The sequence below is a fragment of the Coregonus clupeaformis genome, chromosome 35, assembly GCF_020615455.1.
Source record: "Coregonus clupeaformis isolate EN_2021a chromosome 35, ASM2061545v1, whole genome shotgun sequence".
NCBI lineage: Eukaryota > Metazoa > Chordata > Actinopteri > Salmoniformes > Salmonidae > Coregonus > Coregonus clupeaformis.
Genome location: NC_059226.1, coordinates 6,919,437 through 6,991,525, shown reverse-complemented (window position 1 = coordinate 6,991,525; position 72,089 = coordinate 6,919,437). Strand labels below are relative to the sequence as shown.

Sequence of the window (72,089 nt, the reverse complement as noted above, 5' to 3'; positions counted from 1 at the left end):
TAAAGACTGTATCTCGTACAATCTCAATATTAACTAGTTTATTTTGGTAATAGCTATCTACCCAGAGTCAATTCCGGACCCTTCTTCCTTCCTTTATAATTCTCTTATGAGATTTTGGTAACTATTCTCTGCCCTTCACAATAATTATTATTCTCATACAAGTTCAAATAATCACACCAAAATCCATGAATAAAAATTACTGACCTTCTCCTTGCAGTTCGGATTTAAATGCTTTTTCAATCTCATTAACGTCTTTATCGTTCATAAGATTCATCACCGGCCTATTTATAACCTTAACGTCGAAGGCCAGGTCTATTCTATACGGATGCTATCATCCGCCCGTGCACGGTTTTCGGTGTCCTCAGAACGATAAAGACGTAGTTTGAGCTCCGCCCGAAGGACCATTTGTCACGAGAATTTATATCTCTAATTAATCAAACCTAATGCTCTGAGTAATTCCCAGAGGGTGTAAATTCTCTGGTTTAATCATGAATTAAACAAAGGTCCATAACCAGCAAGAATGATCTGTATTTTTATTCATGGGGAGCTCTGGCGCCAAAAAATACATACACAGCCTTTATACCTAGCTTAGTGGGTAAGAGCGTTGTGCCAGTAACCGAAAGGTCGCTGGTTCTAATCCCCGAGCCGACTAGGTGAAAAATCTGTCTGTGCCCTTAAGCAAGGCACTTAACCCTAATTGCTCCTGTAAGTCGCTCTGGATAAGAGCGTCTGCTAAATGACTAAAATGTAATGTGAATGTATACCCCCTGACACACAAAGGCACTTTGCTCCGCCCACCTTTACACAGCTTCTCAGTCCCCTTCACCCTGGAATGCTTTCTCAGCAGTTTCTAACTCCTCCCCCTCTGTTAGTGGGTTGACACTACATTATAACTCTAACACCGATCACACATTTATACTGTATTTGGGGTGAAATCCTTTAGTCATTATTCTTAAAATACAAATTAATCTATCACCTGGCCTCCACAATCCCCCGACCTCAACCTAATTGAGATGGTTTGGGATGAGTCGGATGGTAGAGTGAAGGAAAAGCAGCCAACAAGTGCTCAGCATATGTGGGAACTCCTTCAAGACTGTTGGAAAAGCATCCAGGTGAAGCTGGTTGAGAGAATGCCAAGAGTGTGCAAAGCTGTCATCAAGGCAAAGAGTGGCTATTTGAAGAATCTCAAATATAAAATATATTTTGATGTGTTTAACACTTTTTTGTTTACTACATGATTCCATATGTGTTATTTCATAGTTTTGATGCCTTCACTATTATTCTACAACGTAGAAAATAGTAAAAATAAAGAAAAACCCTTGAATGAGTAGGTGTGTCCAAACTTGTGACTGGTAGTGTATATCCAACAAGACTCCAGCTATAACTCCTTTGGCAGGCTCCATGCTCTCAAGATACAATACGTGTTCCTTCTGACGTGGACAATTTTGCCAGATCCAGTGCACTCTTCTTCTGTTCTTCATCAACACAATTAACCAGAACAAGGCTGCTTCTAGTCACCTTGATTGAATCTACCTTTCTAACTGCTTTCTTCACGGTCCTCGATATTACAAATGGATTTCACAAATGAATCTACTTGTTCAAAAACCGCAGTCCAATAAGAAATGCATCATTAGACCGGTCCTTGTCTTCTACTACAGCTTTTGCTTGTTTTGTTCCATTCTCTGATTTCACTATTTTCCATTCATTGTCACACACTTCACTTGCCGCACTTTCAGATTCAAGCACAGTCGCCATTTCCTCCACCCCCTCTGGTCTCTTCTTCTTCTTCAAATTTGTATTGGCGGATCACAACCAACTGAAAGGTGCATACACCGCCACCTACTGTACTGGAGTGTGAAGCCGGTCACAGCCTCCCTATTAATCTATTTTTCTTATCTAGCCCTGTGTTTCCGCCTACTGTTTTGGAGTGTGAATTCATTACACAAAAGGGAAGGGAAAAGGACAGGGGAATAGGGAAGAAAAATCTAACACCCATTAAAACCTCACCACTATTCCACTATTTGGCCCTATCTGATCCTACACCAGGCCGGCAGCCTGGGAGGACGGGACTATATCGTTGAACACACCTTGTAACTCCTCTGCAGTAAACTCTCGTACACCCAAGTACTTATCTGCAGTTGCCACCCTAATATTTATTTTCTGTGATTTACGTTCCATTTCTGTGGTACAGTTGATAACCATGGCTATGAACGCTAAGAAGCCAACCTTACTGAAACACATGTTATTCCTATCACTCTCTATTGGCCTCGGCATACTCACAGGGAGCCTCTTAGGATCCCTTTCCCTGGACCCATCTTCCTCTACTACTCTCTTCACTGCCTCAGCAGTACTCAGCCTTCTGTACTACTCTGATACTGGCAACCTCGACCTGCCTTTCTCTCACTGGACACTTCTGATCTCCAGCACAATGGGTACCCCTTCAGTTAACGCACAGATTTGTTTCTATCGATACTACACATTCCTTTGTCTCATGCTGTCCTGCACACTTCTAACATCTAGGAATCTCCCTTATACACACTGCTGCAACATGACCATAAGCTTGGCACCTAAAACACCATAATGGGTTCGGGACAAAGTTATCACAGGATAACTGACACATCCTAATTTGATTTTGTCGTATCAAAACTCAGCAGGCCAGACAGTGTCTTCTGTTTCACCACACTCTCCACCGGGTCTGCGTCGCACCAAAGGTGGGCTTCACAGACACCGGGAATTTTAGTTGGTCCTTAACACTTATTGCCACTCCTTTCAACAGCGTCACAGGTCTTGTCCCGAGGCGCGTGGTGCGGAGCACCCGCTCCCTCTGGACAGAAGACACACATAAAATAATCAGGAGTCCACTTCAAGTTACTTTCACCGATTCAACTGTCCCCAACCTTTTCTCCACCTATCCTGACACCACATATGGATCAGCCAGAAGGCAAAGATCCACTCTCTCCAAATATCTCACTCCCGCTTGTCATTTTCGGGAGGAGGCCCGAACTCTGCAGTCTTCACCGCACCTGCCACAGCAAGAAATTCATTCTCACTCTCATCAGGTTCAAGTTTTGAGCTACCGGAGTACGTTTTGTTTTCGTTTTGTATTTCACGCCAATCTTCCTCACCACACCCCTTCCGTCTACACTCATCTTATTTTCTTCTTCCTCACTGTCCATTTCCACTTTCCACGCTCTTTCTGCTCCGTCATCCGCTGTAATAGCAATAGCACTGAAGTCCACAAGCAAATGGAAAAGATGAGAGGAGGAGAGCGCGTAGATGCAAGAAGGAATTATACAACGAGCAAGTGATTGTGCTGTATATGGCTGCTATGAAAGTGAACTGTGTGTGCGGGTGATCAAAGGTGTATTCATTCCACCGATTCTGTTGCAAAACCTTTCTTAAATGGAAGCAAATGGAATGAAACGGGGGGGGACCTACCTGAATTTGTCCAATAGAAACTCCCGTTATAGTTGCAAAACTGAACATTTTACAACTTTTTGGACTAATGATTACACCCCAGATCAGCTAGATGCAGGCAAAAGTGTGCAAGGCAGTATTGAATGTGTCACTGTTTGTCACCGTGATTACTCCAATTTGTATCTCAACCTGTGCACCTACATTCTAAACTTTCATTTGTAGGCTAGGTTGTAGCAACCTTATGATGGGTATAGGGTAAATTCGAGTATCATGTAGTAGCTTAAATCTATCGATGTTACATTGAGCTGGGTGAATGGAATAGGAATGACAGTCATCCAATATGCTGTAATAGAAATAAGGCCATGCTCATTAAAATAATTTGTCCTCCCTAATCTTGAACGGCACCAATGGCCACTGGTCTAGGGTTGAGGCCCTAACCCTAACTCTAGCTTCAAGTCCATATTTCGGCTCAACCCTCACCTAACCCTTTATTTATTTTTATTTGTACCCCCTTTTCTCCCCAATTTCGTGGTATCCAATTGGTAGTTACAGTCTTGTCCCATCGCTGCAACGGGAGAGGCGAAGGTCGAGAGCCGTGCGTCCTCTGAAACACAACCCAACCAAGCCGCACTGCTTCTTGACACAATGCCCGCTTAACCCGGAAGCCAGCCGCACCAATGTGTTGGAGGAAACACCGTACACCTGGTGTCAGCGTGCACTGCGCCCGGCCCGCCACAGGAGTCGCTAGCGTGCGATGGGACAAGAACATCCCTGCCGGCCAAACCCTCCCCTAACCTGGACGACGCTGGGCCAATTTTGTGCCGCCCCATTGGTCTCCCGGTCGCGGGCCGGCTGCAACAGAGCCTGGACTCGAACCAGGATCTCTAGTGGCACAGTGCCACTCGGGAGGCCCCTAACACTAACCCTAACTCTCGCTTCATCTCCACATCTTGGCTCAACCCTAATCCTAGCCGTTAACCTAACCCTAACATCTTGCCCATATCCTGTCTCAACCCTAACTCCAACCTCAACCCTAACCATTACCCTAACCCTAGAGTCTGAATGTCTGCCTGCCTGTCTGTCTGTTTGTCTGTCAGGTTAGGGTTAGGGTTGAGCTGGGAATGGAGTTGAAGATAGGGTTAGGGCCTCAACCCTAGACATAACCCTAACCCTAATCCAATTAACAATTAATGAATTTGCCCCTCCCCCACTACATGGCAGAAAGGTAGGCCTCACTTGAAGCCTAACCTATAGTTAAGGTGCTTTTGAGTGACATTGGTAGAACGGTTGAGGCTAGAAACACAATTCAGATATGGGATCATTTAGCAGACGCTCCCGATGAACGCAAGCCTACACCTGACCATGTGACATTAACTCTTCACAGTGAAAACTTCGTCCCACAAAGAACAAGGCCTTTCTTCCATAGAAAAGCATTACCTACGATCCTTACACAACCATGATGCCCCCGTGGACTGCGATTGAGCTAGCTAACCGTCCTTGCACACAACCCATCGTGACCTTATAGGGATGCCCTGTGTTGAGGTTCAACTTCGTTTGGCAACAGGGAGTGGCTTAATTAATCCTCAACATGGTCCTTAATGTTCTCCCTGCAGTTACACAAATACACTGTGTTCCATCCTCTGTAATATAAAGAGGATTAGAGAATAAAGAGAGCGAGAGAGAGAGAGGGCGAGAAAGAGAGGGATAGAAGAGTGAGAGGGAGGGAGAGAGAGGGGGAGAGGGTACACCAATTTTTTTTACTTTTAAATTATTATCCATTGATACTTCAAGAATGTAACTTAGAAATGCCTCATGAGCAACAATCTTATCCAGTAGTGTAGTGCTATTATTTTTTTAGGTGCAGGAGCACAATTTATTTATTACATCATTTCTTGATCAAAGTTTTGTACTGCCAGATGTAGCCTAATCAATATTATTATAAAATATGCATAAAATGCATCCTCCAACTGCAATGTCTGCCTATGCCCACACATGTTGTCTCTATTTTTGATACCCTCACACACCAAATTAGGCATACCTAATGTCAAAATAGGCCATCATCACTGCCAATCGTGAATGAGAATAGAGTACCACAGTATGAGTCATAATACCCATAAAACCTAGCGGTCAAACAGGGAAATGGTTCCAATTCTGTCCACATACTTTTGTATATATTGTTTATGTTAAGTTTGGTATGGTTACATAAGACACATGGTTACTGAAGGCAAAAATGAAAATGTAGGGTGGTTGGTCGGGCATATAACATGGATATCTAGCAACCCAAAGGTTGCAAGATATTATAAACGATATTATAAACGCGATCGATAAAAGACAGTACTGCGCAGCCGTCTTCATCAACCTGGCCAAGGCTTTCGACTCTGTCAACTACCGCATTCTTATTGGCAGACTAAATAGCCTTGGTTTCTCTAATGACTGCCTCGCCTGGTTCACCAACTACTTCTCAGATAGAGTTCAATGTGTCAAATCGGAGGGCCTGTTGTCTGGACCTCTGGCCGTCTCTATGGGCGTGCCACAGGGTTCAATTCTCGGGCCGACTCTATTCTCTGTGTATATCAATGATGTCGCTCTTGCTGCTGGTGACGCTCGGATCCACCTCTATGCGGACGACACCATTTTGTATACATCTGGCCCTTCATTGGACACTGTGTTAACAAACCTCCAAACGAGCTTCAATGCCATACAACATTCCTTCCGTAGCCTCCAACTGCTCTTAAACACTAGTAAAACTAAATGCATGCTCTTCAACCGAACACTGCTTGCACCCGCCCACCCGACTAGAATCACTACTCTTGGCGGGTCTGACCTAGAGTATGTGGACAACTACAAATACCTAGGTGTCTGGTTAGACTGTAAACTCTCCTTCCAGACTCACATTAAGCATCTCCAATCAAAAGTTAGATCTAGAATCGGCTTCCTATTTCGCAACAAAGCCTCCTTCACTCATGCTGCCAAACATGCTCTCGTAAAACTGACTATCCTACCGATCCTTGACTTTGGCGATGTCATTTACAAAATAGCCTCCAACACCCTTATCAGCAAATTGGATGTAGTCTATCACAGTGCCATCCGTTTTGTCACCAAAGCCCCATATACTACCCACCATTGTGACCTGTACGGTCTTGTTGGCTGGCCCTCACTACAAATTCGTCGCCAAACCCACTGGCTCCAGGTCATCTATAAATCACTGCTAGGCAAATCCCCATCTTATCTTAGCTCATTGGTCACCATAGCAACACCCACCCGTAGTCTGCGCTCCAGCAGGTATATCTCACTGGTCATCCCCAAAGCCAACACCTCCTTTGGCCGCCATTCCTTCCAGTTCTCTGCTGCCAATGACTGGAACGAACTGCAAAAATCTCTGAAGCTGGAGACTCTTATCTCCATCACTAACTTTAAGCGTCAGTTGTCAGAGCAGCTTACCGATCACTGCACCTGTACACAGCCTTTCTGAAATTAGCCCAACCAACTACCTCATCCCCATATTGTTATTTATTTTGCTAATTTGCACCCCAGTATCTCTATTTGCACATCATCTTTTGCACATCTATCATTCCAGTATTATACGAAATTGTAACTATTTTGCACTATGGCCTATTTATTACCTCACCTCCATAACTTACTACATTTGCACACACTGTATATATATTTTCTGTTGTATTTTTGACTTTATGTTTTGTTTACCCCATATGTAACTCTGTGTTGTTGTTTTTATCGCACTGCTTTGCTTTATCTTGGCCAGGTCGCAGTTGTAAATGAGAACTTGTTCTCAACTGGCTTACCTGGTTAAATAAAGGTTAAATAAAAATTTTAAAAAAAGTTCAAATCTGATCAAAGACAACTTAAGCATTTTAGCTAATTTAGCAACTTTTCGACTACCTTTTTAGCTACTTTGCAACTACTTAGCCTGTTAGCTAACCCTTCCCCTAACCGTTTTAGCTAATCCTTCCCCTCACCTTAACCCTTTAATCTAACTTCTAAACTTAACTCTAACCTTAATCCTAAGCCCTAGCCTAGCTAACATTAGCTATCGTGTATTCATGGATGCTAAGGGGAAGCAGGCATCTACAAAAAGAGTACCTAGAAAAAATTGGGAAAAAACCATACAAAATAATGTATCTTTCGTCACTCTGTGTTTAATACATTTCCTTCAATTCACAAAAGGCTGAATGTACAGTGCATTCGGAAAGTATTCAGACCACTTCTCTTTTTCCACATTTTGTTACATTACAACCTTATTCTAAAATGTATTAAATAAAACATTTTCCTCATCAATCTACACACAATACCCCATAATGACAAAGGTTTTTAGAAATCTTTGCAAATTTGTTAAAAATTAAAAACAGAAATACCTTATTTACATAAGTATTCAGACCCTTTGCTATGAAACTCGAAATTAAGCTCAGGTGCATCCTGTTTCCATTGATCATCCTTGAGATGTTTCTACAACTTGATTGGAGTCCACCTATGGTAAATTCAATTGATTGGACATGATTTGGAAAGGCACACACCTGTCTATATAAGGTCCCACAGTTGACAGTGCATGTCAGAGCAAAAACCAAGCCATGAGGTCGAAGGAATTGTCCGTAGAGCTCCGAAACAGGATTGTGTCGAGGCACAGATAATGGAGAAAGGGTACCAAAAAATGTCTGCAGCATTGCAGGTCCCCAAGAACACAGTGGCCTCCATCATTCTTAAATTGAAGAAGTTTGGAACCACCAAGACTCTTCCTAGAGCTGTCCGCCCTGCCAAACTGAGCAATTGGAGGAGAAGGGCCTTGGTCAGGGAGGTGACCAAGAACCTGATGTCACTGTATTAGAGCTCCAGAGTTCCTCTGTGGAGATGGGAGAACCTTCCAGATGGACAACCATCTCTGCAGCGCTCAGGACCTTAGACTGGGATGAAGGTTCACCTTCCAACATGACAACGACCCTAAGCACAAAGCTAAGACAACGCAGGAGTGGCTTCGGGACAAGTCTCTGAATGTCCTTGAGTGGCCCAGCCAGAGCCCGGACTTGGAGAGTCAGAAAATGACTGAAACATTACCTTGCTTGAGCATGCTGTAGGTCATGTAACTGTTTGTTACATGCATTATGTTTTGTGGACTTCACCAGACAGATGTTGATCCCCGGTTTTGTAATGAAACAAATGTGTGGTTGAATTTATTCTGCCACTGTGTCTTCTTATTGTCTCGGCCTTAGGCCTATATAACAAGGTGTCAAGGCACATGAACTAACAGGATTATACAGCAAACAACGCAATTATCACAACACATAGGTTGTAATATGGTTTCTTTTTTTAATGGCTTGGCTTCCCTGGTGATTTTACCCACGCACCTCTACTGAGGAAACATAACATACTGTATCATACTTAAAGGGGAATGGAAACACTTTAGGAAGTAATTCTAAGCAAAGAGATGTATTCAATCCACTAATACTAAACATGTGCATTTAACATCTCTATATTTAGTATTTTGATCGTCGACAAGGTTTATTTGAGCTATGGTCAGCGCCATTTTAAATTGCCATAGTAACGACTGACGCCAGTGCTTCACTGGCAGGAATCATCAAATTGTCTGTGGTATTGAGTTTTCGTGTGGAGAGTGAATCGAAGACAGTGAGGTTAGGTGTGGACAACGAAGATGGCAACAACAAGTAGTAATTCAAACATGAATTGTGTAGAGCCAGGCTGTATGAATTGGCTCCCAAAAAATCCCTTGGTAAGCTACCATCGGCAGCCCAAGGACCCACCATTTTTGAAGAAGTGGCTCCATGTCCTGAAGAGGAAGGACGTGCCAGCTCGAGCTAGCAGGATCTGCAGACAGCACTTCACGGAGGCAGACTTCGCAATGGGCACTTTCGATGCGGCAACCGGGAGTTTCCGAATGGAAAGGAGTCATAGGCTTACATTGAAGCCCTCTGCTTGTCCCTCCATTTTAAATTTCGAGGGTTATGGTGTGTAGGGGTTACCGACTGACCATCATCATCTAGCTGCCCAGTGTAGTTACCATTTCTTTCCAATAGATGGCAGCCAAAGCTAGTTGTAGTCACTACTCTAGCGACAGGGGCACTGGGTTAGTGCGCGTTGAAAGTAGTTTTATCTTCAAAGCAAGTTTATCTGGTTACGCTTGAACCTGTTGTTATAGTGGACAAGCTAACTAATACTATTTTTACATAAGACGCAGGCATTAGATCTATGTCTTTAAAAAAATTACAGCAGGCTAGATTTACTAAATGAACTGGTTCTATTCAAACTCAAACCCTACGTAAATGCCTTTGCTTCTGGGTATGCGCTCCTTATGGAAGAAACGACACACACAGGGATGAGACGGCGTACACCTCGTCCAATTCTCCCTTGTGCCCATAGGGTGAACTGGCGATGGCCTATTTATTGCCTTACCTCCATAACTTGCTACATTTGCACACACTGTATATTTATTTTCTGGTGTATTTTTGACTTTATGTTTTGTTTACCCCATATGTAACTCCGTGTTGTTGTTTTTTATCGCACTGCTTTGCTTTATCTTGGCCTGGTTCAATAAAGGTGAAAAAAAAAATACTGATGATATACAGTGGGGGAAAAAAGTATTTAGTCAGCCACCAATTGTGCAAGTTCTCCCACTTAAAAAGATGAGAGAGGCCTGTAATTTTCATCATAGGTACACATCAACTATGACAGACAAAATGAGAAAAAAATCCAGAAAATCACATTGTAGGATTTTTAATGAATTTATTTGCAAATTATGGTGGAAAATAAGTATTTGGTCAATAACAAAAGTTTCTCAATACTTTGTTATATACCCTTTGTTGGCAATGACACAGGTCAAACGTTTTCTGTAAGTCTTCACAAGGTTTTCACACACTGTTGCTGGTATTTTGGCCCATTCCTCCATGCAGATCTCCTCTAGAGCAGTGATGTTTTGGGGCTGTCGCTGGGCAACACGGACTTTCAACTCCCCTCCAAAGATTTTCTATGGGGTTGAGATCTGGAGACTGGCTAGGCCACTCCAGGACCTTGAAATGCTTCTTACGAAGCCACTCTTTCGTTGCCCGGGCGGTGTGTTTGGGATCATTGTCATGCTAAAAGACCCAGCCACGTTTCATCTTCAATGCCCTTGCTGATGGAAGGAGGTTTTCACTCAAAATCTCACGATACATGGCCCCATTCATTCTTTCCTTTACACGGATCAGTTGTCCTGGTCCCTTTGCAGAAAAACAGCCCCAAAGCATGATGTTTCCACCCCCATGCTTCACAGTAGGTATGGTGTTCTTTGGATGCAACTCAGCATTCTTTGTCCTCCAAACACGACGAGTTGAGTTTTTACCAAAAAGTTATATTTTGGTTTCATCTGACCATATGACATTCTCCCAATCCTCTTCAGGATCATCCAAATGCACTCTAGCAAACTTCAGACGGGCCTGGACATGTACTGGCTTAAGCAGGGGGACACGTCTGGCACTGCAGGATTTGAGTCCCTGGCGGCGTAGTGTGTTACTGATGGTAGACTTTGGTCCCCGCTCTCTGCAGGTCATTCACTAGGTCCCCCTGTGTGGTTCTGGGATTTTTGCTCACCGTTCTTGTGATCATTTTGACCCCACGGGGTGAGATCTTGCGTGGAGCCCCAGATCGAGGGAGATTATCAGTGGTCTTGTATGTCTTCCATTTCCTAATAATTGCTCCCACAGTTGATTTCTTCAAACCAAGCTGCTTACCTATTGCAGATTCAGTCTTCCCAGCCTGGTGCAGGTCTACAATTTTGTTTATGGTGTCCTTTGACAGCTCTTTGGTCTTGGCCATAGTGGAGTTTGGAGTGTGACTGTTTGAGGTTGTGGACAGGTGTCTTTTATACTGATAACAAGTTCAAACAGGTGCCATTAATACAGGTAACGAGTGGAGGACAGAGGAGCCTCTTAAAGAAGAAGTTACAGGTCTGTGAGAGACAGAAATCTTGCTTGTTTGTAGGTGACCAAATACTTATTTTCCACCATAATTTGCAAATAAATTAATTAAAAATCCTACAATGTGATTTTCTGGATTTTTTTCCCTCAGTTTGTTTGTCATGGTTGACGTGTACCTATGATGAAAATTACAGGCCTCTCTCATCTTTTTAAGTGGGAGAACTTGCACAATTGGTGGCTGACTAAATACTTTTTTCCCCCACTGTATATTGAGCACCTACCCACTACTGATATTAACTTTAAACAATTTATAATCAAGCAACATTTCAGCAATTATTTCACTGGCATATCGGCTGCTGACTGGTCGAGTAACCTCTTCTGCCAGGAAGTCCTTCATAAGGATTAGTGACACGTCCAATAAATACATCGCCATCCAGACAGACTACAGGAACCTCTGACTGGATATAATACAGCCACCCATCCACTGGAATTTTGTGCTGTATCGCCACCATCTCCCTACAACACACACGTTCATACTCTAGCCATTATCTGGCAGCATCTGGACTCACACTAGTTTGTGTCACCGCTACGCCGACCCTCTAACAGAGGTATTTCAGGCAGCATATCTGTGTTGTTACTACTACGAAAACGAACTCTTTGATCTGGGTCAACAATCGGCTCAAACATGAATGGCTTCAGTAGGTTTATTGGCTCCCTAACTAACATTATTTCATTCTCTGTAATAAACTCAATCTCAGACTCAGAGCCACTCTGTAAATTCAGCCATTTTTGGGAGTTCAAACATTTTCTCTCCTGCCAGTGACGCAACAATGCCAATATGGCGATTTACAGTACAGTTAGCTGGCGTTCTAAATCATAGTGTTTCCATTCCCCTTTAATGGAGTGTCTCGGATTTACTGACAGAATAATACGAAATGCTCTGAGACCAGGCTGCAGCTGCTCCCCTATTGAGTGACTCCCCATAGTGTCAGACCATAGACTGTTAAAATAAGTTATAGTTTTTGTATATTCAGCATTGGTGGTAAGGTAATAAATGATGGCCCAGGTGTTGTTTCACCTGTCCGGTGGTGACCCAACCGAACACATTTTCGCGTCAAGGACTTTAGCCAGAGATATTAGCGAAAGGAGTATCTCTGGTTTATCTCCCACAATCACTCCTATGACCCGCCCCCTTTCAAACGAAATTTTGATTGGCAGTTTCTATGACAACTGCGCGGTCTTTAACTGCGTCATTGGTCCATACCGGAACTTCTTCGTTTGATTGACAGTCGTCATGGTAACGTTCTTATTCAGCCTCCATTTTGTTAGCCACTTTCATTTCCCCCCCCAAATGTATCTTCCTGCTGGAATAGTAAATTCACTAATCATAGCAATGACATTTACATTGAAACCTATGCCCAGACAAAAATATGTTATTATAATGAAAGGGGGTGGATGTGCTACAACTGCGCTAACTGAGTACATTGGTTTACTGTAGTTTATATGGTCTTCCGCCGGGCCGGTTCGCTGCGCAGGTTTACAACGCGCGCCATTTTGTGACATTTACAAAAAAAGCTTTCTTCAACAAAACAGGGTCTTCAAGTTTTTAGCCGTATTTTTTTTTTTTAAACATGCTTTGGAAGCAATGCTACTCTCGCTGAAATGGAAGTATCGACCAGCTAATGGTGTACATGCCTACATCGAAATGTTGGTTTCTCTATGGTCAGATCGAATACAGTAAGTTTCTGCTGTTGACGGTGGTGGCGAGTTGACGGAGAGGCGCTGTTGATTTGGAAACAGAATTGACATCTACTCAGAGGAGTGAGGGTTGTACGTTGGGAAATCTGGGGGCTCCATGGAGAAGAGACTGGATTCAGTAATTCGCCGTAAGGCATTGGGGATTGTAAATGAGGATATTTTTCTGGAATAGGAAGACTGACAGGCAGCGACAAAGGTAAGTTTGTACTGTCGCTCTAACTGTAGCTAGCCATACTAGCCAGTCACAACGCTAACGTTACCATTGTAATGGGCTCACACACACAAACTAGCTAGCCGACTAATGTTAGCTGGTAAATGGCCTGACCATTCAACGTTCTATAATGTTGCCTCTTTTGGTGGGAAAACGTGCACCCACATGTGACAATACGATGACAGACAGTAACGTGTAACATTAGGCCTAGTTAGCTATATGAATCGTTAATAAAATTTCTAAGTTAATGTTAACTCGCTAATGTAACTGCTTAGGCCATGTTGATGTAGTTGTTAGCTAACTTTCCCTTGCCATAGTTAACGTAAAGCTAGAAACCTAGTCTGACTCCATTCCAGTAACGTTAGGTTAGCTAACAATCTAGCTAACGTTTATTCAATGCAGCTGGCTAACATGGCTAGATATGAAAACTTAGCTAACTAGCTACAGTAGCATCTTGCCTTGAAAATGTAATTCCGTGGAAGGCAGTCTTGCTTGCTAGCTGGACCTTTGCTGTTTTAGCAAGCTACAGTAACATTAACTAGTTACGTCATAGTTGGGTAACTAACTTTAGTTTGCTAGTTCCCTAGCTAACGTTAGCTACATAGATAGTAGCGTGTAAAAACATAGTAACGTTGCTAGTTAGCTACATAGCTAGCAGTAGCGTCTGAAAACATACATTTTACATTTACATTTTAGTCATTTTAGCAGACGCTCTTATCCAGAGCGACTTACAGTTAGTGAGTGCATAGATTTTTCATAGCTAGCTAACGTTACTAAATAGCTAACCTAACGTAGCAGGCGTAAAATAAACGCCTGAAACTAGATCCCCTACATACTGGTCTTGGAGGGGGAAAAACTGTCGGGGGAGGTTCTCTTCTGCACTGTTCAACCAATCCAGTAAATGTTGATGAGTTAGAATGGAGTGTGGCCTTTAAAACTTCCAAAAGCAGAAGCCGTGTCACAGAGAACGTACAACTGCATAAAGGGTTTCCTGTTTGGAGGTCTATCCAGGTGAGGGTGGGGAAGTCTTTATCAGGCAGCTACATGGTGGATAACGGTACACCACAGGGGAGCGTGATTAGTCCTCTGTTGTTCTCAATCATGATCAATGGTGTTTACTCTCAGGTTGGATATAGGTAGGTCGTTATTTGCAGATGATGGGGCCTTATGGAAGAGGGGAAGAAATGTGCCATACATAGTCAGGAAGGTACAGGAAACAATTGATGAGGTAGAGCGGTGGGCATTAATGTGGGGATTCAGGTTCTCTGTAGAGAACTCAGTGTTATTTACCAGGAGGTAAAGAAACTTGGAGAGGGTGGGGGCCTTCAGGTTCCTTGGGCTATACTTTGACACTAGACTGACCTGGGCAGAACACATTGAGAGAGTGGTGGGAAAGTGTAAAAAGGTGCTAAATGTGATGCACTGTCTGACAGGGAAGGAGTGGGGGGCTGGGCGTTCCTCATTGAAGACCATGTATGTTGCATTGATCCGATCTGTAATAGACTATGGCAGTATAGAATATGGTTCGGCAGCCCGGACCTCACTGGAAAGGCTAGATGTCATACAGGGGCAAGGACTCAGAATATGTAGTGGGGCGCTTCGGACGTCCCCAGTGGCTGCATTACAGGTGGAGATCGGGGATATGCCATTGCAGATTAGGAGACAGCAGCTGGCAATGAATTATTGTGTCAACTTAAGAGGACATGGGGTGTCTCATCCTGCGAAAGGGATTTTACAGGCATGCTGGGAACATGAGCGAAGACAGAACACACGCTTTGGGTGGGTAATACCCAGGCGAAGGAGATGGGACTGTATGGAAGGGAGTTTAGTCCAACGGTAGTTATTCCTGTAAATCCACCATGGCTACTCCCGCCTCCAGTAGTTGATCTAGAAGTGTTGGAGAGACTACAGAAAGATAGGGAGGGTGTTGATCCATCTGATGTCTTTGAGACGTCTGGAAACTGTGTATCAGGATTTTGTGGCCATTTACATAGATGGTTCAAAAGATCCAAGGACAGGACGTACTGGGTCAGCATTTGTAGTGCAGGAATGTGGGAATGTGGGGTGGAAGTCAGGAAACGTATTACAGATCATCTGGCTGTATATACGGCGGAGCTGATGTCCATACTGTTGGCCTTGCAGTGGGTGGAGTAAGTCAAACAAGACAGAGTAGTTATTTGCTCTGATTCATGTGCAGTGTTAATGAGTCTCCAGTCCTTTAGCTCACATAGCAGACAAGACCTGCTTTATGAGGTGCTACAAACCCATGGCAGGATTAAACAGATGGGTATTCAGATAAGATTTACTTGGGTCCCAGCCCATGTGGGGGTGGAGGGGAACGAGACAGTAGATGAACAGGCTAAACAAGCACTTAGTAGTGGGGCTGTTGATGTTGAAGTTTCAATGAGCAGGGCAGAGGCAAAAATACTGATATATACAGTGATGGTGCAGAGATGGCAGGAGCAGTGGAATAGAGATAATAAGGGAAGGCATTTATTTCAAGTTCAGAAGAAAGTCGGGGAGGGGAGGACGGCAGGAAGGGACAGAAGAGAGGAGGATATTTTTACAAGATTAAGGGTGGGACACAGCCAGTTGAATAAGATATTAAATGTGATAGGAAAGCATCCAACAGGAAAGTGTGATTATTGTCAGGAAACAGAGACGTGGAGCATGTATTGCTACAGTGTGGGCAGTATCAGAGGGAAAGAGAGAGGATGAGATCTAGTATGAGGGAGAAGGGGATACAGGAAATTAGTTTAAAGAGTATATTGAGTAGAACGTCATTAGATATAGTCTCAAATATTTTGTTATCTTTTTTAAGAGCAATGGGGCAGGCAGGTAGGATTTAGTTTCTCCCTGTCTCAGGCCCACACTCCAGTACAGTAGGTGGCGGTAATGCACCATAACGTTGGATGCCAACCGGCGATAAACCCCACTGACGAAGAAGTCGCATCACAGGCTCTCTTTCCATTTCCCCTGAAAACTGGATCATCAGGTTGTTGGGGACTTGGCAAAGGCTACTAGATAGCTACTGTACTGTTTGTTAGCACGTCATTCTAACTTAGTTAACGTTAGCTAGCTAACATTAGCAGGTCCAATTTGTGTTGATGATCTTGTAGCTTTAGTAACATGATTGATGGGGTAAGCTAGCTACAAAGAGAAACTCCACCTCAGGCAGCTGGGTTCAATAGAGAGTATACCGAAATGGCGCCGGAGAAGATGGCTGCCGTTTTACAGCACTCTAACCAATTGTACTATCATGTGTGTTTCTTCGCATTATTTGTAGTTTATTATGTACATAATGTTTCTGCCACCGTCTCTTATGACCAAAAAGAGCTTCTGGGTATCAGGAAAGCGATTACTCACCTCGAATTGGACAAATATTTTTTCTTAAACAAGTCGGACGCGAAGGATATCCTACAGACACCCGACAAGGCCCAAATCCCTGTCATTCGCATCAGAAAGAGACAAGAGATATCGTGGACATAGGTCGGGGTGCCTTGTAAGGATCCAACGGCGAGCGAGTGAACTGCCTCTTCCATCAATCCTATTAGCCAATGTTCAATCATTTGAAAACAAATTGGAAGACCTAAGATTAAGGTTATCCTACCAACGGGACATTAAAAAATGTAATATCTTATGTTTCACCGAGCCGTGGCTGAACGACGACATGGATAACATACAGCTGGTGAGATATACGCTACATCGGCAGGATAGAACGTCTGACTCCGGTAAGACAAGGGGTGGCGGTCTGTGTATATTTGTAAACAACAGCTGGTGCATAAAATCTAATACTAAGGAAGTCTCGAGGTTTTGCTCTCCGGAGGTGGAGTATCTCATGATAATTCATCTATATTTTTCGTAGCTGTCTATTTACCACCACAAACCGATGCTGGCACTAAGATTGCACTCAATGAGCTGTATAAGGCCATAAGTAAACAGGATAACGCTCATCTAGAGGCAGCGCTCCTAGTGGCCGGGGACATTAATGCATGGAAACTTAAATCCGTTCTACCTAATTTCTACCAGCATGCTACATGTGCAACCAGAGGGGAAAAAAAACTCTAGACCACCTTTACTCCACACACAGAGACGCGTACAAAGCTCTCCCTTGCCCTCCATTTGGCAAATCTGACCATTACTCTATCCTCCCGATTCCTGCTTATAAGCAAAAACTAAAGCAGGAAGCACCAGTGACTCAGTTAATAAAAAAAGTGGTCAGATGACGCAGACGCTAAGCTACAGGACTGTTTTGCTAGCACAGACTGGAATATGTTACAGGATTCTTTGATAGCATTGAGGAGAACACCACATCAGTCACTGGCTTCATCAATAAGTGCATCGATGACGTCGTCCCCACAGTGACCGTACGTACCTACCCCAACCAGAAGCCATGGATTACAGGCAACATCCGCACTGAGCTAAAGGGTAGAGCTGCTGCTTTCAAGGAGTGGGACTCTAACCCGTATGCTTATAAGAAATCCCGCTATGCCCTCCGACGAACCATCAAACAGGCAAAGAGTCAATACAGGACTAAGATTGAACCGTACTACACCGGCTCTGACGCTCGTCGGATGTGGCAGGGCTTGAAAACTATTACAGACTACAAAGGGAAGTGCAGCCGCGAGCTGCCTAGTGACATAAGCCACCCAGACGAGCTAAATTGCTTCGAGGCAAGCAACACTGAAGCATGCATGAGAGCATCAACTGTTCTGGATGACTGTGATCACACTCTCCGTAGCCGATGTGAGTAAGACTTTTACGCAGGTCAACATTCACAAGGCCGCAAGGCCAGACGGATTACCAGGACGTGTACTCCGAGCATGTGCTGACCAACTGGCAAGTGTCTTCACTGACATTTTCAACATGTCCCTGACTGAGTCTATAATACCAACATGTTTCAAGGAGACCACCATAGTCCCTGTGCCCAAGGACACTAAGATAACCAGCCTAAATGACTACCGACCCGTAGCACTCGCGTCTGTAGCCATGAAGTGCTTTGAAAGGCTGGTCATAGCTCACATCAACACCATTATCCCAGAAACCCTAGACCCACTCCAATTTGCATACCGCCCCAACAGATCCACAGATGATGCAATCTCTATTGCACTCCACACTGCCCTTTCCCACCTGGACAAGAGGAACACCTACGTGAGAATGCTATTTATTGACTACAGCTCAGTGTTCAACACCATGGTGCCCTCAAAGCTCATCACTAAGCTAAGGACCCTGGGACTAAACACCTCCCTCTGCAACTGGATCCTGGAATTCCTGACGGGCCGCCCCCAGGTGGTAAGGGTAGGTAACAACACATCTGCCACGCTGATCCTCAACACGGGGGCCCCTCAGGGGTGCGTGCTCAGTCCCCCCCTGTACTCCCTGTTCACCCATGACTGCATGACCAGGCACGACTCCAACACTATCATTAAGTTTGCCGACGACACAACAGCGGTAGGCTTGATCACCGACAACGATGAGACAGCCTATAGGGAGGAGGTCAGAGACCTGGCCGTGTGGTGCCAGGATAACAACCTCTCCCTCAACGTGATCAAGACAAAGGAGATGATTGTTGACTAGAGGAAAAAAAAAAAAACGGGTCTGTAGTGGAACAGGTTGAGAGCTTCAAGTTCCTTGGTGTTCACATCACCAACAAACTATCATGGTCCAAACACACCAATACAGTCGTGAAGAGGGCATGACAAAGCCTATAACCCCCTCAGGAGACTGAAAAGATTTGGCATGGGTCCTCAGATCCTCAAAAAGTTCTACAGCTGCACCATCGAAAGCATCCTGACTTGTTGCATCACCTCCAGGTATGGCAACTGCTCGGCCTCTGACCGCAAGGCACTACAGAGGGTAGTGTGTACGGCCATCCAGGACGCTTATACCAGGCGGTGTCAGAGGAAGGCCCTCAAAAAGACTCCAGCCACCCTAGTCATAGACTGTTCTCTCTGCTACCGCACGGCAAGCGGTACCGGAGCGCCAAGTCTAGGTCCAAAAGGCTTCTACCCCCAAGCCATAAGACTCCTGAACAGCTAATCATGGCTACCCAGACTATTTGCACTGCCCCCCCCACTCCACCCCATCCCCCTCTTTTACGCCGCTGCTACTCTGTTTATTATTTATTCATAGTCGCTTTAACTCTACCCACATGTACATACAGTGGGGAAAAAAAGTATTTAGTCAGCCACCAATTGTGCAAGTTCTCCCACTTAAAAAGATGAGAGAGGCCTGTAATTTTCATCATAGGTACACCTCAACTATGACAGACAAATTGAGGAAAAAAAATCCAGAAAATCACATTGTAGGATTTTTAATGAATTTATTTGCAAATTATGGTGGAAAATAAGTATTTGGTCACCTACAAACAAGCAAGATTTCTGGCTCTCACAGACCTGTAACTTCTTCTTTAAGAGGCTCTTGTGTCCTCCACTCGTTACCTGTATTAATGCCACCTGTTTGAACTTGTTATCAGTATAAAAGACACCTGTCCACAACCTCAAACAGTTACACTCCAAACTCCACTATGGCCAAGACCAAAGAGCTGTCAAAGGACACCAGAAACACAATTGTAGACCTGCACCAGGCTGGGAAGACTGAATCTGCAATAGGTAAGCAGCTTGGTTTGAAGAAATCAACTGTGGGAGCAATTATTAGGAAATGGAAGACATACAAGACCACTGATATTCTCCCTCGATCTGGGGCTCCACGCAAGATCTCACCCCGTGGGGTCAAAATGATCACAAGAACGGTGAGCAAAAATCCCAGAACCACACGGGGGGACCTAGGGAATGACCTGCAGAGAGCTGGGACCAAAGTAACAAAGCCTACCATCAGTAACACACAACGCCGCCAGGGACTCAAATCCTGCAGTGCCAGACGTGTCCCCCTGTTTAAGCCAGTACATGTCCAGGCCCGTCTGAAGTTTGCTAGAGTGCATTTGGATGATCCAGAAGAGGATTGGGAGAATGTCATATGGTCAGATGAAACCAAAATAGAACTTTTTTGTTCAAACTAAACTCGTCGTGTTTGGAGGACAAAGAATGCTGAGTTGCATCCAAAGAACACCATACCTACTGTGAAGCATGGGGGTGGAAACATCATGCTTTGGGGCTGTTTTTCTGCAAAGGGACCTGGACGACTGATCTGTGTAAAGGAAAGAATGAATGGGGCCATGTATCGTGAGATTTTGAGTGAAAACCTCCTTCCATCAGCAAGGGCATTGAAGATGAAACGTGGCATGGTCTTTCAGCATGACAATGATCCCAAACACACCGCCCGGGCAACGAAGGAGTGGCTTCCTAAGAAGCATTTCAAGGTTCTGGAGTGGCCTAGCCAGTCTCCAGATCTCAACCCCATAGAAAATCTTTGGAGGGAGTTGAAAGTCCGTGTTGCCCAGCGTCAGCCCCAAAACATCACTGCTCTAGAGGAGATCTGCATGGAGGAATGGGCCAAAATACCAGCAACAGTGTGTGAAAACCTTGTGAAGACTTACAGAAAACGTTTGACCTGTCTCATTGCCAACAAAGGGTATATAACAAAGTATTGAGAAACTTTTGTTATTGACCAAATACTTATTTTCCACCATAATTTGCAAATAAATTCATAAAAAATCCTACAATGTGATTTTCTGGATTTTTTTTCCTCATTTTGTCTGTCATAGTTGACGTGTACCTATGATGAAAATTAGAGGCCTCTCCCATCTTTTTAAGTGGGAGAACTTGCACAATTGGTAGCTGACTAAATACTTTTTTCCCCCACTGTATTACCTCAATTACCTCGACTTGCCGGTGCCCCCGCACATTGACTCTGTACCGGTACCCCCCTGTATATAGCCTCCGTACTGTTATTTTATTTTATTTCTGCTCTTTAGTAATTTGCTTTTATTTTTTACTTAACACTTTTTTTAATTTTATTTTTTATTTAAAAAACTGCATAGTTGGTTATGGGCTTGTAAGTAAGCATTTCACTGTAATGTCTACACCTGTTGTATTCGGCGCATGTGGCAAATAAAATTTGAATTGATTTGATGTTGCCTTCCAGCTAGCAAACATACTAACATTACCTGACTTGACAAGTTGTCTGTTGCCAAAGAGATGAGGGCATGGATTGATATCCAGCTAACAGCTAGCCATTAGGATGGGGAGCTTATCCACTTCAACACATTCATTATTGATACTGTGTTATCAACTAGCTAACTAAATTAACTTGGCCTGTAATGCTAGCAAGAGAGTGAATGTTCATCACCCTGCCCCTCGATAGCTTAAGTTTGCATCCTTGGCATCCGATAGCTTGGAGCCTTCTAAAGCTAGCTAACTAGATGAGCGCGTATGTAAGTACACTTTACTTTTTTTTTAACTAACAGTAACTAGGTCAGTACTGGTTAGAGTTGGGTGTGTTCATAAGCACAGTTGAATGCTAATATGCTTATGTTGACCTAGTGTGTCTGGTGATGGAGTTGGCTAGCCAACATGTTGACCCAAGTGTAATGGTCATGGTTCAGTTGGGCTGATGGTAGCCACTGACTTGGTTATTTACTAATTGAATTTGAATGAGGAATTTTGCAGCTGACACGAACAGTTGAATTTAAGTTCCACATCACAGTATGTGATACACTTGTTGACAAAAGTATTCACTGACTGAAGCATCAAGTTCAGTGGGGGAAACTAAACAAACCAACTAATTTGAGAACTCGCACGAGAGGTAGACCACCTCTGCTGTCATGCAAGTACCCATGACTTTGTGAATGAAATTTATACAAAGCAGGCACTAGTATATTTTTGATGGTCAAATAACATAGTTTTTGGAGAGAGCTTGATGGCTTTTTTTGTTGATCAATTCAGAAATTGAATGGTTTTAGGACAATATAACTTGTGTAAATTCCACCTCTTCAAAGGTCTTGGAGAAGGTCCATATTTTAAATGGAGGCTAGGCCAGGATGAACAGTCAACTGATCATTGCTATGTAGTAGCACATGCTCAACAGGAGAAGTTTTCAGTTCGTAGTCACTCTCTTGGTCTCTTTTAGTACATTATATCATATCAACCTCATGGTTGAATCAGTGAGTTGGTAACTTAGGCCTAATATAACAGCTACAAGAGTCATTCACAGCAATAGCAAAGCACCTTTCTTTTATAGTAAAGTTTGCAAATGGTATGCATAGATCTCAGGTTGGCCTTAGTTTGAAGTTTAACTGGTGGGTCAATCAGAGTTGTCTTGTAAAGCTTTAGGCTAGGCCTAATTGTATTGAAAGGGGCTTCTGGTTTAGTCATGACATGGTTGGTTCCTTGGAAACAGAATTACCTCAGGGACACATTCTTTATCTAGGCTACTTATAGAAAACTTCCATGCTGAGTGTACTTTACAATAAGCATTTGCGTTCTCCCTGTCTTTTACTTTAATCACAGTGGCAAACTCCTCAACAAGTGATTATATGGTCACCTGTGTCTTAAGATTCCTGCCAGTAATTTCTATGCTGGTTCATATTTGACTCTGTTTTTGGCTGTGTATGGGTAATAGCCATGGAAAAAGAAACTGAAAGTAAAAACAGCAATTTTCAACACGTGTCTAATAAACATTAGGCCTATATTCAATGTTAATGAGATCAGTGTGTGCACGTACACGGATGTTGATGGAAATGTTGCTGCAGCAACTTTGGAATGATTTTCAAACAGTATTTTCCCCATATCATAATCGGTTGAGATTCCATGACTATCTCTGTAATGGAATGTCTATATTTACCGTAGAATACGCTATGAAAGTGACATGGCAAGTAGCCTTGTAGTTTTTGAACTTTTGTAGGCTTCTTGAATTGTCTTCAATGGGCAAAAACAACTTAAAGGTCCAATGCAGCCATTTTATTTCTATGAAATCATTTCTGGGTCATCAATGAAGTACCTTATTGTGATTGTTTTCAATTAAAGGGATACTTCGGGATTTTGGCAATTCCCTTTATTTACTTCCCCAGAGTCAGATGAACTTGTCGATACCATTTTATGTGTCTGTGTCCAGTATGAAGGAAGTTAGAGGTAGTTTCGTGAGCCAATGCTAACTAGCGTTAGGGCAATGACTGGAAGTCTGTGGGTATCTACTAGCATGCTAGACTTCCAGTCATTGCGCTTACGCTTGTTAGAAATTGCACTAGTTAGCAACTTCCTTCAAACTGCACACAGAGACATAAAAAATGATATCCTCGAGTTCATCTGACTAAGGGCCGCGGTAAACGGCAATTGAAGCGCAAGACAATCTGCCTATCGTGTTTAGAGACCAGCGGTCCCGATTGATGTCAGCTTGAATGTTGTTCTAAAACAAAAAAATTGGTTTGTTGACAAGATGAAAGATGCTCATTGTCATTCGGGGCGGCCACTCAAGACTTCATCTCACAGGAGTGAGTGCCACGAACTGAGCCGCTTGCGTTTTTGGCGCCCGCCGCCCTGCTCCCACTGAAGTCTGAGACCTTCGGCACTTCTCTAAGCGCCTTAAGAAGGTAAGATCGAGTCCTTCTATTGTTTTTGAACAAATATTTTGGCACCCTGAATAAAGCCAACTTATCATCTGACCATATGCTGAGATTTCTTTAGTCTCTATCAGCAAAAAAAAAAATCACTCCTGTAGCTCAGTTGGTAGAGCATGGCGCTTGCAACGCCAGGGTTGTGGGTTCATTTCCCACGGGGGGCCAGTATGGAAAATGTATGCACTCACTAACTTTAAGTCGCTCTGGATAAGAGCGTCTGCTAAATGACTAAAATGTAAACATGTTTTTAGCATAGCCTTTTACACCCTTCCTGGCTTACCCCTACTAGCTAACCACTAGCAGCCTTGAAACATAATTTATTAGCAGTTCAGCATATCTGCAATTCTTTTACTGTTACACAAAATCAAGATAAACCTTTTACCATCATAGTAAACATTGTTTATAGAGTTTCAAACTGGCTAAAACGTTGTTGTTGTCCGATGGTAGCTATAGCTAGACACATGCTAACCTGAGTGCTACTACTAGCAGCACTAAATCTAGGTATAATGGCTAACACAAACATTGGCTGCCATGATATCCTGCAAGTTATATCGGCCAATAACGCAAAAATAAAGACCCCTTGAAATAAACAATGACATTAATCCAATTGGTATTTGACCATTCATTTCTGCAAGATGTGCAGTATTCTGTTGATGGAGTTGTTGTAGTTAGCTTGCTAGATCTGTGTGAGTGGGCCATTTTTTGTTTTGCATGGCCCAGTGCACTTAGATAGCTATCTTTGTTTTTTTAACATAACTCTTTGGGCACTGTATTACCTACTTACTAGATTCACATCCATTACCAAAGCCGCCCGCAGTGGTGCTGTAACGCCGGTGGTGTCAGTGGAGTTTGAGCCTACCTTGACTGACTGTGGGCACAGAACCAGTTTTTAGCCTCCGCTTCTTCCACTTTTGGTAGCCATCGCAGTCGTTGGGGACAAAGTGAGGCCTGCATATTACTGAAGTGCCAGGGGTTCTTGACGTCAAAGCTGCAATGTATCATTGCAAGTGTTGTAGTACTCGAGTCCAGGACTCAGACTCGAGTCCCGATTTTTCATGACCTGTGACTCGCCTTGGACTCGACCATTGGTGACTCGGACTCGCCTTCTCGACCATTAGTGACTTGGACTCAGACTCGCCTTCCTGTGAGTTGTATTTGCACTTGGACTGTATAGGCTACTATGATAATCAGAATATTAGCCGCACTGGGTGCACAGAGCAGCAAGGGTTTTGTTCTCTAGCAGTGGGAAGGATGCGCCACACTGGGGTCATTGTCCATTTGGATGACCCGTTTGCGACCAAGCTTTAACTTCCTGACTGATGTCTTGAGATGTTGCTTCAATATATCCACATCATTTTCCTTCCTCATGATGTCATCTATTTTGTGAAGTGCACCAGTCCCTCCTGCAGCAAAGCACCCCCACAGCATAATGCTGCCACCCCCGTGCTTCACGGTTGGGATGGTGTTCTTCTGAAAATTGCTCCCAAGGATGAACCAGACTTTTTTCTGAGGTCTTGGCTGATTTCATTTGATTTTCGCATCATGTCAAGCAAAGAGGCACTGAGTTTGAAGGTAGGCCTTAAAATACATCCACAGGTACACCTCCAATTGACTCAAATTATGTCAGAAGCTTCTAAAGCCATGATATAATTTTCTGGAATTTTCCAAGCTGTTTAAAGGCACAGTCAACTTAGTGTATGTAAACTTCTGACCCACTGGAATTGTGATACAGTGAATTATAAGTGAAATAATCTGTCTGTAAACAATTGTTGGAAAAATTACTTGTCATGCACAAAGTAGATGTTCTAACCGACTTCCCTAAACTATAGTTTGTTAACAAGAAATGTGTGGAGTGGTTGAAAAACAAGTTTTAATGACTCCAACCCAAGTGTATGTAAACTTCCGACTTGAACTGTATTTAGCCTAGGTATAACTTCACAAGATTATTGCTGACTGTTTGAAATGCAGTGTATTTGACCTTTAATTTGACCTGAAAAAAAGAGAAACATAAAAAAACATAAACAAATCGAGATATATATTGTGAATCGCCCATCAGTTTGAAAACATTGAGATATGATTTGAAGGTTATATCGCCCAGCCCTCCACACAGCAAGCGATGAGTGTGTGGGCAGACAGGCAGGCTCCGCTCCGGCTCCAAACATAGGCTATACATCGCGCAAGCGACTGTAACCACCAGTCCCTGTAACCACCAGTCCCTGTAACCACCAGTCCCTGTAACCACCAGTCACCAGCCTACTATTTAGATTTGCCTGGTTAAAAGAGCAGTGCAGTTAACTTGTTTTTCCTGTATATAAAAAAAAAAAGATATTTCCTAGGGCTGACCCCATTTAGGCGAATGGTTGGTCGATTTATTTTACTTTTATTTTATTTTTTGTGGAGCTGTAACAAATCGTTTTTTTATGGCACACGAGACACAGAAATGTTTTCATTAGATGACAACAGACAGAAGTGCAACGCTATTTGGCTAGCAGCCACACAAAAGTAAATTAGCTTACAATGGAAAATAAACTTTTTATTTTGCTAAATTGATGCATGGCCATCATATTTCTAATGTTTATCATAGCAAGAATGTAGCAACTACATTTCCTATTGTTTTGCTTGAAGTTAATCTTGCATTTTAACCTTCTACTGGAGAAAAACTACACCCCCCCCCCCTCAAAAAAGAAGGAAAGAAAGGAGAATAGCCTACACATCAGTCTGCCACTGTCTGGTGATCCAATGATGAGAGCAAATATATTTCATCCGGGTGGAGAAGTGCAACTGAAGCACGAAATTACTCCATTTACATTAATGATTTGGAGAGAACCCTGACTGAAGTCGAGCAGAATTTACAATAAGAAGTATTTTAGATCTGCGTTTACAAAACACAAAACATATCTTTCCTTTTATGCGTGAAAAATGCAGAATCCTGCCTTAACGTGACCCCTGCTTGCTGTTCGGTCATCAATCAAAGCACAGTAAATAGCTTATGTGCCCTGACTCAATTATTCCAACAGTTCACCCAAGTGTTTTGATCTAAATCGCAAATCAAATCGCAATTGCAAAATGTGGGTAAAAATAAGATCTCTCTATTTTATTGTATTATTATTATTTTGGCCAATATCATGCAACCCTACGTGGCAGTGTAGAAATTATCTCAAATGAGTACAGAAAGAAATGAACAGTGTAAAACAATCAGAATGGAGAAAACTCCATTGAAATCACTTAGAATGTATGTGTGGAAACCCTAGGGTCACTCACTACTCATAAAGCAAATTTAGAATTTGTATTATTCAAAAACATAAAATACAATCAAAAATTTGACAAATGCAGTGATATATTTTGGCCATATCGCCCTGCCCTAACTCCTTGTAAAAAATGTCAGCGTAGAGCCATGAACTATAATAATAAATATGCCGTATCACTCAGCATTTTGTGACAGGGCAGGTGCTTTGTTGTTTCTTGATGTTCAGTTGTAGAACTTCCACTTTGACATTAGAGTATTTTGTGTAGATCGTTGACCAAAAATGACTATTAAATCCATTTGAATCCCACTTTGTAACAAAACAAAAAGGGGAAAAAGTCAAGGGGTGTGAATATTTTCTTACTTTCTGGCTCTTGGTTAAAAGAATCTGGCACAAAAATTAAATTGAATTGAGCAATTTACCACATTACTTCTTACTAGTAATACATTTCTTGTTTTATAAACATTACAAAGCATGTTTTTTTTTTGGTGTAGTTATGGTGAAAAACAGTTTCTCTCATTCAAGTTGCGTTTTAAATGAAGGCATTTTATTTTCATAGTACATTTAGCCCTTCAGTTAGTCCTGACAATGGTAGCCTATGGTATTTTTCCCACTACAAATAGCCTAGTGATAACACTTTTATAACACAGATCAATGCAAAATACTCACCAGAAAACGTGTTTGAAACAGAATAATTTCTATCATGGTGATCCTCAGACTTCTCTTTCACTGTTGCTGACTGTTAGCCAAAAACTACTGGAGAATAGTAGTGAAAAAACAACCACGCACTGTCAGCTGTTGTGGTACCGGTATTTGCGTCATTCTGATTGGTCAAGAGATCCAAGAGCAATTATTTTATTTAGACTATCCGGATATCTGTAAAAATGTCATATTATTTGAATAATTAAATAATTAAAAATGGCCATCTCTACTAGATATTAGGGATGTGACAAATGGGCAATGTAGCTTAACATTTAAAGTGCCAGCTTCAGAAGCTGCATTCCCTTACAGACAAGTAAAATGCCCGTTAAATCTCCAGAGAAGGTTTTGTGTCTGCATTTAAAAAGCTGTACTGTAGCCTACCCTAACAGACAAACATGACATAGCAAAGGTGCTTTCAAGGGGCCACATTCCATTATGTCTGAAAAGGGTAATCGATACAGGCTACCGGTACCCTACTGTAATTTCATATTATGAGACAAAAATACCCCCACCCAAGAAGAGTACCCTGTGCTCGCAAGACTGGCCCGAAGAGTCCTCTGTATCCCGGTAATACCGGTGCCATGAATAGTCTAAGACAGTGGTCACCAACCTTTTCTGAGTCAAGATCACTTTTGCAGTCAAAAAGCAAGCTGACATCTACCGCTCAGATTATTTTTTTTAACTTAAAAAAATGGGAACAAATCAAACCTGTCGCACAATTTCTGAGCGAATATTGCATTAACATACGGCCTCCTTTCCAGACTAGTGTGGTCACAGCTCTCCCTGCGCTGAGAGTCACGTGGGTTGCGTCAGCCAGGCTAACTTTTTAGCATGATAAAAAAATCAATGGTTTGTGATACAAATGTGAAAAGCAGTCAAACATCCTTCCTACCAGTCAGAGTATGTGAGCGGTTGAGCAGTCGGAAATCCCACTCATCCCACATGGTGTGGTCTTTGCGCATGCTCCGTCGCTCAATTACCTTTCCCCGCTCCAGCGCTCACAGGGGAAAAAAAACTGCTGCTCCATTCATTTTTTGTTTAAAAATATCATTTAACAAACACCCCATCTACTTTTGACTATATACCTTTTGGTTTTGAGGTAGGCTATCCTAAGAAGCTTCAACATTTCAATATGTCGTAGGCTATTAAACAAGGACCTACCTGAAGATATGCTGCCGCTGTGTTAAAAAACAAATACATTTTTCTTTTATATATTGATGATCAGATGGCTCTGTTGCGCTCTCACGCTTAGACTCCTCTTTTGTTAACAATAGCCTATATAGAAATCAAAAGGTCTCTGGTGCTGCTGCATGGGCGAATTCGTTGTTTTGCTATCAATTAAACAGGCTGTGTGACCTATTTCTCTGCGCATTAGTGGTAGGGTTGGCTAAATAAATGCAACAGAATAGGCCTAATTAAAAGAACAGTGATGAAGGAAATGAAAAATGCTGGCAGAGCATGCCCAGAGCTAGTGGCTGAGCGGTACCAGAGTGAAATTGGAGTGAAACACTCCACACTCCAGCCAAGCTCTACTCCTCGCGCCACTCCAGCTACCCTCCACTCCCATCCTCTGCTCCCAATAAAGTTTATATGTGATAATTGCCAGAACAATCTGAGATACCCTAAAATATTTTCTTCCTTGTTTACTACATGGGGTTTGTAGGTGTTTTTGTTTATAATAGAAGACTTTGATTAAACTGAACCAAGGTGTACAGGGCTGTGGCAATTCATGTGACCGGGCAAGGGTGGGACGCCCTGCCCAAATCGAACAGTAATATGCTCCACTGGGTCATTGTCAACAAGGCAGCAGCATGGATTGCTCAGAAACAAACGTCTTTTCCATAAGATTTACAGTGCCTTCAGAAAGTATTCATACCCCTTGACTTATTCCACATTTTTTGTTACAGCCTGAATTCGGCGGCAGGTAGCTTAAGTGGTTAAGAGCGTTGTGCTCGACAGATTTTTCACCTAGTCAGCTCTGGGATTAGAACCAGCGACCTTTCGGTTACTGGTTCTAATCCCAGAGCTGACTAGGTGAAAAATCTGTCGATGTGCCCTTGAGCAAGGCACTTAACCCTAATTGCTCATGTAAGTCGCTCTGGATAAGAGTGTCTGCTAAATGATATAAAATATTCAAAATGGATTCAATGTATTTTTTTCTCACCCATTTACACAAAATACCCCATAATGAAAGTGAATACATGTTTTTAGAAATGTTTGCTAATTTATTGAAAATGAAATACAGAAATGTAATTTACATACAGTACCAGTCAAAAGTTTGGAAACACCTACTCATTCAAGGGTTTTTCTTAATTTTTTACTACTTTCTACATTGTAGAATAATAGTGAAGACATCAAAACTATGAAATAACACAAATGGAATCATGTAGTAACCAAAAAAGTTTTAAACAAATCAAAATATATTTTATATTTGAGATTCTTCAAATAGCCACCCTTTGACTTGATGACAGCTTTGCACACTCTTGGCATTCTCTCAACCAGCTTCACCTGGAATGCTTTTCCAACAGTCTTGAAGGAGTTCCCACATATGCTGAGCACTTGTTGGCTGCTTTTCCTTCACTCTGCCGTCCGACTCATCCCAAAAAATCTGAATTGGGTTGAGGTCGGGGGATTATTGAGGCCAGGTCATCTGATGCAGCACTCCATCACTCTCCTTCTTGGTAAAATAGTCCTTACACAGCCTGGAGGTATGTTTTTTTTTTTTTTTTTCCACCTTTATTTAACCAGGTAAACCAGTTGAGAACAAGTTCTCATTTACAACTGCGACCTGGCCAAGATAAAGCAAAGCAGTGCGATAAAAACAACAACACAGAGTTACATATGGGGTAAAACAAAACAAAGTCAAAAATACAACAGAAATACATATAATATACAGTGTGTGCAAATTTAGCAAGTTATGGAGGTAAGGCAATAAAATAGGCTATAGTGCAAAATAATTACAATTAGTATTAACACTGGAATGATAGATGTGCAAGAGATGATGTGCAAATAGAGATACTGGGGTACAAATGAGCAAAATAAATAACAATATAGGGATGAGGTAGTTGGGCGGGCTAATTTCAGATGTTGGGTCATTGTCCTGTTGAAAAACAAATTATAGTCCCACTAAGCCCAAACCAGATGGGATGGCATATTGCTGCAGAATGCTGTGGTAGCCATGCTGGTTAGTGTGCCTTGAATTCTAAATAAATCACAAACAGTGTCACCAGCAAAGCACCCCCACACCATAACACCACCTCCTCCATGCTTTACGGTGGGAAATACACATGCCGAGATCATCAGTTCACCCACACCACTTCTCACAAAGACACAGCGGTTTGAACCGAAAATCTCCAATTTGGACTCCAGACCAAAGGACACATTTCCACGGGTCTAATGTCCATTACTCGTGTTTCTTGGCCCAAGCAGGTCTCTTCTTCTTATTGGTGTCCTTTAGTAGTGGTTTCTTTGCAGCAATTCGACCATGAAGGCCTGATTCACACAGTCCCCTCGGAACAGTTGATGTTGATGTGTCTGTTACTTGAACTCTGTGAATAATTTATTTGGGCTGCAATTTCTAAGGCTGGTAACTCTAATGAACTTATCCTCTGAAGCAGAGGTAACTCTGGGTCTTCCATTCCTGTGGCGGTCCTCATGAGAGCCAGTTTCATCATAGCGCTTGATTGTTTTTACGACTACACTTGCAGAAACTTTCAAAGTTATTGAAATGTTCCGTATTGACTGACCTTCATGTCTTAAAGTAATGATGGTCTGTTGTTTCTCTTTGCTTATTTGAGCTGTTCTTGGACTTGGTCTTTTACCAGATAGGGCTATCTTCTGTATACCCCCCACCTTGTCACAACACAACTGATTGTCTCAAAGGCATTAAGAAGGAAATAAATTCCACAAATTAACTTTTAAGAAGGCACACTTGTTAATGGAAATGCATTCCAGGTGACTACCTCATGAATCTCAAATATAACATAATATTTTGATTTGTTTAACACTTTTTTGGTTACTACATGATTCCATATGTGTTATTTCATAGTTTTGATGTCTTCACTATTATTCTACAGTGTAGAAAACAGTAAAAATAAAGAGAACCCCTGGAATCAGTAGGTGTGTCCAAACTTTTGACTGGTACTGTAGGTATTCATACTTTGTAGAAGCACCTTTGGCAGCCATTACAGCTGTGAGTTTTCTAGGTAAGTCCCTAAGAGCTTTCCACACCAGGTTTGTGCAACATTTGCCCATTATTCTTTTCAAAATTCTTCAAGAGCTGTCAAATTGGTTGTTGATCATTGCTAGACAACAATTTTCATGTCTTGACATAGATATTCAAGTAGAATTAAGTCAAAACTGTAACTTGGCCACTCAGGAACATTCACTGTCTTCTTGGTAAGCAACTCCAGTGTAGATTTGGCCCTGTGTTTTAGGTTATTGTCTTGCTGAAAGGTGAATTAATCTTCCAGTGTCTATTGGAAAGCAGACAACCACATTTTCCGCTAGGATTTTGCCTGTGCTTACCTCTATTTTCTTAGTAAAAGAACATTGATCCCTTTTTAACATTTTAACCAGTCTTCTCCTGAGATTAGTCTTATTTACAGTTATATATGAATTCCAACTGTGATGTTTGTTTTTCAAATTAAGTAAATAGCCCACATCTTGAAAAATAAATGAAAGGTTAAATTAAAAAAGAAAAGGGTTAAATCAGTGTTAAGGGTAATGTATTTGTTGTTTTACATAGCCTTCAATGTATTAAAAATTATTAGGTAGGGCCCTATAAAATCAGTTAGATATTTTGCCAAATTCCATTTTCTCTGTTTTGTTTTCCAGGTTTCCTTTTCACCCAGTAAAAAAAACAAAAAACAAAAAACATTTGTTCTTAGTCCACAACAATGCTTAAACCACATCAGGAAACCACTTTTGAGGTCTGGGAAAAATCTGAGAAATTTAGATTTTGGGGTGTAGTTACCCTTTTAATTCAAGTGTGCACCTAGCAAGAGGTGCTTGTTTAGCTGTGTTTCTGTAGCACACATGATGGTAGAGTTTTTCAAAATAAATACCCACTGGATTGGTGAAAATATTCATGATATCATTCTGCCAGGTAAGCATAGGCTACTTTGTAGTTAACATTTAATTGAGAAGGTTTTTGGGAACCCTATCAGAAGACTGTTTTCATTAGCATCATCGCGAATGGCTACACAGTGGTAGACGCACGTACCGCACACACACAGACAGGCATTCTCGTTGCCTCTTCAGAAAGTTGAAGGAAATACGAATCACTGATTCATTCTGTTCATGTCTTATGATAAACTTGGGCAAATTTTTGAATATTGTTGAATTCTGTTTTAATGCTCATGAGGATGTGGCATGTTTGCGACACTGCTATTTCGAATCTTAGCAGTGTCCATTTCATCCCTTCGTTTAAGCCACTGCAACAGTTGTTTAAAAATGTTGACTGGCAAAAGATATGTTATAGCATGCCTGTCAACTGCCTATAGCAAAAGTTTGATATGTCAAGTGTGGCCAGGTTTGTGTACTTTGCTGTCTGAGGTATACCCAGAGCAATGACCTTCAAATGCTATATGTGGTATGCCCATTATTATCAATAATGGAGGAGCAAGTGGGGATTTTGAACATACAGTGCCTTGCAAAAGAATTCATCCCCCTTGGCGTTTTTCCTATTTTGTTGCATTACAACCTGTAATTTAAATTGATTTTTATTTGGATTTCATGTAATGGACATACACAAAATAGTCCAAAGTGGTGAAGTGAAATGAAAAAAATAACTTGTTTCAAAAAATTCTGAAAGATTAACAATGGAAAAGTGGTGCGTGCATATATATTCACCTCCTTTGCTATGAAGCCCCTAAATAACATCTTGGGCAACCAATTACCTTCAGAAGTCACATAATTAGTTAAATAAAGTCCACCTGTTCTGAAAGGCCCCAGAGTCTGCAACACCACTAAGCAAGGGGCACCACCAAGCAAGTGGCACCATGAAGACCAAGGAGCTCTCCAAACAGGTCAGGGACAAAGTTGTGGAGAAGTACAGATCAGGGTTGGGTTATAAAAAAATATCAGAAACTTTGAACATCCCACAGAGCACCATTAAATCCATTATAAAAAAATGGAAAGAATATGTCACCACAACAACCTGCCAAGAGAGGGCCGCCCACCAAAACTCACGGACCAGGCAAGGAGGGCAGTAATCAGAGGCAACAAAGAGACCAAAGATAACCCTGAAGGAGCTGCAAAGCTCCACAGTGGAGATTGGAGTATCTGTCCATATGACCACTTTAATTCGTACACTCCACAGAGCTGGGCTTTACGGAAGAGTGGCCAGAAAAAAGCCATTGCTTAATTTAAAAAATAAGCAAACACGTTTGGTGTTCGCCAAAATGCATGTGGGAGACTCCCCAAACATATGGAAGAAGGTACTCTGGTCAGATGAGACTAAAATTTAGCTTTTTGGCCACCAAGGCAAGGCTATATCTGGTGCAAACCCAACACCTCATCACCCCGAGAACACCATCCCCACAGTGAAGCATGGTGGTGGCAGCATCATGCTGTGGGGATGTTTTTCATCGGCGGGGACTGGGAAACTTGAAGGAATGATGGATGTGGCTAAATATAGGGAAATTGTTGCGGAAAACCTGTTTCAGTCTTCCAGAGATTTGAGACTGGGACGGAGGTTCACCTTCCAGCAGGACAATGACCCTAAGCATACTGCTAAAGCAACACTCGAGTGCTTTAAGGGGAAACATTTAAATGTCTTGGAATGGCCTAGTCAAAGCCCAGACCTCAATCCAATTGAGAATCTGTGGTATGACTTAAAGATTGCTGTACACCAGCGGAACCCATCCAACTTTAAGGAGCTGGAGCAGTTTTGCCTTGAAGAATGGGCAAAAATCCCAGTGGCTAGATGTGCCAAGCTTATAGAGACATACCCCAAGTGACTTGCAGTTGTAATTGCTGCAAAAGGTGGCTCTACAAAGTATTGACTTTGGGGGGGTTAATAGTTATGCACGCTCAAGTTTTCTGTTTTTTTTGTCTTATTTCTTGTTTGTTTCACACCCAAAAATATTTTGCATCTTCAAAGTGGTAGGCATGTTGTGTAAATCAAATGATACAAACCCCCCAAAAATCAATTTTAATTCCAGGTTGTAAGGCAACAAAATAGGAAAAATGCCAAGGGGGGTGAATACTTTCGCAAGCCACTGTATTCCAGTTGTCTGTCCACGAGAGATGACGTGTTTGGTAGCGAGACCGAGCCCAAGACAGACGGTCAGAGTAGAAAGATAATACGATTGAAAAGCAACGTGAACCAACCTCCATCCACAGCTAATGTGATATATGAAGAGGATAAAGATTTTTGTCAGAATATGTTTAGCTGGTTAATTAGCATATAATTTTTTCATCCAATGCCTAGGGCCCTATAAAATCCGGAATCACGGAATCCAGACATTAAAACGGAATTCAACAATATTCAAAAATGTGGTCCTCTGTAGCTCAGCTGGTAGAGCACGGCGCTTGTAACGCCAAGGTAGTGGGTTTGATCCCCGGGACCACCCATACACAAAAATGTATGCACGCATGACTGTAAGTCGCTTTGGATAAAAGCGTCTGCTAAATGGCATATTATTATTTATTATTATTATTGAACTTATTAGTAGGAAATCAACTAAATGTATTGAATTTATTAGAAAATGATTTAATTTTGGCCAAGATTATGATAAGACATGAAGAAATGCATAAGCGATTTCTATTTTCCTCCCAACTTTCTGAAGAGGCAATGGCGCGGGAATGCCCCTGTCTGTGTGTGTTTGTCTACTACTTTGTGTAGCCGGTAGCGATGGTGCTAATGACAACCATCTTCTGGTAGGTGGAAAGGCTTTCCCAAAAACCTCAATTAAATGTTAACCATAAAAGTCTATGCCTACCTGGAAGAATGATATCATGATTATTTGTATCAATCCAGTGGTGATTTGTTTAGTGAACTCTGCAATAAAGGGTGCTACAGAAACGTGCTAACCAAGCAAGTTTCTTGCTGGTGAGCAGACTGCACACTTGAATTTAAGGGTATCTACACCCAAAAATGAAAACTTTTTCGATTTTTCCCAAAACTCAAAAGTTGTCCGATGATGTGGTGTAAGCATTGTTGTGGACTTAGAACATCCAATTTTGTTAGATTTTTCTATTTTTTTAAAGTGTGATTTTCGGAGGGAAAACATGAACAACAGGACAAAAATCCGAAACCTGGAAAAACAAAACAGCTAACTTAATGCAACATCCGCACTGAGCTAAAGGGTAGAGCTGCCGCTTTCAAGGAGCGGGACGCTAACCCGGACGCTTATAAGAAGTCCCGCTATGCCCTCCGACGAACCATCAAACAGGCAAAGAGTCAATACAGGACTAAGATTGAATCGTACTACACCGGCTCTGACGCTCGTCGGATGTGGCAGGGCTTGAAAACTATATTACAGACTACAAAGGGAAGCACAGCCGCGAGCTGCCCAGTGACACAAGACTTACAGACGAGCTAAACCACTTCAATGCTAGCTTCGAGGCAAGCAACACTGAAGAATGCATGAGAGCACCAGCTGTTCCGGATGACAATGTGATCACGCTCTCCGTAGCCAATGTGAGTAAGACTTTTAAGCAACATTCACAAGGCCACAGGGCCAGACGGATTACCAGGACGTGTACTCCGAGCATGTGCTGACCAACTGGCAAGTGTCTTCACTGACATTTTCAACATGTCCCTGACTGAGTCTGTAATACCAACATGTTTCAAGCAGACCACCATAATCCCCGTGCCCAAGGACACTAAGATAACCTGCCTAAATGACTACCGACCCGTAGCACTGACGTCTGTAGCCATGAAGTGCTTTGAAAGGCTGGTCATGGCTCACATCAACACCATTATCCCAGAAACCCTAGACCCACTCCAATTTGCATACCGCCCCAACAGATCCACAGATGATGCAATCTCTATTGCACTCCACACTGCCCTTTCCCACCTGGACAAGAGGAACACCTACGTGAGAATGCTATTCATTGACTACAGCTCAGCATTCAACACCATAGTGCCCTCAAAGCTCATCACTATGCTAAGGATCCTGGGACTAAATACCTCCCTCTGCAACTGGATCCTGGACTTCCTGACGGGCCGCCCCCAGGTGGTAAGGGTAGGTAACAACACATCTGCCACACTGATCCTCAACACGGGGGCCCCTCAGGGGTGCGTGCTCAGTCCCCTTCTGTACTCCCTGTTCACCCATGACTGCATGGCCAGGCACGACTCCAACACCATCATTAAGTTTGCCGACGTCACAACAGTCGACAACGATGAGACAGCCTATAGGGAGGAGGTCAGAGACCTGGCCGTGTGGTGCCAGGATAACAACCTCTCCCTCAAAGTGACCATGACAAAGGAGATGATTGTGGACTACAGGAAAGAAGAGGACTGAGCACGCCCCCATTCTCATCGACAGGGATGTAGTGGAACAGGTTGAGAGCTACAAGTTCCTTGGTGTCCACATCACCAACGAACTATCATGCTCCAAACACAACAAGACAGTCGTGAAGAGGGCACGACAAAGCCTATTCCCCCTCAGGAGACTAAAAATATTTGGCATGGGTCCTCATATCCTCAAAAAATTCTACAGCTGCACCATCGAGAGCATCCTGACTGGTTGCATCACTGCCTGTTATGGCAACTGCTCGGTCTCCGACCGCAAGGCACTACAGAGGGTAGTGCGTATGGCCCAGTACATCACTGGGGCCAAGCTTCCTGCCATCCAGGACGTCTATACCAGGCGGTGTCAGAGGAAGGCCCTCAAAATTGTCAAAGACTCCAGCCACCCTAGTCATAGACTGTTCTCTCTGCTACCGCACGGCAAGCGGTACCGGAGTGCCAAGTCTAGGTCCAAAAGACTTCTCAACAGCTTCTTACCCCAAGCCATAAGACTCCTGAACAGCTAATCATGGCTATCCGGACTATTTGCACTGCCCCCCCACCCCCCCACCCCATATTCTTATGCTGCTGCTACTCTGTTAATTATTGATGCATAAGTCATTTTAACTCTACCTACATGTACATATTTCCTCAACTACCTCAACTAGCCGGTTCCTCCGCACATTGACTCTGCACCGGTACCCCCCTGTATATATAGCCTCCCTACTGTTATTTTATTTGACTTCTGCTCTTTTTTTCTCAACACTTTTTTTGTTGTTGTTTTATTTTACTTTTTTATTAAAAAATAAATGCATTGTTGGTTAAGGGCTGTAAGTAAGCATTTCACTGTAATGTCTACACCTGTTGTTTCCGGGCATGTGGCTAATAACATGTAATTTTATTTTATTTGAACTACTGAATTTGGCAAAAATATATCTGGCCTATATGATCATGACTAAATTATCCGTAACAGAGTCCCTGGTATCTATATTGAAGTGAGGCTGTTCCATTTATGCCACACTTGTAGGCCTAAAGCTTTACATTTGAGGTCAAATTACTATAACCTTCAGACAAGCAGAAGTGTTAGAATCTCTGAACACAAAACCAAGTCCATTTCTATGAAGCTTAATGTTTTGAATTAATCTCTGCACTACATTTACATTACATTTTAGTCATTTAGCAGACGCTCTTATCCAGAGCGACTTTACAGTTAGTGCATACATTTTTTTTTTTTTATACTGGCCCCCCGTTCTAACGGCGCCTGGGACGGGTATCTTATATAAACAAGAAGTCTCCGATTTCTCAGAAGTTTTCCTTTTTTTTCTTGTCTTGGTTTATTCTGCTTAGCCCATTTAGCAGCATCCAGAACCTCCTGGCTAGCATAGCTTTTTTTAAATGTGGAAACAGTTAGCGATGGATTATGTCGTTATTAGCGGCCATTGAGGAAAGCCAAGATGGGGGATGAAAGTTTTAAGTTAAAATGGTAGATGCAGGAAAAAGTCACATGAATAAAATGTTGGAAAAGTTGGGCAAAATCTGAGCTGGGCCAATTGGCTGTAAATTACGATCAATTGACTACAGTATCTGGTTTGTCGTACTTGCAGATCCACACCAATGATTGTGCTCAGGGCATAACATTTTACTTTGTGCCACTGTGGCAGGTAGATTAGAAAATCTATCAGCCACTCAGATTTCTTTACCAGCAAATATATTTGTATGTTCATTTCTCTACCATAAGCCGCCTCCAACGTTGTCTTAGAGAATTTAGCAGTACGTCCAACCGGCCTCACAACCACACCAGCCCAGGACTTCCACATAATTAGATATAGGTAATAATCAAGGTTACAACATAGTCTAACAGGAAATAGCCTTCCAAGCACAAATACACTAAGGCTAATATAGTTGATTGTTTGTCTTTCTCCAGTGGGCTGTGGTTTGCTGCTGGACTCTCCTGCCAGGATGATATGAGAGTTACCAGGAGACGATGCATACAGGTTAGCTGCTGATCTCTCGCTTTCCCTTCCTTTCTCTCACTTTTTTTTGTTTAATGTTGGGGAAAATAGGGACCGTGACTTATGGACATATGTTTCATGCCTTCTTTACATCACTGGTGTGCAGTACCCTAAAAATATCATAGTAGGTTAAAACTGATTTCATGAATAGACTTACATGCCTCAGATAAATCCTTACCTGGGATGCATATGGGGGCGGCGGTAGCCACGGAGTTAGAGAGGCAGGCCAGTACATAGAGGGTTGCCAGTTTGAATCCCAGGACTGACGGGAACATTCTGGCGGGAGTGAATATCTTGCCATAGATTTTCAAGCCAATTTTAAGTCAAAACTGTAACTAGGCCACTCAAGAACATTCAATGTCATCTTGGTAAGCAACTCCAGTGCACATTTTGTTACATTACAGCCTTATTCTAAAATAGATTAAATAATTAAAAATTCCTCCTCAATCTACACACAATACCCCATAATGACAAAGCGAAAACAGATTTTTAGAAAGTTTTGCATATTTATTAAAAATAAAAAACAGAAATACCGTATTTTCATAAGGGACTTGAAATTAAGCTCCGGTGCATCCTGTTTCCATTGATCATCCTTGAGATGTTTCTATAACCTGATTGGAGTCCACCTGTGGTAAATTCAATTGATTGGACACACCTGTCTATATAAGGTCCCACAGTTGACAGTGCATGTCAGAGCAAAAACCAAGCTATGAGGTCAAAGGAATTGTCTGTAGAGATCTGAGACAGGATTGTGTTAAGGCACAGATCTGGGGATGGGTACAAAAAATGTCTGCAGCATTGCAGGTCCCCAAGAACACAGTGGCCTCCATCATTCTTAAATGGAAGAAGTTTGGAACCACCAAGACTCTTCCTAGAGCTGGCCGCCCACCCAAACTGAGCAATCGGGGGAGAAGGGCCTTGGTCAGGGAGGTGACCAAGAACCCGATGGTCACTCTGAAAGAGGTCCAGAGGTCATCTGTGGAGATGGTAGAACTTTACAGAAGGACAACCATCTCTGCAGCACTCCACCAATCAGGCCTTTATGGTAGTGGCCAGACGGAAGCCACTCCTCAGTAAAAGGAACATGACAGCCCGCTTGGAGTTTCCAAAAGGCACCTAAATGACTCTCAGACCATGAGAAACAAGATTCTCTGGTCTGATGAAAGCATGATTGAACTCTTTGGCCTGAATGCCAAGTGTCATGTCTGAAGGAAACCTGGCACCATCCCTACGGTGAAGCATGGTGGTGGCAGCATCACGCTGTGGGTATGTTTTTCAGCGGCAGGGACTGGGAGACTAGTCAGAATTGAGGGAAAGATGAATAGAGCACAGTACAGAGAGATCCTTGATGAAAACCTGCTCCAGAGCGCTCAGGACCTCAGACTGGGGCGAAGGTTCAACTTCCAACAGGACAACGACCCTCAGCACACAGCCAAGACGATGCAGGAGTGGCTTCGGGACAAATCTCTGAATGTCCTTGAGTGGCCCAGCCAGAGCCGGACTTGAACCCGATTGAACATCTCTGGAGAGACCTGAAAATTGCTGTGCAGGACGCTCCCCATCCAACCTGACAGAGCTTGAGAGGATCTGCAGAGAAGAATGGGAGAAGCTTGTAGCGTCCTACCCAAGAAGACTTGAGGCTGTAATCGCTGCCAAAGGTGCTTCAACAACGTACTGAGTAAAGGGTCTGAATACTTATGTAAATGTCCTATTATTATTATTATTATTATACTTGTTTTTTTAATACATTTGCAAACATTTCTAAAAACCAGTTTTTGCTTCGTCATTATGGGCTAATGTGTGTTGATTGATAAAGGAAAAAAACAATTTAATCCATTTTAGAATAAGGCTGTAACGTAACAAAATGTGGAAAAAGTCAAGGGGTCTGAATACTTTTCGAATGCACTGTATATTTAGTTTTATGTTATTGTCCTGCTGAAAGGTGAATTTGTATCTCTGTGTCTGATGGAAAGCACACTGAACCAGATTTTCCTCTAGGATTTTGCTTGTTCTTAGCTCAATACAGTTTATTTTTATTAATAAAAAACTCCTTAGTCCTTGCCAATGACAAGTGGTACTCAGTGATGTGTTACATTTGCCTCAAACATACCGCTTTGTTTTCAGGTCAAAGTTAATTTCTTTGCCACATTTTTTTGCAGTTTTACTTTTAGTGCCTTATTGAAAACAGGATGCATGTTTTGGAATATTTTTTATTCTGTACAGGCTTCCTTCTTTTCACCGTTTGTATTGTGGAGTAACTACAATGTTGTTGATCCATCCTCAGTTTACTCCTATTAAACTCTGTAACTGTTTTAAAGTCACCATTGGCCTCATTTTGAAATCCCTGAGCGGTTTCCTTCCTAGGAAGGACACCTGTATCTTTGTAGTGAATTGGTGTATTGATACACAATCTAAAGTGTAATTAATAACTTCACCATGCTCAAAGGGATATTCAATGTTGGCCTTTTTTACCCATCTACCAATTAGGTGCCCTTCTTTGCGAGGCATTGGAAAACCTCCCTTGTCTTTGTGGTGTAATCTTTATATGAAATTCACTGCTCAACTGAGGGACCTTACAGTTATCTGTATGTGTTGGGTACAGAGATGACGTAGTCATTCAAAAATCACAGTAAAGTCATAGAGAAAATGTGGCAAAGCAATGAACTTTTTGTCCTGAATACAAAGTGTTATGTTTGGGACAAATCCAAAACAACACATTACTGATTACCACTCTCCATATTTTCAAGCATAGTGTTGGCTGCATCATGTTATGGGTGTGCGGAGAGGACCAATGTTCCCTCTAAGCTACGCGGGGACGCGCAGTAGCCCAGAGACGTGACTACCGTGCGGAGCGCCAAATAAATATCAGCCCACAGAGAGAAGCATGAGATTGAACTTCACTCAACTTTCTAGAGTTTTCCCTGTTAGTTAACACTATCAACGTTTCCCTTTACTGTGGCAATTGTGATCTAATCAATGCAAAATTAGCCTCTCTCAATGCAACATACCGAAACAAAACATATCATGCAAGAGATTTTGTTCTAGGCAGAACGTATCAGAGTAGGATTCTATTGTGCGTGACTCAGCCCATACTCTACACAGACCCATGATGCATAACCAATCAGAGCTGCAGTAGGCCTATATGCAAATAGACCATTGCCATATCAAATCAAATTGTATTGGTCACATACACATATTTAGCAGATGTTATTGCGGGTGTAGCGAAATGCTTATGTTCCTAGCTCCAACAGTGCAGTAGTATCTAACAATTCACAACAATACACACATGTAAAAGAATGAAATTAAGAAATATATAAATATTAGGACGACCAACGTTGGAGTGGCATTGACTAAAATACAGTAGAATAGAATACACTATATAGACTTGTTAAAAAAAAAAAGAAACATACTCTCACTGTCAACTGCGTTTATTTTCAGCAAACTTAACATGTCAATATTTGTATGAACATAACAAGATTCAACAACTGAGACATAAACTGAACAAGTTCCACAGACATGTGACTAACAGAAATGGAATAATGTATCCCTGAACAAAGGGGGGATCAAAATCAAAACTAACAGTCAGTATCTGTGTGCATCTCCTCGTCATGGACTGCACCAGATTTGCCATTTCTTGCTGTGAGATGTTACCCCACTCTTCCACCAAGGCACCTGCAAGTTCCCTGACATTTCTGGGGGGAATGGCCCTAGCCCTCACCCTCCAATCCAACATGTCCCAGACATGCTCAATGGGATTGAGATCCGGGCTCTTCTCTGGCCATGGCAGAACACTGACATTCCTGTCTTGCAGGAAATCATGCACAGAACGAGCAGTATGGCTGGTGGCATTGTCATGCTGGAGGGTCATGTCAGGATGAGCCTGCAGGAAGAGTACCACATGAGGGAGGAGGATGTCTTCCCTGTAACGCACAGCATTGAGATTGCCTGCAATGACAACAAGCTCAGTCCGATGATGCTGTGACACACCGCCCCAGACCATGACGGACCCTTCACCTCCAAATCGATCCCGCTGCAGAGTACAGCCCTCTGTGTAACGTTCATTCCTTCGACGATAAGCGCGAATCCGACCATCACCCCTGGTGAGACAAAACCGCGACTCGTCAGTGAAGAGCACTTTTTGCCAGTCCTGTCTGGTCCAGCGACGGTGGGTTTGTGCCCATAGGCGACGTTGTTGCCGGTGATGTCTGGTGAGGACCTGCCTTACAACAGGCCTACAAGCCCTCAGTCCATCCTCTCTCAGCCTGTTGCGGACAGTCTGAGCACTGATGGAGGGATTGTGCGTTCCTGGTGTAACTCGGGCAGTTGTTGTTGTCATCCAATACCTGTCCCGCAGGTGTGATGTTTGGATGTACCGATCCTGTGCAGGTGTTGTTACACATGGTCTGCCACTGCGAGGATGATCAGCTGTCCGTCCTGTCTCCCTGTAGCGCTGTCTTAGGCATCTCACAGTACGGACATTGCAATTTATTGCCCTGGCCACATCTGCAGTCCTCATGCCTCCTTGCAGCATACCTAAGGCACGTTCACGCAGATGAGCAGGGACCCTGGGCATCTTTCTTTTGGTGTTTTTCAGAGTCAGTAGAAAGACCTCTTTAGTGTCCTAAGTTTTCATAACTGTGACCTTAATTGCTTACCGTCTATAAGCTGTTAGTGTCTTAATGACCGTTCCACAGGTGCATGTTCATTAATTGTTTATGGTTCATTGAACAAGCATGGGAAACAGTGTTTAAACCCTTTACAATGAAGATCTGTGAAGTTATTTTGGATTTTTACGAATTATCTTTGAAAGACAGGTTCCTGAAAAAGGGACATTTCTTTTTTTTCTGAGTTTACATATGAAATGAATAAAGCAGTATGTAAACATTATTAAAGTGACCAGTGATTCTATGTATATAGGGCAGCAGCCTCTAAGGTGCAGGGTTGAGTAACCGGGTGGTAGCTGGCTTGTGATGGCTATTTAACATTCTGATGGCCTTGAGATAGAAGCTGTTTTTCAGTCTCTCGGTCCCAGCTTTGATGCACCTGTACTGACCTTGCCTTCTGAATGATTGCGGGGTGAACAGGCCGTGGCTCGGGTGGTTGATGTCCTTGATGATCTTTTTGGCCTTCCTGTGACATCGGGTGCTGTAGGTATCCTGGAGGGCAGACTGCACCAACCTCTGGAGAGCCCTGAGGTTGCGGGCGGTGCATTTGCCGTACCAGGCGGTGATACAGCCCGACAGGATGCTCTCAATTGTGCATCTGTAAAAGTTTTGACGGTCTTAGGGGCCAAGCCAAATTTCTTCAGCCTCCTGTGGTTGAAGAGGCGCTGTTGCGCCTTCTTCACCACACTGTCTGTGTGGGTGGACCATTTCAGATTGTCAGTGATGTGTACGCCGAGGAACTTGAAGCTTCTCACCTACTCCACTGCAGTCCAGTCGATGTGGATAGGGTGCTCCCTCTGCTGTTTCCTGAAGTCCACGATCAGCTCCTTCGATTTGTTGACGTTGAGGGAGAGGTTATTTTCCTGGCCCCACTCGACCAGGGCCTTCACCTCCTCCCTGTAGGCTGTCTCGTCGTAATCAGGCCTACTACTGTTGTGCCGTCTGCAAACTTGATAATTGAGTTGGAGGCGTGCGTGGCCACGCAGTCATGGGTGAACAGGGAGTACAGGAGGGGGCTGAGCACACAACCTTGTGGGGCCCCTGTGTTGAGGATCAGCCAAGTGGAGATGTTGTTTCCTACCTTCACCACCTGGGGGCGGCCTGTCTGTGCCATTTTATATGGATCTGTGCCATTTACTTTGAACTGGACTGTGTTTACAGCTGTGGTCGTGAGCAGATGCGTTTGTCTTGAGATCAACGCAAGAGCTGCATGTAGCGACGTGTGCACATTTTGTTCATATCCATTGCTAGTTAGTGAGTTATTAGCCCAGTTATAGATAATTTGTAGTCAGCAATAGGGTAGTGATTGCTTCCTACAAGTCCACAAAATTTTTACATTTGTAGACATCTTTGAAAAGCCAGTCAGGTAAAGAGCTTTTTTTTGTCTTAAAGGGACAATGTTGTATTTTGAGACAAGCTTGGATAAGTTAAGTAGCCAATAGGCAGAGGGTAGCATAATTTGTCTCATAATGTATGGGAATAATAATGCATTTTATTTTGTATTGTGGTTTCTTGCATCAAACAACACAACAACATTTTAACGGTTTTAATTGCAAGGAGATTGCAGAAGTTATTTCCTCACGAACAATCTGTCGGATAGAAATGGCCAACTCTTTCTGTTGTCGGGTGTTGAGAGCGGCCATGTTCCCACAGGTGAATTGTGAACGGACAAAATATGCCAGCTGCTGGCGCGAAATAGACCTGCTATTGTTCTTTGTAATACAGTGAACCTTAATATGGTGTTATGTTGACAATTTATTTGAAATTAAGTCTGTTAATTCGTAGTTATTTCAGTTGTTTCATATTCTAAGTAGCCTACAGTAAGCTACACTGAACAAAAATATAAATCAACATGCAACTATTTCAGTTTGAGTTACAGTTCATGTAAGGAAATCAGTCATTTGAAATAAATAAATTAGGCCCAAATCTATGGATTTCACATGACTAGGAGTACAGATATGCATCTGTTGGTCACAGATACTTTTTTTTTTAAAGGTAGGGGCGTCGATCAGAAAACCAGTCAGTATCTGGTGTGACGAACATTTGCCTCATGCTGCGCAACCCATCTCCTTCACATAGAGTTGATCAGGCTGTTGATTGTGGCCTGTGGAATGTTGTCCCACTCATCTTCAATGGCTGTGTGAAGTTGCTGGATATTGGCGGTAACTGGAACACGCAGTCGTACATGTAGATCCAGAGCATCCCAAACATGCTCAGTGGGTGACATGTCTGGTGAGTATGCATGCCATGAAAGAACTGGGAAATTTTCAGCTTCCAGGAATTGTGTACAGATCCTTGCGACATGGGGCCGTGCATTATCATGCTGAAACATGAGGTGATGGCAGCGGATGAATGGCGCGACAATGGGCCTCAGGATCTCGTCACGGTATCTATGTGCATTCAAATTGCCATTGATATAATGCAGTTGTGTTGTCTGTAGCTTATGCATGCCCATACCATAACCCCACCACCACCATTCACAACGTTGACATCAGCAAACCGCTCGCCCACATGACGTCATACACGCTGTGTGCCATCTGCCCGGTACAGTTGAAACCGGCATCAATCCGTGAAGAGCACACTTCTCCAGCGTGCCAATGGCCATCGAAGGTGAGCATTTGCCAACTGCAGTCGGTTACGACACCGAACTGCAGTCAGCTCAAGCCCTGGTGAGGACGACTAGCACGCAGATGAGCTTCCCTGAGACGGTTTCTGACAGTACGTGCAGAAATTCTTCAGTTGTGCCAACCTACAGTTTCATCAGCTGTCAGGGTGGCTGGTCTCAGACAAGCCCGCAGGTGAAGAAGCCGGATGTGGAGGTTCTGGGCTGGCGTGGTTACATGTGGTCTGCGGTTGTGAAGCCGGTTGGACGTACTGCCAAATTCTCTAAAACGACGTTGGAGGCGGCTTATGGTAGGGAAATGAACATAAAATTATCTGGTAACAGCTCTGGTGGACATTCCTGCAGTCCGCATGCTAATTGCACGCTCCCTCAACACTTGAGACATCTGTGGCATTGTGTTGTGTGACAAAACTGCACATTTTAGAGTGGCCTTTTATTGTCCCCAACACAAGGGGCACCTGTGTAATGATCATGCTGGATAATCAGCTTCTTGATATGCCACGCCTGTCAGGTGGATGGATTATCTTGGCAAAGGAGAAATGCTAACTAACAGGGATGTAAACACATTTGTGCACAAACTTTGAGAGAAATAAGCTTTTTGTGCATATGGAAAATTTCTGGGATCTTTTATTTCACCTCATGAAACATGGGACCAACACGTTACATGTTGTGTTTATATATTTGTTCAGTATATTGACCTAATCTGTATTTTCAGTTATTATTAGGGGTCTATGCCCGGAACGAGCTGGAACCCTATTATACAGTGGCTTGCGAAAGTATTCACCCCCCTTGGCATCTTTCCTATTTTGTTGCCTTACAACCTGGAATTAAAATGGCTTTTTTGGGGGTTTGTATCATTTGATTTACAGAACATGCCTTCCACTTTGAAGATGCAAAATAATTTTTTGGGTGGAACAAACAAGAAATAAGACCAAAAAAAACAGAACTTAACCGTGCATAACTATTCACCCCCCCTCCCAAAGTCAATACTTTGTCACAGATCATGTGACACTTAGATTGCACACAGGTGGACTTTATTTAACTAATTATGTGACTTCTGAAGGTAATTGGTTGCACCAGATCTTATTTAGGGGCTTCATAGCAAAGGGGGTGAATACATATGCACGCACCACTTTTCCGTTATTTATTTTTTATAATTATTTGAAACAAGTTATTTTTTAAATTTCACTTCACCAATTTGGTCTATTTTGTGTAGGGTAAACGTCCCTATTAAGCCCACCAAATCCGCTTTTCAGAATTTTTTTTATATATACTGCCCCAATTTAAGGGAGAACATTTTAGTTAAAATTAAAGTCTAATCTCTCATTTGATGTGTCAATAATTCATTTATACCAATTTCTAATGTTTTTATTGTTTAATTTGTCAAAAAATGAAAGTCTGGCATGGGCTTAATGGGTACCTAATGTACCCTTTAAGGCCATGGGTGTTCCAAATAAGCCCACTTCAGATTTGTTGATAAATAAATATATATATTTTAACAATCTTAACAATACAAACTTGTTCTATTCAAATCTGTAATCTCTTAACTGTCAATAGATATTTTCATTTTGTCTCCACTCCTATCCTATTGCCTGTAAATGGCATTTGAAATAGGCTTGACCAGCCTTTTTGCTGTGTTGTCAACGCAGAAAAAGCTAAACTTACAACATGTCTCCTTTGGAATTTAGCCAAAAAACTATTTTCTAACAAAATCAGAACAATGGTTGAATTACTCTTCAATACTTCATCTTTCAATATGTGCTGTTGGCATTTGAATTTGGCCAAAATGTCTGGTCCAGCCAACTGGTTGAAAGTGCAGATGTTTTTATGAAGATTTCTGAAGACCGACTGACTAAAAGAAAAACCGCTTGCAGGTTCAATACTAATGTTCTAAGGATAGTAAATGAGTCAATTTCAGGATTTACATTTAAAAAAGAACTTTAATTGATTTTCAAATGTTAATCACATTTAGGCTAGTAGTTGTAAAAACACATTTTAAAACCATTCAGTTCATTGTGGAATAACATTAAAACATACAGTTCATTGTGAGGAGACATCAGTCATAACATCTTGAAGCTCATGTATCATTAGCCTAAACTTAAGCAAAATAAACAAACATTTCTGCAATTTCTAAACGTAGACCTATGCTCTTTGATGTGATTTTATCGTTTTAGTTATCTTAGTAGTGTAACATAACAGGTTATAGGGTGGTCTAAGCTTTATTTTGTTTGTTTGTTTCAATCTTTTGCCCACATTGTGGTTGTCTGTGCTTGCCAGTCTTACACTAACAAGTCTTTGATGACTTTCATCTTGTTTTTGTACAGATTTTCAATGACTTCATGATTGTGCAAATAGAATGATCCAGGTCCCTCCAGCTCTGCTTTGCAGAGGATGAACTTGAGCTCTACATCCTCAATCTTGTCCCTGGATGGGAGGAAGAATGTGTTGTTTGGCCCTCTGTCTAGGAACTTCATCGCATACCGTGCCACCCTCTGGTGGTGCTGACTCGTTAAGTGATCGTGCGATGTAATATGCCACTGGTTTCATGAACATGACAGCATAGTACACATCTCTCTCCGCTGTGAAGGTTGTGGTACAGGTTTCTGTATTCTCATTTGCCTCTTGCCTCATTGCCCACTGCCTCTGATGCATTTGCCTTCTCCAGAGTAGCCTTCTTGGTCTTGCCATCCTTTGGTTGTTTCTTTTTTGCTGCCTTCTTTTTCTCACTTTCCCCTAGACGCATCAAGGCTTGTTCAGATGTTAGACTCTCCATATTTTAGAGTGTTGATTCTCTGTCTTTTGGCTGGATTGCTCTTCTTGGTTGGCATGATGCGTTGCAGGAAGAAATCTTTGATGCCAATGCCTGATGAGGGTGAAGGGCTTGAAGTTGCAGAGTATGCAGATGTTGATGGCTGGGGTTCCGACTTCCTTATGGTCAGTTCCGGATGGTCCCGCATGAAGCGTTCAAACCATTTTCTGCCGGGGGTTTGAAGTTCCTTTGCTATCACAACCTCTTGAACGAGATCGAGAAGATCCGTCCGGGTAAAGCCCCAACCCCACCGGCAAAGGACCTGAAGAGATGGATAATGACAAAGTATTAGTCCTGGACGCACGTGTGAGCACACACACACACACACACACACACACACACTTCTGCACGCGCACACAAACACGTACACAGGCACACACACATACCCACAGGTCACACATTGATAACCACTGGATTAGGCAAAATCACATTTTTCATGACCTCATATTAGGCTACCCACTGTTTCATGTTATCTTTTTCTTAGCCTATCAGTCACTACAGTATAACCCTACCTGAAGACACTCTGAAATCTCCTGCTTTACCGCTGGACTCCGGTAGATCACATGTCCCTGTTGTGCATCAATGCTCAGCTGCTCCTTCATTTTCATGCAAGAAGTAATTAGCTATACTCATTTACATCCACCCCAGACAGTGTGATATTTTTGATATTTTTTTAAGCCCACCAGGTAAAAAAAAAAAAATTAATAAAGATAAACATACACATTTATTGTCAATTTAACAGTGTAATAATATAAACTGCATACAAAAATGTAGACTATACCTGCTTATCATGCTTTATGTCATTGCAATGAACCATACTATGCAGCTACTTTATTGATGCAGCATGTGGTCTGTTTGCTAGCATGCTAAAACTCATATTTTGATTTCAAAAGAATACATATTTCTAATTCAAGTAATATTCTAACATGTCTTATTCAAAGCACTAGTCAATTTTGATAACAAATGAGTACTTACCAAAAACCGGAGTAGAAATATGCAAAACATGTTATCTTCTGAGGGTACCAAAATCACCAAAGTTTTTTTGCAACTTCTTCTGGGATTAGCAGGCACATGTCACACACATGCTTTGATAACTCAATATTGACAAATCTGATTGGCTTACAATAATAAGTGTCATTTATGTAACAAGCAGCTTCATTGGAAGAAACATTACACAGTGAAAAATGTTTTTTATTTTTTATTATTTGACTCAGAAGTTGCAAGTGGGCTTAATAGGGACGTTTACCCTATGTCCATTACATGAAATCCAAATAAAAATCCATTTAAATTACAGGTTGTAATGCAACAAAATAGGAAAAAGGTTAAGGGGGATGAATACTTTTGCAAGGCACTGTAATTCTTTGGATGATTATTTTATTTTTGGAGAGCTATAGCTCTGAAATGGTAAGATCTACAGAGACCAAACTTGGTGGGATGGTGTAAGTTGGTGGCCGAGTACATCTGGTTACACGTGGTGCAACTCGGCCAAATGGTGGCGCTATAAAGAACATTTGACTTCAAAAGGTCAGCCCTGCCTCCTCGTTTGACCTAGAGTCTTGGAATTTGGTACAGAGGTTCCCAAGGAACAGTTTAGCCTCAGCCCAAACTGTGTCGTCATTGCCAGCTGTTGTCTTAGCTCTCTCAAATTACACCTGTGATTGCTTTATGCCTCTCTCCCATGTCAATATGGTTTGCTTATTGCTTTTTCGGTTATTTCTAATTGTACTATTTCACTGTAGATCCCCCAGCCCAGCTAAACCTGCCTTAGATAGCTCCTTTGTCCCACCCCCCATACACGCGGAGACCGACTCAATCGGTGCCTCCAGTGATGCTATCTCTTTCATTGTTACCCAACGCTTAGGTTTACCTCCACTTTACTCATATCCTTCCATATCCTTGTCTGTACATAATGCCCTGAATCTATTCTACAACGCCCGGAAATCTGCCCCCTTTATTCTATGTACCCAACGCACTGGAAGACCAGTTCTTAAAGCCTTTAGCCGTATCCTTATTCTAGTCCTCCTCTGTTCCTCTGGTGATGTAGAGGCTAACCCAGGACCTGCAGCCCTCATTATCACTCCTACTCCCCAGGCGCTATCATTTGTTGACTTCTGTAATCGCAAAAGCCTTGGTTTCTTGCATGTTAATTTCAGAAGTCTACATCCTAAGTTTGAGTTATTCCCTGCGTTAGCACACTCCGCCGACCCTGATGTTCTAGCAGTGTCTGAATCCTGGCTTAGGAAGGCCACCAAAAATTCTGAAATGTCTTATCCCCAACTATAACATTTCCGTCTAGATAGAACTGCCAAAGGGGGTGGAGTTGCAATCTACTGTAGAGAGTGCCTGCAGAGCTGTATCATACTATCCAGGTCTGTGCCCAAACAGTTTGAGCTTCTACTTCTAAAAATCCACCTTTCCAGAAATAAGTCTCTCACTGTTGCCGCTTGCTACAGACCCCCCTCAGCCCCCAGCTATGCCCTGGACACCATATGTGAATTGATTGCCCCCCATTTATCCTCAGAGTTCGTACTGCTTGGTGACCTAAATTGGGATATGCTAAACACCCCGGCCATCCTACAATCCAAACTAGATGCCCTCAATCTCACACAAATTATCAACGAACCTACCAGGTACAACCCTAAATCCGTAAACATGGGTACCCTCATAGATATCATCCTGACTAACTTACCCTCTAAATACACCTCCGCTGTCTCAGCGATCACTGCCTTATTGCCTGCGTCCGTAACGGGTCCGCGGTCAAACGACCACCCCTCATCACTGTCAAACGCTCCCTAAAACACTTTAGCGAGCAGGCCTTCCTAATTGACCTGGCCCAGGTATCCTGGATGGATATAGATCTCATTCCGTCAGTAGAGGATGCCTGGTTGTTCTTTAAAAGTAATTTCCTCTCAATCTTAAATAAACATGCCCCATTCAAAAAAATACAGAGCTAAGAACAGATATAGCACCTGGTTCTCCTCAGACTTTACTGCCCTTGACCAGCACAAAAACATCCTGTGGCGTACTGCATTAGCATCAAATAGCCCCCGCGATATGTAACTTTTCAGGGAAGTTAGGAACCAATATACACAAGCAGTCAGGAAAGCAAAGGCTAACTTTTTCAAACAGAAATTTGCATCCTGTAGCACTAACTCCAAAAAGTTTTGGGACACTGTAATGTCCATGGAGAATAAGAGCACTTCCTCCCAGCTGCCCACTGGACTGAGGCTAGGAAACATTATCACCACCGATAAATCTACAATAATCGAGAATTTCAACAAGCATTTTGCTACGGCTGGCCATGCTTTCCAGTTGGCTACCACTACCCCGGCCACCAACTCTGCACCCTCCGCTGCAACTTGCCCATGCTGGACCTATGGCAGTCTCTATGGGGGTGCCACAGGGTTCAATTCTTGGGCCGACTCTTTTCTCCGTGTATATCAATGATGTCGCTCTTGCTGCTGGTGACTCTCAGATCCACCTCTACGCAGACGACACCATTTTGTATACATCTGGCCCTTCATTGGACACTGTGTTAACAAACCTCCAAACGAGCTTCAATGCCATACAACACTCCTTCAGTAGCCTCCAACTGCTCTTAAACACTAGTAAAACTAAATGCATGCTCTTCAATCGAACGCTGCTGGCACCCGCCCACCCGACTAGAATCACTACTCTCGACGGGTCTGACCTAGAGTATGTGGACAACTACAAATACCTAGGTGTCTGGTTAGACTGTAAACTATCCTTCCAGACTCACATTAAGAATCTCCAATCCAAAGTTAAATCTAGAATCGGCTTCCTATTTCGCAACAAAGCCTCCTTCACTCATGCTGCCAAACATGCCTTCGTAAAACTGACTATCCTACCGATCCTTGACTTCGGCGATGTCATTTACAAAATAGCCTCCAACACTCTACTCAGCAAATTGGATGTAGTCTATCACAGTGCCATCCGTTTTGTCTCCAAAGCCCCATACACTACCCACCACTGTGACCTGTACGCTCTTAATGGCTGGTCCTCACTACATGTTCGTCGTCAAACCCACTGGCTCCAGGCCATCTATAAATCACTGCTAGGCAAATCCCCTCCTTATCTTAGCTCATTGGTCACCATAGCAGCACCCACCCGTAGTCTGCGCTCCAGCAGGTATATCTCACTGGTCATCCCCAAAGCCAACACCTCCTTTGGCTGCCATTCCTTCCAATTCTCTGCTGCCAATGACTGGAATGAATTGCAAAAATCTCTGAAGCTGGAGACTCATCTCCCTCACTAACTTTAAGCATCAGTTGTCAGAGCAGCTTACCGATCACTGCACCTGTACACAGCCCATCTGAAATTAGCCCACCCAACTACCTCATCCCTATATTGTTATTTATTTTGCTCTTTTGCACCCCAGTATCTCTATTTGCACATAATCTCTTGCACATCTAGCATTCCAGTGTTAATACTAATTGTAATTATTTTGCGCTATAGCCTATTTATTGCCTTACCTCCATAACTTGCTACATTTGCACACACTGTATATATATTTTCTGTTGTGTATATATATTTTTTTGTTGACTTTATGTTTTTTACCCCATATGTAACTCTGTTGTTGTTGTTTTTATCGCACTGCTTTGCTTTATCTTGGCCAGGTCGCAGTTGTAAATGAGAACTTGTTCTCAACTGGCTTACCTGGTTAAATAAAGGTGAAATAAAAATAAATAAAAAATATAGGGTAAACACTGTGTAAAGAATGTGTGCCCACATGACTAAGTTGGTTTGGTTTGGATAAAAGCGAGCTGTGTAAGTGCAAGAGATGGAGTCAAAACTGGAACCTGCAATTCATACATGCGTGCATGCTCTTCCATAGTGTTCAACCTTGACTTTTGCCATGATACGAGCATGGCTCAGAGGTATTTTATTTCTGTATTTCTTCTTTCAATATTTTTGTGAGCAGTGTCAATCAAAGGTGGGGTAAGTGCAATCGAAATGGCAGTGCACCACCAGTCTTCACTTGTCAGTAGGTTGAGGTTTTCCATAACCTGATTCTGGGTAGGCTTGGGTGGTATTCCATATATACCGCATTCTGGGGTATTTAGAAATGGCCACGGGATGGTTTTTCAATACCATCAATACATACTTATTTGTAGCTACTTTTTAAGTAAATGCCTGCAGTCAACTTGAGCAATACGTTAGGAAATAAAGTGCATCGCGTTCTTCATTTCACCTGTCACATTATTTTACATTATGAAGCTTACCGTAGTTCCCCAGAACGGTTGAGCCAGTCACGTGCTTGTTTGTCAACAGCACAACGGGAGAAAGCGGGAGCAGGTGAGTCCAGCTGTGTATTGACGGGTCGCATTTTATATTGAACGTCAACACTGTCTTTTTGCTTCAATAGAGTGATCAGGGGCGTGCAATTAGTTTTTTTTTTCACATTTAAAAAGTAATTGGCTTTAACCTGGAAATATTAGCATAGCCTACACCAGGGTTCTTCAATTCCGGTCCTGGAGGGCCGAAACACTTCCGTTTTTTATTTCTACCTGGTAGTAAATTGCACTCACCTGGTGTCCCAGGTCTGAATTAGCCCCTGATAAGAAGGAGAGGATGAAAAACAGAGGTGTTTCGGCCCTCCAGGACCGGAATTGAAGAACCCTGGCCTACACATTGCATTCATATTTCAGTAGCCTTAATTGCATTGCATGTCCAAGCCATGGACATTGCCTTAGGCTTATAGCCTTAAGATTAGCCTACCATTGCCATTGATATGGCTTGTACAGTGCATTCGGAAAGTATTCAGACCCCTTCACTTTTTCCACATTTTGTTTCGTTACAGCCTTATTCCAAAATGGATTAAATAACACATTTTCCTCATCAATCTACACACAATACCCCATAATGACAAAGTAAAAACAGTTTTTAGAAATGTTTGCAAATTATATAAAAATTTGAAAACCAATACCTTATTTACATTCGTGTTCAGACCCTTTGCTATGAGACTTGAAATTGAGCTCAGGTGCATCCTGTTTCCATTGATCATCTTTGAGATGTTTCTACAACTTGATTGGAGTCCACCTGTGGTAAATTCAATTGATTGGACATGATTGGGAAAGGCACACAACTGTCTATATACAGTAAGGTCCCACAGTTGACAGTGCATGTCAGAGCAAAACCAAGCCATGAGGTCGAAGGAATTGTCCGTAGAGCTCCGAGACAGGATTGTGTCGAGGCACAGATCTGGGGAAGGGTACCAAAAGATTTCTGCAGCATTGAAGGTCCCCAAGAACACAATGGCCTCCATCATTCTTAAATGGAAGAAGTTTGGAACCACCAAGAATCTTCCTAGAGCTGGCTGCCCGGCCAAACTGAGCAATCGGGGGAGAAGGGCCTTGGTCAGGGTGGTGACCAGAGTTCCTCTGTGGAGATGGCAGAACCTTCCAGAAGGACAACCATCTCTGCAGCACTCCACCAATCAGGCCTTTATGGTAGAGTGGCCAGACGGAAGCCACTCCTCAGTAAAAGGCATATGACAGCCCGCTTGGAGTTTGTCAAAAGGCACCTAAAGGACTCTCAGACCATGAGAAACAAGATTTTCTGGTCTGATGAAACCAAGATTGAACTATTTGGCCTGAATGCCAAGTGTCATGTCTGGAGGAAACCAGGCACCATCCCTACGGTGAAGCATGGTGGTGGCAGGGACTGGGAGACTAGTCAGGATTGAGGGAAAGATGAACGGAGCAAAGTACAGAGATCCTTGATGAAAACCTGCTCCAGAGCGCTCAGGACCTAAGACTTGGGGCGAAGGTTCACCTTCCAACAGGACAACGACCCAAAGCACACAGCCAAGACAACGCAGGAGTGGCTTCGGGATAAGTCTCTGAATGTCCTTGAGTGGCCCAGCCAGAGCCTGGACTTGAACCCGATCGAACATCTCTGGAGAGACCTGGAAAATGGCTGTGCAGCAACGCTCCCTATCCAACCTGACAGAGCTTGAGAGGATCTGCAGAGAAGAATGGGAGAAACTCCCCAAATACTGGTGTGCCAAGCTTGTAGCGTCATACCCAAGAAGACTCTAGGCTGTAATCGCTGCCTAAAAAAAGGTGGTGAAATTTCCGTTTTTGCTTTGTCATTATGGGGTATTGTGTGTAGATTGATGAGGGGGAAAAAACGTTTTAATCCATTTTAGAATAAGGCTGTAACGTAACAAAATGTGTAAAAAGTGAAGGGGTCTGAATATTTTCAGAATGTACTGTATGGTGACTTTGACACGTGAATAATTGTAAAGGTAATCAAACAAACAGGCAAATATCAATTGCGGATTCAGCCTCATGGACAGCATTGAATTCCTGCAATTTTACATTTAGGTCCAACTAAGGACAGTAGGTGACGCATTTTAACAAAAAGATAAACAAAAAACAATAAGCAGTGTTTTTTTTAACAGCTTGATGTTTCTAAATAGGCTTCCTACAGTTACTGACATTTCATTCAATGGGCATAGCAGATGATGAGTTAACCAACGGTCTTATTTTAATAAAATAATGGTGATAGGCTACTGATTAGGGTGCTGTGTGCCACGCAACTGCCTTACCGCTAAGAACAGCTTTTGGTCGGTCTTAAATATCCCCGCTTGCGCTGCCTGGCATTTTGGCACACAAAATTGGCACTTTGGCACACGTTTTTAAGGACACACCTCAGATACTGCCACTCCTCCCACCTCAGCGCAATCGAGCTGATGTTACAGGTAAATGCCAACCCTGCTGCAATGGTTGGAAAATGCCAAAGCGGCAGGTATTACAGTACGAAATTGCCATCTAACGTGCATTTCACAATAGCGCTGCCTTAACACTAGCCGAAAATAGTGCACTCAAGTCTGTTGTAGCTAGTAGTAGCGACATAAGTAGACACTGGCTCCAGGTTCTAAACTGGTACATTGTTTGAGTAGGTTTACTACTCCTTGACATTGATTAGCCAATGGTGTGACAGAACAGCACTGCTCATCATTATATTGGGGGCTGCAGGTAGCTTAGCGGTTAGAGAGGTGGACCAGTAGCCGAAAAGTTGCTGTTTCAAACCCCGGGTAGGGCTGGAACAATTATTGGGTAATTGTGTATCTGACAATTAAGGACAATAATCGCGAACCCCAAAAGATTATCATTGCTTTAATACATTCATTTTAGGAGAAGGGAGAATTCAACTTTATATTCAAGCAGATATATAGTTTACCCAATAGCAGTTAATTTTGAAATGAAGTGGGTCAAATTAGTAATCATTTTACGAGCAGAACGGCACAGTCGGGAGGAGAAGCTTAATTTCCAAAAGTTCCAAGCGGGCAAAACCATTTGTTTTTGCGACGAGGGTGTCAACAAAGCGGTGTTGTATTCATGACGTATGTCGTAGCTAATTTTCAAAGATGCATTAAACGCAATTTATTTTGTTTGTAAAAATGACAATTATGACAACTGTGCGATTTGTATAACAATTCATCGTTATTCAAAATTCTAGTATCGTCCCAGCGCCAACACCAGGCCTGGTGTAAAAAGTGGGAATTGAACTGGCACTTAAAGGGCAATTCCGCCACTTTTCAACCTCATTCATAATCTCCAGCACCAAACAAGTGTCTACATATGTGAAAACAGTGCGTTTCTATGATCTGTGGTTAAAAAGATAAGATTGAAAGAATTATGCTTCTCTGTGACATCACAGGTTAGGATTAAAAGTAAAAAACTGATTTTCTAAACCTGCAAGAAGTTTCTAGCCCAAGGGACACTACTTTCTTGCTCTCCACGTCACCGCGAATCTCATAGTGTTTGAAAATCACTGTTGTCATCGGGTAGAACGTTTTAACATTGTATTTTTCTACAAAATGTAGAAATACACTGTTTTCATATTTGTTGAAAAGGAGGTTGAAAAGTGGTGTAGTTGCCATTCAAGGCATTTTACCCCTAAACTGCTGTCCATCCAGGGGCGCTGCTTTGTGCCTTTCAATATGTGTGTATTTGGGGTGGAAGCAGGGGGCTTGTTCTAGGCAGAAGACACGTTTCAGATTCTCAAAAAAATTACCTAAGTATCTACAAAAAAGGATAAAAGTGTATTATCATATTGAAGGCAGAAATGCGTAAATAAGATGTACAAATAAATACATAAATTAGTTGATGAACAGACTCCAGGTTTGACTCTTAGGCCAAGTTTGTTTGTGTAATTATGAAACTCCTCCCATGATTTGATGAATCAATTGAAACTGATGTAGCTATAGTTTCAATTGACCTCTGGTGGACTATAGCTCAACTCCACTTTAGTTGCCACTAAACTTCGGCCCAGTGTTGAGGGAGAAGAAGACATGGCCTCACCTTTTCCTCTTTTCAGAGTGTTTTTTGCTAGATTACACCTGCCTGTCAAGAAAAAATTGGAATGCCAGTTTACTGTAAAAGCAATCGTAAATGTGCTGCCTCAGCCCGGTTGGATTTCCCAACAGCATACTCATGCTGTCTAGTAGAATCAACCAAGCAAGCTTTAAATTGTGCATTAATGTATTTTGCTGAGATTGTATTGAAGCAGTCAAAAATGCTCCTCCAGAAATACAGTAGTGTATATTGATTCTCTATTAAAAAGAACAGTAGCCTAGACCAAAAGTTAAGAGGAAATTATTTCAAATGTGTATTCATCAAATTGAGACGGTCTTTTTTATTATTACATTTTTTTATGCTGTTATTCATGATGTATTGTCTGAAGGAAATACATTGTGTTCTGGTATTATAAAAAACTTAACTCTAGATTTTGTTTTTCTAAATATAATTTCATTCAGATTACCAAATTCATAATATCAGGCAAAAAAGCATTCAGAATGTCACTCTTTCCCATCACGGTTTTGGTACTCGTCTCCACTCCCTTACCTTAGGTCAGACTTTTGCTAGAGGTCTGTTATTTGAGACACTGGCTCCAGGTTCTAAACTGCTACATTAATTTCATCCAGCAAATAATGTGTTAAAAAAAAGCTTGGAAATGTGACAGTGATTTTTCAGTTTCTTGTTTATAACTTGTTTTCCTATTGGACAATAGAGCGGAGCTTTGCCCTAGCAACAAAAGTAGGGTATTTGCATACTCTCTTCTGATTGGGCAACCCGGAGAAAGCACAAGCCAATCACACAGTTTCTTCTTGGTGGTAGGCTATGCTAATTAGGTACTGTTGCTGGGGTTCAGAAGGCTGGTTACTCTGTGTGATTCTGCTGCATTGTGTTGCCTGGTGAGAGACGTTGATAAATGAGTACTTAATGATCTGCAGAATTCCCACTCACTGCAGACAGACTGAGATTTCAAAATAGAACTGAGTAGATTCGATTACTGGGCTATAGGCTTGCTTTCACTGCTCAGTTGAATCAGTCAAATAAAATAACTGATGCAACTGGAATGTCTTTGCTAATGTCATCTATCTTAACTACTACATATTTTTCACCTTATTCCTATTACAATTTTGATTGCCAGATACATGTGTACATGCCATATAATTATTTTTTACATGTTATCAGACCTGAGATTTTACTATATGAGAATGCTTTCAGTAGAAATAATTTGGAAAAGTGTTCAGTCAAAGCACTAATATTATTTTGGAGAACTTGCCAAACCTCAGAAGTCCCTAAAAGTGACCTGTGAATTAATGACAAAATAGGCCAAATGTTTTTAGGTGGCTTTGATCATATTAAAAATGTTGTCTTGTGAAATACAGTGAGTGTACAAAACATTATGAACACCTGCTCTTTCCATGACAGATTGACCAGGTGAATCCAGGTGAAAGCAATGATCCCTTATTGATGTATTTGTATTTATTATGGATCCCCATTAGCTGCTGCCAAGGCAGCAGCTACTCTTCCTGGGGTCCAAACATATTAAAGCACTTACATTACATATAAAACAAAATATAAAACAGTACATCATATGACATTATTACACCACTACCTATCTACAATAGGCATATGCAAACAACTGCATAAACATTGGAGTAATGCAATTTTCTATTTTGGGTTATAATAGGGTAAGACAGTTGTGCTAAGGTCGAGGCGTGGGGCATATATCGTTAATTTAAATGACCAGTACACAAAATAAAGTATCCCAGATTGTGACTGCTAAATATCACTACTTGGAAAATCACACATTTCCTGGATGTGAAGTACGCATTAAGTGTAACGTGAGAAGGGCTTACCAAGAAAAACTTCCAAAAGGACTAATTCGAGGCAGAAAGTAGTTGGAGCACTCAACAAAAAAAGCAGAGATCGATTTCTTTTAGCTCACTTTAATCCATTGTACAGGATGCGAACAGGTGACTGACGTTAATTTTTTTGTTGAGTGCTCCCATTCCTTTTTGCCTCGAATTAGTCCTTTTGGAACTTTTTCTTGGTAAGACCTTCTCATGATTTTTGTTGTTGTTGAGCACCCTTCCTCTCCTTTGTTTGCTGAAGCGTGAAGGCCCACCTGAACTATTAAGTGAAACGTCTATAGACATTTATTTTTGCATATGTGGTTAATTAAGGATTATTGGGGTGGAAAAAATACTATAGGATATTTCCATTGTGGATATGATGAGGTTAGAAACTAAAAAAGTATAGGCTACATATTGAATCGGTAGCCAGTTGTCCATGTAATTGTTGTCCTTGTACTCCTGAGTGGCGCAGTGGTCTAAGGCACTGCATCGCAGTGCTAACTGTGCCACTAGAGATCCTGGTTCGAATCCAGGCTCTGTCGCAGCCGGCCGTGACCGGGAGACTCATGGGCGGCGCACAATTGGCCCAGCGTCGTCCAGGGTAGGGGAGGGAATGGCCGGCAGAGATGTAGCTCAGTTGATAGAGCATGGCGTTTGCAACGCCAGGGTTGTGGGTTCGATTCCTACGGGGGGCCAGTATATATAAAGAAAAATAGGTATTCACTAACTGTAAGTCGCTCTGGATAAGAGCGTCTGCTAAATGACTTAAATGTAAATGTAATAATTCTTTGGGATACATTTATTTTCCTTTTGAGTAGCCTAATTAGTTAATTGAAGGCTAAACACCTAAGAGTTTTTAGATTTTATGGATAGTTTAAGATCTATAGATTTCTAACTAATCATAACAGCCACCAAACTCCTATCACTTCAATCACAGCCCATCATTCATCTGGCATACCATATTGCGCCAGCCCCTCCACAAGTATAGTGGACTCAATCTTAGTTGGTTTCTGGAAGAAATTGTAAAAAGTTCACTAATGTAATATTTAAATGTTTCCAAATCATTCACATGCTGTTGTTTGTTGATCCAGACAGATTTTATGTTCATATTCAGCAGTAGTTCAAAAATGAGTTTGAATTACTGAAGTTCGTGATTACCATGTGTACGAATGTTTGGTGCTGTTTAGGCTACATAATATCTGCATGACTCGCCACCTTCTCATGGTAAATTTGGAGACAATCCGCTGGAAGTTTTGGGAGTATTACAGCGCTTTAGTGTCCGTGCATGTCACACAAAGTGAAATATTTTTGCGATATTACAGTGATGGATCTGTGCTATGATAAGGATTTTAACCTTATCATGAATATCTGTGCATATTAAGCAGGCAAGCAATCACTTGAATAGAAAAATTTTAAGACGCTAGCTGCCTGTTTTTAGGCCACCCCTAATACAGTCATTGATTGTACTCTTCAATTATATAATTTTTAAGGTCCCTCTACACACAAAAAAGTTAACGGTGTGGTTGGGGTTATATGAAGCAATGTTCACACCAAGCACTATTCTGTTGGAAAGCTACTTGATTGCGTAAGGTGTAGTCATTAGTCAGAAAGCATATTGCCTACTTGATAAAAGCATGACCTTTAAATCTGCTTTCACTTTTTGAAACGCTGCTTCGATCTTTCATTTAGAGTATTTTGGCAGTTCTTTAAGTTCCTTGACTACAGCAACGTGGAAACTGAACAGTAATTGCAGCAGCAGCAGCAGGGATTAGAAAAATATAATCCAGAGTGATGCGTTGAAAGATGACGTTACCCAGGGATTTAAGGGAAAGGTGATGTCCGATTGCTGTTTATAGCATCAGACGGCAGCTCGTTGTGCTCGCTTGTTGCCTCTCTCTCGGCTACGCTGTCAAAGCAGCTTTTGGGAATGAGTTGTGTGTGGTGACGCAGCGGTTTTCCAGCCCTCAGTGTGATGAGGTGGTGGAGGGGAAGGGTAGGTAAAAGGCAGGCAGGCCTGAGTTCGGCTGATGCTCCCGTCATAATGCTGAGTCACTAGCCAGCAGACGACTCAGACTGAGAGGGTCCACTCACTGAGAGCCTCCACAGCCCCCCTCCCCCTCATCCCTCTTCTTTGATTTAACGAAGCATGATCAAAGATTACCCCTTCCTCCTCTGGTAACCCTGACTAAAAAAACTGAATGCACAGACCTTTCCACATGGGCCCTAGCTATGTTTCATTTTGCCGTGTAACTGCTAATCATTCCGTTGACTTTTCTCTCCAGCTGTTTGAGACGCCATCTGGAGTGTTAGCGAGAGCAACCTTGTGACAAAAGCATGGCTGTGTGGGCTGTGTACTCTGGGTCCCTCCTGTTTGGGATGAAACCTGATCTGAGGGCGATGGAGCAAAAACTCCAGCGAGCCGCGAGGTGCTGTAGGACACATTAGACTGTCGTCATCATCATGTGCTGCTGCTTTTTTGTGATCTGATTTCATCCTGCATGCCACTGGCCAAGGAGCAACTCTGTGCAACAGGACAGAGAACGTCACAGTTTATCTTTACAAAGCAACTCAGGGCCATTTACTGTGATTTGTAGTTTGTGTGGTATCTGGGTATGTTAGGATTTAATTAAAAAAGCTATCTTCGAGTATTGCTGAGCACACCACATTAGAATATTTCCTAGAATATATAGTTTCCTTCGAAGGTCTCATATGCCATGAGTCCAGACGAGAGTCAGGATGCCGTAAAAGACTAAAACTGTGCCATTATTCATTCACATTTCATTGACATTTTAAATGCAATAGTCAGCTAGCTATTTGAGACTGTCTTTATACTTTTTTGCCCTGGAGCACTTTGCTTCAGCATTTCTTTAAGCAGCTTTCTCTGTAGTTTAGTTACATTTAAGGCCTACTGTACGTCATAATGTTTATAAACAGGTCTATTTTAATCATTTGTAGAAAATCTTGAGTTAGGCTATAGGCTACTGCTGATTTGGGGGGGAATATGATGGTGTGTAGAGGGGCTATTTGAGGGATTAAAGAAGAATTTACTTTTTCAACCCATTTTCATAGCCCATCATGTCTCAACTTATCGAACGGCACTCTTTTCTTTGACATTGTTGTGCTCCTCTTTTGCCCTATGAATAATGTTGCAGCTATTGCTTTGGGGCTTTTGTAATAGTTTCCCCAATCAATTATTCACTTAAAATCTGGTGAACAAGGCATGCTTTTTTATTTCTGGCCATCATGCAGGGATGTGATGAAATATTCTATTAGTGTGCAGGCGTTACATCATGTCCCTGCCATGGTCCTTTTTGTAGTTTTTTTCTTGTCGGTAGGTTTATGGTGATGGGAAATGGGAAGTCGGTTGATGGTAGCCTATGGAATAATCACTGGTAAAAGATTGATGGTAAAATACTTGCTCTAGTATACAAACACTGATTATTCCAACCACAATTACATAATTTTTTATGTTGTAGTATTTATTTAAAGGAACACCGTTGCAAGGGTTCACACTGAGATAACTGAGAATGGGGCCTTGTGAGAACCTATTGAATGTGTGTCGATCAGAAGCTGTCCCTCTCTTTCAGGAGGAGAGACTTCAGCATGCAAACCTTCATCTGTCCGGCTTGCCCCCTCGTTTTCGTTCCACGCTGCTGGGCTTCAGATGGCTGCTCCCATGCCCCATTCGCACCAGCAGTACAGTGAGCGGCACCAGCAGACCACTGACCCGTCTGTGCCGGCTCTGCCCTACAGCGAGCAGGCGCAGCAGTCTATCGCCAGCCAGGTACGCTAGCTACAGCTAGACACAAACACATGCTCATTCACACACATAAGCATGCAGTAATACTCACACACATTGACATAAATACACACACACAAACCAAAAACATTACGCATAGCCTATACCAAAACATCCCCACACATACTCGCACACAGTGGTGCTAACCCCAAGCCCTGTGGCCTGTGCCTGCCTTACACGACACCGCTTGCGGTCTGCCTTTCTGTTCCTGGTAGAGGGCACTTCTCAAAATGTATTCCGACCCTGCGTGAGCGCAGGGGTTATTCTTACTGTACAGGGAACATCACGACCTGCGTGTCCAGGACAGTGGACTAATAATAAAGAGTGTGATTTTCCACTTGATTTTATTACTGACGACAGTTACCAAAATAAGCTGCGGAGTGCTGTCAAACACGCCCATGACCTCTGTACAGTGGCTGCTGGCCACGTGTGTGGGTCTCTGATATCAGGCCCTCATCAAAGCTCAAATTTAGGTCCACACGACTGAGTTCCCTACATGATAGTTTTGTCCTACTGTATATTGCCCCCCCCCCCGTGTCAATCCTCCCACTTGAGTATGGTGAAGAAATTACATCATGAATAGCAACATTTGCCACATAAAAACAGATGCACTTGATGGTAGCTGAAGACGGGTGATCTAATGAATCGTTTTGATGAGATAGAAAAGGTGAGTGTGTCTGTTTGTTTCTGAAAAGGTGATGTTCTCTGTGTTTGGTGCGTCTGTTTTAAGGTGACCCCTGATGTTGTCATGTTACAGAGGCGCATGCCCCAGTGCTTTCGCGACCCGTCCTCGGCTCCCCTGAGGAAGCTCTCTATTGACCTGATCAAAACCTACAAATGTATCAATGAGGTAAGTTCCACCACTCTCCCTCCGCCACACACTGCACCTGTACCTGGAACTCTGATCGCTCAATGCCAGGGGGCATGCGCGCACACACAAAAGGATGGATCACTACTCAGAAATGATGTGATTCATAAAATTCAAATTTTTGTGGGCAACACAACTGGCAGGCCTGAAGAGGGTAGAATCAGGCCTGCACTGAGCCACTTAAATATTTGAATGGAATAGTTACAAGATCCCATGCAATCTCAACTTATACTGCACAGTGGTGGTCAGGGCCTACCTTTTAGCAACCACCTTCCAGGCTCAGTGTGCCACCTACCTGATGGGTAATCTGGTAGCAACACCTTTTGTCGGCAGGTATACTATGCAAAAAAGAAGCGGAGACACCAACAGGGCCAGGGCGACGACTCCAGTCACAAAAAGGAGAGGAAGGTCTTCAACGATGGCTACGATGACGACAACTACGACTACATCGTCAAGAATGGGGAGAAATGGATGGACCGCTACGAGATCGACTCCTTGATAGGCAAAGGCTCATTTGGACAGGTGAGTCACATGATGAAATGTATTGTCAACCACCAGTGGAGCAGTTACCATTTTGCAGAAGCTCACCTGGTATTGTTTCACCCACCACCACACCAGGTCTTTAATGGTCATTAAGATTGTCATATTTTTACATTTCAGTCATTTAGCAGATGCTCTTATCCAGAGCAACTTACAGTTTAGTGAGTGCATACATTTTTCATACTGGCCCCCGTGGGAATCGAACCCACAACCCTGGCGTTGCAAGCGCCATGCTCTACCAACTGAGCTACAGGAGGCCTGTAATTTGTCACATGCTTCGTGAACAACCGGTGTACACTAACAGTGTAATCCTTAATCATATGTTTGATTTAAAAAATGATACGTGAGTGTTTAACCATAGGCTCACACAGTGTGGAGGTATCTGCTGAGTTAGCAGAAGTGTGTGTGTGTGACTGAAGAGGCTTTGATAAATCAGAACCCCATCCCCCTTGTTCAGTGCACGCGTTTCCGTCCGGCTCATTGTGTTTACGATGATTTGTGTTTGGCTTCCCTCTATCTCCAGGTTGTAAAAGCGTATGACCGTGTTGAGCAGGAGTGGGTGGCAATTAAGATCATCAAGAACAAGAAGGCTTTTCTAAATCAAGCCCAGATTGAAGTGCGGCTCCTCGAGCTCATGAACAAACATGACACGGAGATGAAGTACTACATAGGTAAGGCCGGATTCCCCTTCTTTCTATACACCTTTCTCTCTCGCTCTTCTCACTTTCATGCATTATTTATCTCCAGCTAAGAAATCATATTCATTAGGTGGTCTCTATAAGCAGGGCTCTATTCTATCTACTTTTGAAGCACATGTTGTGCCCTAGAAACTAATATGTAACACTGTAAACACATTTGTTTATTATAAAAAGCTAAAATATTGATATGAATACCTGTCATTGAAATAAGTCATTTGTGGAATATTAGGTTTCTACATTGTGTAAAAGCACTTTTCCTATTGAGATGCATTACATTGAAAATTGTACACTGTCTCTTTAAAAACGTCATAGTTGTGATGAATACATGAAAGAGATCTGTCATTCATTCATTCATTGCTTTGATCATTGATCTCCTGAAGAAGCTGTGCTCCAAATGTTTGGATATACTGGTAAAGTTACCAGGTTGTTAGCTAGCTAACCAATGAGGTAACGTGACTAAACAAAGTCTAAACGATGTGCGAGTAGTTTTAGAACAGCCTATGGCATGGTTTATGAATGCAAAATGTGGTCCCGGTGATCTGCTATAGGAAGATAAAAATGCTGCTCCGCTAATATGGGTCAGATCTTTTGACCTGCTTGGGTTAGAAGCAAGCAGTTTTCAGTGTAGTAATACTTTCCGAATGCACTGTACATACACTACCGGTCAAAAGTTTTAGAACAACTACACATTCAAGGGTTTTTCTTTATTTGTACTATTTTCTACATTGTAGAATAATAGTAAAGACATCAAAACTACGAAATAACACATATGGAATCATGTAGTAACCAAAAAAGGGTTATTTTACCAAGAAGGAGTGATGAGTGCTGCATCAGATGACCTGGCCTCCACAATCCCCCGACCTCAACCCAATTGAGATGGTTTGGGATGAGTCGGACGGCAGAGTGAAGGAAAAGCAGCCAACAAGTGATCAGCATATGTGGGAACTCCTTCAAGACTGTTGGAAAATCATTCCAGGTGAAGCTGGTTGAGAGAACGCCAAGAGTGTGCAAAGCTGTCATCAAGGCAAGGGGTGGCTATTTGAAGAATCTCAAATATAAAATATATTTTGATTTGTTTAACACTTTTTTTTGTTTACTACATGATTCCATATGTTTTATTTCATAGTTTTGATGTCTTCACTATTATTCTACAATGTAGAAAATAGTTTAAAAAAAAATAATAATAATAATTGAATGAGTAGGTGTTCTAAAACTTTTGACCGGTAGTATATATACATACACTTGACCTCTGTTCAACTTTGTGATGGAGTCATTACCATAGAAATACCAGAAAGACCCCAAGACATCTCGATGTAAGTGCGCCATCTACCTGATACATATTGGGGCGTTTTTTTGGGGTGAAACCCCATTGAAAATGTGTTTTACTCCAGGATGAGGCTTAATCTGTGTCTGGGAAACAGGCCAATTGACATGCGCTAGTCAATGACAAGAGTATCCAATTGCCATATGTATGTTAACATCACTAGTATACCGTGCAAAACCCACCTCACTCAACACATGCTCATTAGTATAATTTTTTTTCTCTCCTCCTCCCTCGCTCTCTGTCTCTCTCATATCTCCTCTCTCTCTTCCCAGTTCACCTTAAGCGCCACTTCATGTTTCGGAGCCACCTGTGCTTGGTGTTTGAGATGCTCTCCTACAACCTGTACGACCTGCTGCGGAACACCAACTTCCGCGGCGTCTCGCTCAACCTCACACGCAAGTTTGCCCAGCAGATGTGCACGGCTCTATTGTTCCTGGCCACACCCGAGCTCAGCATCATCCACTGTGACCTGAAGCCGGAGAACATCCTATTGTGCAACCCCAAGAGGAGCGCCATCAAGATCGTGGACTTTGGCAGCTCCTGCCAGCTGGGACAGAGGGTGGGTGAATGAGGATGAAGTTGTTTTTCCTTGGTTCATGTGGTGAATTTGAGATCTGACAGGCCACAGATAAAGTATTACACCAAACTGTTGTGACCCACTATGGATTCTGTATTTAATGGATTAATGTATTATTGGATAGATGGATTGGTAGAGTATGATGTGGAAAGAAACTAAACAAATGTTTTTCATTCAGATTTTTGTGGAAAAGGTTGCACATTACATGGCCTACCCTACACAAACTGTAGCAACCAGTTATCCTCTTCTAACCTTGAGGGAACAACCACTGTAGCTAACAAACTTTATTTCTGCTGAAAACCTGCCATCTGTCTTCTTTATAGTTGACCTCCTACAAAAGGAGAACATAAATTCCATGTCCTAACAGCCGTGACCCCTTTCTCTCCCCTTAGATCTACCAGTACATCCAGAGTCGGTTCTACCGCTCCCCGGAGGTGTTGCTGGGCATGCCTTACGACCTGGCCATCGACATGTGGTCCCTGGGCTGCATCCTGGTGGAGATGCACACCGGAGAGCCCCTCTTTAGTGGGGCCAACGAGGTAGGACTCATTGTGCTCATGAGAGAGATGTTCAGTTTTTGCCTTCATGAAGATTGCAGGCATAGGGAGTGAGAACCTTATAATGACCAACAGAGGGAGCTGTGGGGCTTTTGAACTTTTTAGTAGTTTAGTTGTTTTATTGTTGATAAATGTTATGCTATTTCTGTTTCATCTATATTTTTTAACTCTGAGGTACAGGCAATTTAAAACTCTGTTACAGTGCCAAAGAGCATAAGATGATGTTCTCAATTATGGCTTCCTGATTTTTCAGATTGATCAAATGAACAAAATAGTGGAAGTGCTGGGCGTCCCTCCCAATTACATATTGGACCAGGCGCCCAAGGCCAGGAAGTTCTTTGAGAAGATGTCTGACAGTACGTGGGGTGCAAAGAAGACCAAAGATGGCAAAAGGGTAAGTTCAACAAATCGCTCTGATGTCAATTATGTTGTGATGTCATAACGCTCCTTTGTAATAGTGAGTATGTATCTTCCTAAAGTCTCTGCTCTGTGTGTGTGTGCAGTATAAGCCGCCGGGCACTCGGAAGCTGCACAGCATCCTGGGTGTTGAGGCGGGGGGTCCTGGGGGGCGGCGGGCAGGCGAGTCTGGCCACACTGTAGCTGACTACTTGAAGTTCAAGGACCTGATCCTTCGGATGCTGGACTACGACCCCAAGAGCCGCATCCAGCCCTACTATGCCCTGCAGCACAGCTTCTTCAAGAAGACAGCAGATGAGGGGACCAACACGAGCAGCAGTGTGTCCACCAGCCCAGCGCTGGAGCAGTCCCAGTCCTCGGGAACCACCTCCAGCACCTCCTCCAGCTCAGGTAGGGAAAGCACCGCAGCCGCGACGCTGCTTGGAGAAGTGGGTGTTCACTTTAAGCTTTAGCATGATGTTAGACCCGTGTCTCTGTCCAATCCTGGGGGAACCCCAGGGTGTTCACTTTGTTTGTTCTAGCTCAGCACACTGGGAATCCCCCAGGAATGGATTTCAAACCCTGGATCAGACATGATGAAATGATAGCAATGAACTAACAGCTCAGGTACAGTAGTGCAGAGCCTTCAGGCAGAATGGAACTGTCTCAAAAGTTCAACATTAAAATTTAATGTCAACCTGCTTCTGTGGTCTCTTTCCTGCAGGAGGATCGTCTGGCACAAGCACCAGTGGGCGGGCGCGCTCGGACCCCACGCATCAGCACCGGCACAGTGGAGGTCACTTCAGCGCCTCTGTGCAGGTCATGGACTGCGAAAATCTCTGCCCACAGGCAAGTCACACACACAAACACACACACTATTGCTCCTGGCCAACTTAGTCTGTAACCCAGGTTGACAACCTTTACCTCAACTCACATTTGAGCTATATGAGCCCTCTCATAGCCACAGGGGAAGTCTTGGGTTCTCTAGACGTAGGTGTTGTTCTTCAGACCGAGTTAAATGACCTGTTATCAGTCGTTTGAGTTACTAACTAACTGTGTTGCGGTTGTGTGTCAGGCGAGGCAGCCATTCCCTCCCCCCGTGGGCTGGGCTGGTGGCGAAGGGGTGCAGACAGTGACGGTGGAGACCCACCCCGTCCAGGAGACCACCTTCCACGTGCCTCCCCAGGCGCCCAAAGCCATCCACCCTTTGGCCCCCGGCAACAGCTCCTCCACCCACCACCACCATCACCACGGACACCATCACCACGGACACCATCACCCTCATGGACAGCAGGGCCTGCCAGCACGGCCCCGGCCCCGCCTCTATCGCTCCCCCACCAACAGCGCCTCCACGGAGAACTCCATGGAGGTGGTGCACGGCCACCTGTCCATGACCTCCCTGTCTTCCTCCGCCTCCTCCTCCTCCACATCTTCCTCCTCCACCGGGGCCCAGGGCAACCAGGCCTACCAGTTGCGCCCGCTCCCCGCCAACGCAGCCTTGGACTTTGGCAGGAATGGGAGCATGACCATGGGACTGGGTGCCTTCTCCAACCCCAGACAAGAGACTGGAATGGCGGCCCACCCCACCTACCCCATGGGCATGAGACAGGGCATAGACAGGGAGGAGTCACCCATGGCAGGAGTCTGTGTACAGCAGAGTTCTGTCGCCAGTTCATGACTAAACTGAGAATGTTTTTTTTTCTATTTGTATTTTTTAAGGTGGTGTTTTTTTCAACAAAAAAGTGCATAGAGATCAAAAAGCTGCTTAAAATTAGAGGGGATATTATCACTGACCCGCTACCACAGTGCAGAGCCCACCATCTCTCCAACTACTCTTCCCAATGCCACCCTTGGGTTTCTCTATTCACTTTGGTTTTCAAATGGGATTTTTTCGATCTAGCATTTTCAGTGTTCACAGGGAATTACAGATTTTTACTACAAACTGTCTCGCATAGCATACTTCACAACAGTACTGAAACATCCAATCATTTCACATTCACCTCTCACTTGATTGCATGGTTTGCATTATTCCTTGTTATTGTCAGCTGAGAGCTTAGAAGTATGTGGTTAGAAAATGACGTAGACCTTCTTTTGCCAACGGCTATTTAGTAAAGAAATTGCTACAGCACCATAACACTTCCAGCAACTCCTATCCACACATTAGCCTTTTTCCCCCTGTCTTCGGCAAGAATAATTTTCTCTTTTGTACTTTTTGTTCTCATTTGAATTTCTCTGTTCTGTTGTGCAATTCCACCTGTGAGTTGTGAGACCTGTAGAGTTGCAGAGGAATGAAGCATTATGCAGGGAGGGTGCATCTCGCTGGGTTTGTCTGTGTCACTCTTTCTCTGTTTGAGAGTGGTGCCAATGCGAGCTGTGGGCCGGCCGGCGCTCTCTAGCCGGGGTCAGCACGTGTGCAGGTGGGCCGCAGAGAGCTGGGTAGCCCCAGAGCAGTAAAGGGGGGCCCTGACCAGGTCCCTGGAACAGGGCCACACTGAAGAGATCTGCTGAGGAGCAGCAGCCAGGGCCGGTTCTTCCCAAACCTAAAGTACAGATGTCCGGGCAGTAGCAGTTTTTTTAGATAACCCTTTGGCCTTATGATTTTTTAAACTCTGAAATGAGGGGTGGGAGGGTGGGGGAAAGAAGCTGGACATTATTGTTTAAATGAGAAAATATCTTTCCTGTACTTTTAAAGTATGGATTTAAAAAAATCAAAATTCTTAAAAAGAAAAAATAGAAAGAAAATGTGTTTTTGAGAATGCTAATTTAAGAGGCCTTTAACTAAAATGTATGACTTGCGAGGCCCAGTGATTGCTGGGCCTTG

The 72,089-nt window shown here is 42.8% G+C and overlaps 1 protein-coding gene and 1 non-coding gene across 4 annotated transcripts; one reads left to right on the top strand and one right to left on the bottom strand.

Moving 5' to 3' along the window:
* Positions 1-12,659: 12,659 nt before the first annotated feature.
* On the top strand, positions 12,660-71,881 carry LOC121551393 (dual specificity tyrosine-phosphorylation-regulated kinase 1A). 3 transcript variants are annotated; one of them, XM_041864020.2, is made up of 12 exons: positions 12,660-13,287; positions 39,150-39,219; positions 64,097-64,293; positions 65,066-65,158; positions 65,510-65,698; positions 66,240-66,387; positions 68,011-68,297; positions 68,708-68,854; positions 69,126-69,266; positions 69,376-69,679; positions 69,993-70,117; positions 70,344-71,881. In XM_041864020.2, the coding sequence occupies exons 2-12, from the start codon at positions 39,210-39,212 to the stop codon at positions 70,944-70,946; spliced, it is 2,244 nt and encodes a 747-aa protein (XP_041719954.1). In that variant the 5' UTR covers positions 12,660-13,287; positions 39,150-39,209; the 3' UTR covers positions 70,947-71,881. The 3 variants fall into 3 exon arrangements, with proteins under 3 accessions (XP_041719954.1, XP_041719953.1, XP_041719955.1); XM_041864019.2 differs by having other exon boundaries at positions 65,039-65,158; XM_041864021.2 differs by lacking the exon at positions 39,150-39,219 and having other exon boundaries at positions 65,039-65,158.
* On the bottom strand, positions 65,901-65,975 carry trnaa-ugc. The gene has a single exon. It is a non-coding gene; the product is annotated as a tRNA-Ala (tRNA).
* Positions 71,882-72,089: the final 208 nt, after the last annotated feature.

Excerpts from the sequence above, each read along its gene's own strand:
- LOC121551393 (XM_041864019.2), top strand. Across the intron at positions 65,159-65,509 it reads CCTACAAATGTATCAATGAG|GTATACTATGCAAAAAAGAA; the intron begins GTAAGTTCCACC and ends TTTTGTCGGCAG. Across the intron at positions 69,680-69,992 it reads CAGCACCTCCTCCAGCTCAG|GAGGATCGTCTGGCACAAGC; the intron begins GTAGGGAAAGCA and ends TCTTTCCTGCAG.